General features: G+C 38.9%; 2 protein-coding genes and 1 non-coding gene across 11 annotated transcripts; all 3 read left to right on the top strand.

The window, feature by feature from the left end:
• Window positions 1–2,871: 2,871 nt before the first annotated feature.
• On the top strand, window positions 2,872–37,526 carry C5H5orf34 (chromosome 5 C5orf34 homolog). 4 transcript variants are annotated; one of them, XM_059173908.1, is made up of 14 exons: window positions 2,877–3,250; window positions 8,176–8,409; window positions 8,571–8,660; window positions 11,445–12,097; window positions 13,777–13,875; window positions 15,453–15,576; window positions 22,396–22,487; window positions 23,557–23,626; window positions 23,974–24,009; window positions 24,413–24,583; window positions 24,986–25,080; window positions 26,637–26,735; window positions 31,477–31,517; window positions 36,194–37,526. In XM_059173908.1, exons 2-14 carry the CDS (start codon window positions 8,215–8,217, stop codon window positions 36,385–36,387), a joined length of 1,959 nt encoding a protein of 652 aa, XP_059029891.1. In that variant the 5' UTR covers window positions 2,877–3,250; window positions 8,176–8,214; the 3' UTR covers window positions 36,388–37,526. The 4 variants fall into 4 exon arrangements, 3 of the variants coding, with proteins under 3 accessions (XP_059029891.1, XP_059029890.1, XP_059029892.1); XM_059173907.1 differs by having other exon boundaries at window positions 2,877–3,276; window positions 36,194–37,524; XM_059173909.1 differs by lacking the exon at window positions 23,974–24,009 and having other exon boundaries at window positions 2,878–3,276; window positions 36,194–37,524.
• Window positions 37,527–38,480: 954 nt separating this feature from the next.
• Window positions 38,481–57,006, top strand: TMEM267 (transmembrane protein 267). 6 transcript variants are annotated; one of them, XM_059173926.1, is made up of 5 exons: window positions 38,983–39,063; window positions 41,143–41,261; window positions 45,928–46,114; window positions 50,340–50,727; window positions 55,076–57,006. In XM_059173926.1, the coding sequence occupies exons 4-5, from the start codon at window positions 50,416–50,418 to the stop codon at window positions 55,409–55,411; spliced, it is 648 nt and encodes a 215-aa protein (XP_059029909.1). In that variant the 5' UTR covers window positions 38,983–39,063; window positions 41,143–41,261; window positions 45,928–46,114; window positions 50,340–50,415; the 3' UTR covers window positions 55,412–57,006. The 6 variants fall into 6 exon arrangements, with proteins under 6 accessions (XP_059029908.1, XP_059029909.1, XP_059029905.1 ...); XM_059173925.1 differs by lacking the exons at window positions 38,983–39,063; window positions 45,928–46,114 and adding an exon at window positions 38,481–38,667; XM_059173922.1 differs by lacking the exon at window positions 45,928–46,114 and having other exon boundaries at window positions 38,984–39,063.
• Window positions 50,233–50,370, top strand: LOC131832797 (U4 spliceosomal RNA). Its single transcript, XR_009354163.1, has one exon. It is a non-coding gene; the product is annotated as a U4 spliceosomal RNA (small nuclear RNA).
• Window positions 57,007–58,954: the final 1,948 nt, after the last annotated feature.

Below are 58,954 nucleotides of genomic sequence, written 5' to 3'. Positions count from 1 at the left end.
CAAATCCCTCTATTGGCCCTTTGCATGAGCTGTTGAACATGTCATTCCTCTCATCAGGGGAAATCTGGCCCTCACATTTCTCTGCAGTTCTGCTTCCTAGCCAGATTGTTTAAATGTCCCATACTCGTTTTCCATTTCCTTCCTATTTTGCTCTTCAGACCTATAGCTTCTGCTGCCCCTATATACAACAGCCCATGGTAGAGCTGCCAAGGACATTTATGCCACTAAATCCAGTAGATACCTGACTCTAGCTTGTTCTTTAGGCAGTATCTTGACACTATCAAGGGGCACCAAAATTGAAAACCTCTAGGCATCTGGAATAGAATAGCCTTTTCTCTGGCTGTTCCTCAGTTTTTGTGGGATTCTCTTAACTAATGTGTAAGTATTGGTGTTCCTCAAAGCTCAGTCAACATTTTCTTACGTCACTATATCCTTGGACTATTTAATCCTCTCCTAAAGCTTCAGTTAGCAGCTATCAGTGTTGACTTCCAGATTTGTTTCTAATCTGTTTCTAGACCTTTGTTAATATATTTGAACTAAGAAGACTTCTAAAATTGAAGCCCTGCTGGGGCGTCTGAGTGGCTCAGTCGGCGGAGTGCCTGCTTTTGGCTCAGGTCATGATCCCAGGGTCCTGGGATTGATCCCTGCATCAGGCTCCCTGCTTGGCAGGAAGCCTGCTTCTCCCTCTTCCCTTCACTCTGCTTGTGTTCCCTCTCTCTTGGTGTCTCTCTCCACCAAATAAAATCTTCAAATAAACTAAAGTCCTGCTATTCCCTAAATTTTCTTGTGTCTGTCTTATTGATGGCACTGCCCTCTGTCCACTCGCTCCAACCAGGACTCATGGACCTGTTTTTAACACTGTTCAGTTATCTCCAAGACTGTTGAATTTGATCTAAATATTTCTTGGAGCTGTGCTCTCCATCCTCACTGTCTAATCTTGAGTCTGAAATGCCATCTCTCCCATTGTGTTTTCAAAAGATTACTGGGCTCCCCACATCTCTTTGCATCATACAATCCGTTCTTTACTCAGACATTCCAGGGATCTTCTAAAGTACAGATAGCGTCACAAAACCCCTTAGTAGTAGACAGTTAACAAATAGAAGATTCTTAGTCATTAGAGAAGAAAAAGGGGAACAGGACAGGACCTAAGTCAATGCATGTAATACAAATTGATGTTACTGATCAATGAAAACAGGGCATCTACGGGTGGCTTTATTAACTTTTACATAAGATTGAGGCCAATTTGCTTATCAGACTTTCAAAAACAGATGAATTTAAGGAGTTAGATTTCTTCTTATTCCTTGGTGCTGCTGCCTTTGCTTAAAAAGCCCAAATTACGGAGAGAGCCCAAATGTCCATTGACTGATGAATGGATAAAGATGATGTAGTATGTATACACAATGCAATGCTACTCAGCCATCAAAAAAAAAAAAAAAAATCTTGCCATTTGCAACAGTGTGGATGGAGCTAGAGTATATTATGCTAAGTGAAATAAGGCAGTCAGGGAAAGAAATTACCACATGCTCTCACTCGTGAATTTAAGACAGAAAGCAGATGAACATATGGGAAGTGGGAATAGAAAAAAAAGGAGAGAGGGAAACAAGCCCCAAGATAGTTTTAAGGATAGAGAACAAATTGAGGGTTGATGGAGGGAGGTGGGTGGGGGATGGGCTGGATGGGTGATGGGTACTAAAGAGGGCAACTGTGGTGAGTGTTGGGTGTTGTATATAAGTGGTGAATCACTTAATTCCACTCGAGAACCAATATTGCACTGTATGATAACTAAGTAAAAAATTCTAAAAAGCCCTTGTAATAGACTGCCATCACTTTTTAAGACAAAGCCCATAATTCAGAAGTCCATAATCTGGCCCTTGCCTATCTCTGAGTCCCCATTCAGGCTTCTCTTTCCTAAACCCCCTCTTTAACCATTCTTTTAATTTTTTTAGTTTTTAAAGATTTTATTTATTTATTTGACACACAGAGAAATCACAAGAAGTCAGAGAGGCAGGCAGAGAGAGAGGAGGAAGCAGGCTCTCTGATGAGCAGAGAGCCCGATGCAGGGCTCGATCCCAGGACCCCGGGATCATGACCTGAGCTGAAGGCAGAGGCTTAACCCACTGAGCCACCCAGGCGCCCTCTTTAACCATTCTTAAATCAAACTAGCCTTTTGAGGGGGCAAGATCTTTCCTTTGGGCCTCAGGGTCTTAACACAGACTGCTTCCACTGCTTGAAACACTTTCCCCACATTGTACTTGGCTAACACCTACTTGCCCTTTGGGTTTCAGTGTAAATACTTCCTCAGCCTCAGGTCTGTGCACTACACAGTCTCACAGACCTCTGTATTTTAGTTTAGGAGCAGTTAGCCACTTCTGTGATCAAATTAGTGTCTACTCCTTTCATTCCATATAATCTCCAACCCCCACCCCTCGACCCTAGATCGCATTTCCTGCTTTATACCCTCGGTGCCCAGCACATAGTAGGTTCCCCATAAACATCGGATGATAATAAATTTAGCAGACACGCTGCTTGCTATTTTAGAAAAGAAGTGCAGGTACAGACTTCGTACCAAATTAGGAAGAGGACTCTATCTTTGGCCAAGTTTCTGTTTGTCTGTTTTTTTTTTTTTAACAGCTTGTTTGGGTTATTTTATAAGCATTACCCCACTAAAATCCACTCATGTAGTTAGCATTTGGCCGAACGGCGCTACAGGACGAATCACAACCTGGTGGGAACGGTCCCAACTCGATACGGAAAGTAAAAACCAAGCGGGAAGCAACCACGTTCAGGACTGGGAAAGCCCGCCTCCCTACTTCCGGTCCCGCCTTTCGCTAGGAGCGCGCCGGGGACCGGCCGCCGGAGCGGAGGGCGCGGACGGGGCGGGACTTCCTGTCTTTTTCCGGAGAGGGAGGACGCTTCCCCGGGTTGCGGGAAGATTTGAACTGCTGTTGCTTTCCTGTGTTTTGTTTTGTTTTGTTTTGTTGTTTTTTGTTTTTTATGGGTTCATAGTTGGCGCTGCCGCTTCTCCCCCGCTACCCAAACAGGACGGACGTCTCGACCAACACACTCTCTCTGTGGCCTTATTCCCTTGCGGCCGTGATTGTTTTCTCTCATCGAGAAACTTCACTTGTTGGTAATTTGTCAAATTCAAGAAACAACCCTGGAGAAACAGTCGTGGGCAGGCTTCAAGCATTTTGGCAAAGCAAAGGGGCCTCGGCCTCCTTTCCACGACTTTTCATCTCAGAACCGCCGTGTGAGTCCAAGACGTTGGTTGTTTTGGTGAGGCCTTTTCACTAACTTGCCGTTGACAGCAAGTGCAGACTTGTGGCTTTTTTTTTTTTGATCGTTAAACACTTAGACGTAATGTACCGGGTGGTGAAAAACAAACAGGAATAAGATGGTAGAGATGAGGCTGTGAGTTGGAGCTGGATTATGTTTTCTTATAATATGCCGGGAACTTTAGATTTTCCGCTGTTTCTTGTGTCTGCTTGTTATTCAAAATAACAATTCTATCTCAGTAGCCTTTTTTTTTTTTTTTTTTTTTTAATTAAAAACTTGGCCAAAGGTAGAGACCTTTTCCCAGTTGGCAATCAGAAAACACAAGTTTTCCAGCCTTTTTTTTTTTTTTTCCTGAAATAGCAAGTGGATATCTGAGTTTATATGTATATGTGTGTGTATGCTTTTATTACTATGTATAAATACATTTATTGCTATGAATATTTATTGTTTGTGAAAATAACAAGTACCTGAACAAGTGATGTGAACTTGGTATGGTCTGCATTGTGGAAAGTTATCTGTAACAGCAGTACTGGAAATGGAGAGGGAAAAAACTGAAGAAGGTGCAAGATAGCTGCAGAAATGGAGGGGAGGGTTGACGGACTGAAATGGAAAAGGAGCCAGTTTCATAAAAGAAACCTGCCAAATCAGCAAGATATGTTATAGGGGTGTGGAGAAAAACAGTGAAAAGTTAAATATTGCTAACATTGAGATGCCATTAACTCAAATTGCAAATTCAGGAGGAGCAGGAATTTTGAAATTCACTTACTTAATCTTTCATCATTAAATAAATATTTATTGCACCCTTATTATTTGCTAACTGTTTTTTAATTCATTTTTTTACTTTATTTATTTGACAGAGAGAGGTCACAAGTAGGCAGAGAGTGAGAGAGAGAGAAGCTCTCTCAGCAGAGAGCCTGATGCGGGGCTCCATCCCAGGATGCTGGGATCATGACCTGAGCTGAAGGCAGCGGCCCAACCCACTGAGCCACCCAGGCGCCTCAGCTAACTGTTGTTTTAAATGCCAGTGATAGTACTGTGAATAAGACAGATGAGGTCTCTGGTCTGATTTGAGTTTGTATCCTAGTGGAAAAAGACAAAAAGCAGAGAAACTAATAGAATCAGTTTTTTCTTTTTAAGATTTTATTTATTTATTTTTCAGAGATAGAGGGAGAGAGAGCGAGTGAGCACAGGCAGACAGAGAGGCAGGCAGAGGCAGAGGGAGAAGCAGGCTCCCTGCCGAGCAAGGAGCCCGATATGGGACTCGATCCCAGGGTGCTGGGATCATGACCTGAGCCGAAGGCAGCTGCTTAACCACCTGAGCCACCCAGGCGTCCCTAGAATCAGTTTTGATAGTGATAGATGGTATGAATAAAACAGATGAAATGAATTAAAATGGGACTGGGAGGGATGCCTGGGTGGCTCAGTCTATTAAGCTTCTGCCTTTGGCTCTGGTCATGATCCCAGGGTTTTTGAGTCCTGCATCCCACTCCCTGATCCGCGGGCAACCTGCTTTTCCCTCTGCCTGCTGTTCCCACTGCTTGTGCAGTCTCTCCTTCTCTTTCTCTCTGACAAATAAATAAAATCTTTAAAAGAAAAAAAGTGATTGGGAGATGGTTGGAAACAACTTTAATTGAGATGAACAAGTCAGGCCTTTGAGGAAGTGATATTTAAGCTTAAAAGACAAAGATCCAGCCATGTGATAAGCCAGGGAAAGGGCGAATTAGGCAGTAAGAACAGTGCAAAGGTTCTGAGATAGGAAACAGCTTGTTTTGAAAACATCAAAAAGTTCAGTTTTATAACAGTTGGAGATGACATTTGGAGAGGAAGATGAAGCCAGATTGTGTGGCTGTTATAATTTTTTTTAAGTGCAAAGTGGTAGATTGTGAGCCAGGATGTGCTAGATCTCATTTTAATTTTGAAAGATCCCTCTGGCTACTGTATGTAGACTGGACTTGAGGGACTTAATAGTGAAAGTGAGGGGCGCCTGGGTGGCTCAGTGGGTTAAGCCGCTGCCTTCGGCTCAGGTCATGATCTCAGGGTCCTGGGATCGAGTCCCGCATCGGGCTCTCTGTTCAGCAGGGAACCTGCTTCCCTCTCCTCTCTCTGCCTGCCTCTCTGTCTACTTGTGATTTCTGTCAAATAAATAAATAAAATCTTTAAAAAAAAATAGTGAAAGTGAAATTAGGAAACGCTATAGAAGTCTGCTTTGGTGGGAGTGATGATGTTCCATTTTAGTCATATTGATTAAGTTTGGTTTATCTCTGGCACAAGGACATGAAGAGAGGTCTAGCAGGCAGCTTGAAGTTCAGGAGAAGTCAGGTGGATTTGGAAGTTTTCTAGAGAGGGGAAATTAATAAAATTGTGTGAATGTCCTCCGGAGAAACCATATGCTTTAATGTGTACTTCTATTCCAACATATTTTACAAAAGATTATAATCATATGCACCTGATTACATACATTGAAAGGGGGTAAGATTTTTTTTAAAAAGCAAGAGTGGGCATAAAAGCAACATGAGTGGTTATAGTAAGAAGAGACAAAAAGAGACTAAGGTCCTAAATCCTTGGTTTAAGAGAATGGTGAAAGGAAATGATTACACTAAAAACAGAGGTAGGGGTCCCTGGCTGGCTTAGTTGGTAGACTGTGACTCCTAATCTCAGGATCATGAGTTCAAGCCCCAGGTTGGGTGGAGTCTACTTAAAATTAAAAAAAATTAAACTAAAGACAGAGGTAGATGTAGTGGGAGAAACCATGGCACTCCCTCCTTTTTTAAGACAATTAAAAGGCAAAGGAAAAGAGAATTTGGTGCAGGGGAAGGTAGAAAACATTGTCACAGAGTCATCAATTTAGTAGGATGAAAACTGAAGTTACTGGATGTAGGAAGATTTTGGTGACCATAATGAAAAATTTCAGTAGAAAGGTGGAGGAAAGCTGGATTACAATGGACTGAAGACAAATGGGAGAGAAAGTAGACAATGAGTGGATATCATATCCAAGTTTTTTGGTAGGCAAAAAGAGCATACTGGGGAAAGTTACTTTTTTCTGTCAGGTGAAAGTTGATCACCTGAGTAATAGGAGATAATGTCCTAGAAGAAGATAGGTTAGTGTTTAGAAAGGAAAGTCTTTAAAAGGATGATGTTCTAAGGGCACCTGGGTGGCTCAGGTGGTAGAGCTTCCAACTCTTGGTTTCAGGTCAGGTCATGATCTCAGGGTCCTGAGATGGAGCCCGGCGTTGGGCTCCACGAGCAGTGGGGAGTCTGCTTAAATATTTTCTCCCTCTGCTCTCCCCACCCTCCCTCTTTTCCTCTCTCTCTCTCTTTCTCTCTCTGATAAATGAATATATTTTAAAACAAAAAAGGATGGTGTTCTAAAGGGAGATGGATAAATGTCAGAGAAGGTGGCGATGGTGTTAGAAAGGAATCATAAGATTTACTGAGCTGCAGGATGCCTGGGTGGCTCATGGGATGCCTGGGTAGTTCAGTCAGTTAAGAATCTGCCATTGAGTTGCGCCTGGGTGGCTCAGTGGGTTAAGCCGCTGCCTTCGTCTCAGGTCATGATCTCAGGGTCCTGGGATCGAGTCCCGCATCGGGCTCTCTGCTCAGCAGGGAGCCTGCTTCCCTCTCTCTCTCTCTCTCTCTCTCTCTGCCTGCCTCTCCGTCTACTTGTGATTTCTCTCTGTCAAATAAATAAATAAATAAAATCTTTTTTTAAAAAAAGAATCTGCCATTGACTCAGGTCATGATCCCTGCATGCTGGGGTAGGGTCCTCATTGGGCTCCTTGTTTGGCAGGGGAGCCTGCTTCTCCCTTGCCTGCCACTCCCCCTGCTTGTGCTCTCTCTCTCTCTCTCTCTGACAAACAGACAAATGAATAAAATCTTTTTTAAAAAAGATTGGGCTCCTATAAAGAAACATTGGGATTCTGGTACTGAGATATGTGTTGTCTGGTTTGATCCTTGCAATAATCTTGTTTCTGTGCCCCATTTTACAATAAGGAAACAAACAAACAGCCTGAAGCTTTAGCTAGTAAATGGGGGAGTGTGAATGGAATCCAACCTCTAATTCCCTTTCGGTCAAACCTATATGGAAAACACAGGTGATGACAGTCATTTTAGAGACAGGGAAGAGAAAATTGAATTCACTGAAATAAAAGTAAGTCTAAGACACTAGAAGGTTAATTAGCTTGCTCAGTAGTGACATGGAACTACTACTTTAATTTCAGACTAGGAACAAAAATCCAGGAACACTTTTTCAGTGTTCTTTTTTCTTAGGCCTAATAGTTACTTTTGGCCTGCCTTTTGCATATATTACAAAGGATTTGCTATATTCTTATTGCAAAGAGGGAATTTGCTTGCTCTATGAAATGACTTACTGAGCATAAAATTTACAAAAGTTAAACCTCAGGAGAACTAAAGCTATTAAAATTATAAAGGTAGTTATAACTTGGTGGGCTTTTTTCTCCCTCTAGTTTATCTTCCCACATTGGAGTAAAGCCCTAGAGGTTAATCAAGGCCTTCTGTTCAGGTTGTTAATTTCAGATCATTTAGAAGTATGTAGTAAAATAATCACTTCTTAAAATTTTATTTTAGAGAAAAAGGGAGTTGGGGGGTAGGAGCAGAGGGAGAGGAAATGGAGGGGGGCAAGAATTTCAAGCTGACCCTGGGCTGAGTGCAGAGCCCAATGTGGGGCTCGATGTCACACAGGACCCAAGCCAAAACCAAGAGTCAGATGCCTAACCAACTGAGCCACCTGGGTGCCCCAATAATCACCTTTCCCCCAACAAAAATAAACGCAAGGGAAATGCATTTTGCTTATGTTTTTGGAAAATGCATCCAATTTTTTATGATAGAACTTTTGTACCTTAAAAGAACTATTTGTGCTACCCTATTTCCTATTTCTTTCAGTCTTCACCTTGTAAGGACGTTTTATCCCGAGTCCTAGTAATGGCAGCTGAAGTGCGGATGGTACTTTATGAAGATGATTCAGTGCAAGTGCAATATGTTGATGGTTCCAGACTGCACCTTTCTCCGTGTGGCTCCGAATTTTTATTTGAAAAGCCACCTCCTATTTCAGCACATCCTTTAGAACAACCAGAAAGAATTCGGCAAAGGACACACTTTGTTATTAGCACTTACCGAGTGAGTAAAGATGATACAAAAACGGCTCTTTCTGATATCAGAATATTGTTGAGGTGGTCGGAATATGGAAAGTAGTTAGTATTCCAGATTACAGTCACTCTAAATTGATGTTCAAGTTATTTTACATTTTTGAAGATTATGTTTTGTATTTCTTTTTGTAGGAGCAACTACAGCGAGCCCTAGATTTTCGAAATTCTTTTGCTGTTTGCCCTTTTTTATCTGAAAGCATCATACCTTCTGAAAGAAAAAAGGTAATTTTTTAAAGCTTTTTTAATAAGTAATATTTGAGGGCAAGCAAATAGAAACAGGTAGTTTCATATTTAATCTTTTTCTTCATGAGACTTGGGAATACACACCTTGCTATAAAATGTGTAGGCTTATATTTTTCACTAGACTAGGATGTTCTGGTATGTTAAATACTGATTGAGACTCTGAAGGAACATAGTTCATCTTCCTGCCTTTTTCTTTGTAGCCAAAGATTCTACTCAGAACTATTTTTATTGATGACTTTTTGATTCTCAGAGGTATTCAAAAGTAAGAAATTATGTGGCCATTTGTAATAGTTTATGTGCAGTTCATGTGCAGTAGAGATGTATAATTTATAGGTATACACATTTTATTTTTTTTGCTTGTATTCTATTTTGAACTTTTATGAATAATACTATAGCTATCATTTATTGAGGATTTACTATGTTCCAAGAACTAGGAATGATATTTAAAATATTTAATAAGACCAGTCAGTATGGCATGGGTTCCTAATCATCGAAATGGATGTCCAGCCAGTCAGAACAGGTATATTCAGCCTCTTTTTACAGGTGAGAGAATTAAATCTCAGAGAGTTCACCTAATCTTGTTCATGGACATTTTCTAAAAGGCAGTCAGGATTTGAATCCAGTGTATCTGACTCTGAAGACTGTCTTTTAATCACTTTCCACTGTTGTCGTGATGGCAAAAGAGTCGAGAAAAACTGTAAGATGTAACTTAGCCTATAAGTTAGTACTACTAACTTTTGAGTAACTTTTTTCATTGAAACTGTATAGTTTGCTGTAGTAGGATTATTAGATAATCTAATTCTAGAAGAGAGAATTTTTTTTAAAAGATTTTATTTATTTATTTGACAGACAGAGATCATAAGTAGGCAGAGATGCAGGCAGAGAGAGAGGCGGAAGCAGGCTCCCTGCTGAGCAGAGAGCCCGATGCGGGGCTGGATCTCAGGACCCTGGGATCATGACCTGAGCCAAAGGCAGAGGCTTAACCCACTGAGCCACCCAGGCGCCCCTAGAGAATTTTTTTTTAAGATTCATTCATTTATATGAGAGAGAGAGACAGAGCATGAGTGAGGGGAGAGGCAGAGGGAAAGGGAGAAACTGACTGACTCCCTGCCGAGCAGGAAGCCTGATGTGGGGCTCAATGTGGGGCTCCATCCCAGGACCCTTGGACTATCACCTAAGCTGAATGCAGACACTTAATCAGCTGAGCCACCCAGGCTCCCCGAAGAGAGAACTTTCATTTATTTATTTTTTTAAAGATTTATTTTTTATTGTTTATTTATTTGACAGAGAGAGAGAGATGACAATTAGGCAGAGAGGCAGGTAGAGGGAGAGGGGGAAGCAGGCTCCCTGCTGAGCAGAGAGCCCAATGCGGGGCTCGATCCTAGAACCCTGAGACCATGACCCGGGCAGAGGCTCAACCCACTGAGCTACCCAGGCCCCCTGAAGGGTGAACTTTCTGAACTGACCATCCTTACAACCCAGCTTTGCCATCAGTGAACACTGTACGAACATCTGTACACATAAATAGCATATAAGTTTAAGAGGCTTTCTTGATACTAGTTTTTGTGAATTTAAGATTTTATATAAATGGAAGCTGATATGTTTAACTGTTGCCAAGATTAATTGATTAAAAGACTGTTACATGACACCTACTGTTTTTATCTTATATGAAGAGATGCTGTAGGCACTGGCACCAATTACAAGTCTGTTTGCTATTGGTCAGGATCAGTTTACCTTTGAGTAATTCAGGGTTTTTTTGTTTTTAGATTTATTTATTTATTTGAGAGGGAGAGAGGGTGCATGCAAATGGGGGAGGGGGAGAAGGTGAGAACCCCCAAGCAGACTCCGTACTGAGTGCACAGCCCCACACAGGGCTCGATCTCATGACACATGAGATGGTGACCTGAGCCAAACCCAAGAACCCAATGCTCAACTGACTGAGCCACCCAGGCGCCCCTAGTAAGTCAATTTAAAAAAAAAACATTGCTCTTTAAACTACCCAGAATTTATTTTAAGGTATGGTATGACAGGTGCTACTTAGGATAGGTACTTTATACACATTATCTTAGTCTATTTGATAGCCCTTTGAGATAACTTTTCCCACATGCTATTCAGTAATTCCAGTACAATTCATTAAGTCATTCTCCCCTTCCCCCCTTGTTTTGAAAAGTTTATGTTGTCACATGTAACATCTTAATATATGCTTGATTCTGTTTCCTTATTATCTGAGTTGCTCTGTCAATGATTTTTATACTAGTTCTATACCATTTAAGTTGTGATTGCTTTTAATGTAGTACATTGTGTTGTTTGTACATTGTAGTGCTGGTCTTCCCTCATTAATATTCTTTTTCAGGGTAGACTTTTGGGAAGGGCTGAAAATCTATCTCTGATCCTTTTTTTATTTTTATTTTTTTGGTGAGCAGCAAAGCAAGGTTTATTGATCATCATACATTTCAAACAAAAATATGTCTAACACTAAATATAGTCAGGATCATTTTCTTCTTTTTCCTCTCTTTCATTTTTTATATGTATGTGTGTGTTTATTTTACATCTCTCTAAGCGAGATAATCTTAACAATATCAAATATTCTGTGGAAAAATGCATATAGACCGACACGTGGCTCTCCATTTTTCATTCTCTCTAGGTAGTAAAACACAAACCCAACTTCAAGAGATTTCTTGCCCAATATGTAAGCATCAAATGCATGGAAACATTGGACTGTTGACAAAATACTCCCCATCTCTCTTTCTCTCCTCCACTCAGCTTATCTTCGTTGACTTCTCAGAAGTGAGGTGGCCCAGGCCTGACACCGATGATGGCATGATACTTACACAGAGCGGCAGCGTGAAGATAGCATCGTTGGATGGACATGCATACCTTTGCCTGCCCAGATTGCAGCATGAATTTACAGTACATTTTTTGTGTAAAGTAAGCCAGAAGCCAGATTCGTCTATAGTATTGTCAGAAAAGAAGAATCAAGCCAGAAAGGACAAGCTAGTTGAAAAAGCAGGCAAAATCTGTACCTATGGAAGGTCTGTACCAAGACAGAAACTGAAGAATAAAGAGAATGAACTTTATTGTCCGCTCACGAAATCCAAGGAAACTTTAGAGAAGGAGAGCTGTGCAGACGGAGCTGAAGGGAGGAAGGAGGTGCCACCTCCGCCTGGTACCCGACACACGTGTGTGTACACGTGGGTGAAGCAGCGCTGGCCTGTGGCCTCCTGTCCAGAGGAATGGAAATATCCTTTGTCTTTAGCACTTCATTTTCATAATAAAATCAGCAGTATGTCGAGAAGTGAGGCAGACACCACCCAGAGTAGAACATTCACTTCTGAGATTTCAGAGGAAAGAGGAAAAGAGGTTTCTGTTCTTCCCAGGGCCCTGCTTCTCAGCTGTCCTGTCCCCCACCTGCACAGGTAATGGGAGAATGGCTCTTTTGTCATCAAGCTCTTGTCAGAGCCTGTCCTTAACTAAAGATAATTTTTCTTCCTCAGTCATCTGCTGCCATTCATAAGGGAAGTTCATTCAGGGGTCCAAAACTTTGCTCATAATCGATAGTAAATCATTTCCCTAGCCTATGTGTTTTGTAAGTCCCTTACTGTCTGCCCATGCGTTGAGTTTGCGCAAGGCTGACTGTACACTGCATCCTCTGTGACACACAGACTGGAGATGACCAAGACACAGTCCCTGCTTCTCTGGGAGCTTAGACTCTGTGAAGGTCACCGTCACTGAAAAGATGATGAAAGTGTGGTGATGGCACAGGGCTCTGGTGGTGAGCACAGAGGAACATCAGCTGCTGCTCTGTGGAGCCCATCACATGGGGGGCTGGAGCCCGGAGCTGACGGTTTGTGATCCTGGGTTCATTCTTTCATGCCTAGTTTCAGAGCCCACGCCTGTCTTTGGTGAGCTAACTATAAATCAATTCATTGAACATTTTTGAAAAAAGCAGTGAATGTTCCATCAACTAAGAGGTCAATATCCTCTCTAAGGAGTGCAGTAGGGATGGTAATAGCTGACACGAGGTGCCTACGTGCCAGGCACCCTGGCACTGCACCTGTTGGGCTAGCATAGGAATTGCATGAGGTAAGTACTGTTATCACCCCAATTTATAGAGGAACTTGAGACACAGGAAGGTTAAGTCACCCTAGCAGAGTCACATAGCTAGCGTGTGCAGAATTGGGCTTTGATCCAGATTGTCTCTTAGGATATATTTGTTATTTAAAGCAAAACGGGAGTGATTCTTCAGGCTTATCATGATTATCTAGTTAAAACTGGAATCTAGTATTTTAAGTACATACTGAAAGAGATTTAGGCTTCTGAATGAACAGTTTTCAATAACTTGCCACTAACCTCAGATTAAAATCCATTTTCTTTAAACCCGTCTATAAACAGGCCTTCCATTTTCTGATCCCTCCCTACATCTGTAATCCTCATCACTTCCCTTGCTCTTTCTACTCTTGCTCAACTGGACTTTTTAGAATTTCTAGAATGCCTGTCCAAGCTTTGTTTCACCGCTGCACCTGCTCTTTTTTCAGCCAAGAACACTGCTTTCTCTTTCTCAGCTCGCTGACTTGTGCACATTTGCAGGTCTCAGCGGAAGCCTTTTATCCTTCGGGTGGTTGTCTTAAAGTCCCCAGACAGGATTAGGTTCTTCTGCAATCCCATCGCATCCAGTAACTCTCCTTTCTTTGTGTTCTGTGTCTACTGTTTAACATCCCTACTTGATAGGCATCTTCACTGAGGGCAGTGACTGTGTCTACTTTTTTGGGTATTATATCCCTAGTGTGAATGACATAGATAATGCAGTAAATATATGTTGTTCAAATCCTAAATTTTAGAGGTTAGTGAAACTGTTAATTTATAAAATTGTACTGAGATTGAATAGGGAGATTGTTAAAAATTCTGAAGACAATACATGGAAAAGTAAGAAAAGTTTTCAATTTCCTTCCTACGCTTTTATATTAATTTTTACTTTTCTTTGACCTAACAAGTTAAACAAGAAATACATCTTGTTACAGTAGCACTATTTTGTTGACTTCTAAAGGTAATTATGTTGAGTGACCAGAATTGCAAGCTTGTATTTTGTCCTTCACAGGTGGAATTTTTGTGACTCACTTTCACAAAGACAGTTGGATGAAGAATATTCCTATCCCGAGCTGGTGAAAGTGGTTTGGTACAAAGGTGTAACTTACCGGTAAGGCACCTGTGTTGGAGTGGGAGCTCTTTAGCGATGTCAGAGGGGAGGGAGGCAGACAGATTCCCACAAAAGGACACTTGGGCCAGGGCCATCATTCTTCTGTTTGGTCCTAAATTTTATAGGTCTCAAAACGTCGTTTTATGAGTGCACATAGGGGTCCTGTGACTGATTCACATTAACCATATTCACAGGATTTTTGTGACAACTTCAGAGCCAGAGAGGATTAGTTTTGCTGGTGAATGAAATACTCATGTCAGTTAGGATACCACTTCCCAGCATTAGGGGATCTAGTTGTCTGAATTAGTCACATCAACATATTGCCTATTAAGCATGGAATTAGAGAAGATTAGAGGCTCCTCTGTGTCTGCTTTATTCCACTGAATTATTCCTACCGCACCACAAAGTATACCTCTCTGGTGACTAGAATGCTAATATTGGCTAGATTCAGGATTTTACTACCATAAATAATGCTAGAAGAGCCCTGCACAATTTTGTTCTTTGGGCTCTTCTTTTTTAGATGAAAGCCCACTCCCTCCTGACAACATATTCTTTTGTCTTTTTTAATAGATTTAAAAAAAATTTTTTTTAAATTTTTGATAAACATATAATGTATTTTCATCCCCAGGGGTACAGGTCCGTGAATCGCCAGGTTTACACACTTCGCAGCACTCACCAAAGCACATACCCTCCCCAATGTCATAACCCCACCCCCTTCTCCCAGACCCCCTCCTCCCAGCAACCCTCAGTTTGTTTCGTGAGATTAAGAGTCACTTTATGGTTTGTCTCCCTCCCAGTCCCATCTTGTTTCATTCATTCTTCTCCTACCCACTTACCCCCCCATGTTGCATCTCCACTTCCTCATATCAGGGAGATCATATGATAGTTGTCTTTCTCCGATTGACTTATTTCGCTAAGCATGATACCCTCTAGTTCCATCCACATCATCGCAAATGGCAAGATTTCATTTCTTTTGATGGCAGCATAGTATTCCATTGTGTATATATACCACATCTTCTTTATCCATTCATCTGACAACATATTCTTCATATTTTTTTTAAATGGACTTGGCTGAAGTTTCTACACATTATATACCCAATACCTTGAGTGTAGTTGGCTGCCTCAGATGTGATCAGTCACCTTCTCTTAGAGGTGGCACCTTTCACACTTGGCTAATGTCATTCATCAGGTACTGAGTCTTCTAGTTTCATTACTGAAAAATAATCCTATTTTTAGGTTCTGAAGTTGTCATATTTAACTTCTTTGCAGTGGGCATTTCCTTTGGTGGTGATCAGTATATGCTGGCTACAGTGATTGGCAGTGGGGATACCAGGATGATAAGATGCCTGACTTCCAAAAACTAGGCTCAGTTGTTGAAATAGGTACATTAACCAGTTCTATGTGTTCTATTTATCGTTTGCAAAAAAGTTAATTTAGCTGGTTGGGTGCAGAGTATGAAGTTATCCCTTTTGTTGGATAGGCAAAATCCCATACTACTTTGTTTGTTTGTTTGTTTGTTCTCATTTATGTTTTAGTCCCAATTGGGAAAAAATTTAATGATTATTTTTCTTCCTTAGACTAAACCATAAAAATGTGAACTCAATAGAGATTTATCCTGGAGATGGATCTGTTTTCAAGTCAGAGGGAGCTTATTTTGGGAAGTATTTTACGTATTATTCCATTCAAGAAGGATTAGAAGAGGTAAGCTGACAATTAGGTCTCAGCTTAAGAATTTGTATATAGCTGTTTCTAAATAATTTTGAATATATGTAGGAAATCTGATCTTTACATAACATTGCTTGCCTACACATTCTGGAGAATTCATACAATCTTTTGCCAGCATTATCACAATGATTACTAACCACCTTATTTTTACTGCATTCTTATCCTCTGTTCTGCCAGTCATTTGCCTAAGTAATTTGTGTTAATTTTTTTTAAGACTTTCTTCTTAAGTAAGCTCCACACCCAAGGTAGGGCTCGAGCTTACAACCTTGAGATCAAGAGTCACACATTCTACTGACCGAGCCATGTGGGTGCCCCAATTTATGTTTAAATCAGAAGTTAAATTTAAACATCTCATGTCATAGAATTTATCCATAAGGAAACACTAAAACCAGCAGCAATACTTTGAATCAGTATTCTTTTTTTAATTAAAATATGCACATTAAAAGCACATTCTTTTTGTTCCTACCAGGTAGCTGTTTGCATATTTAAAATACCTCTCAGCTTCTAAATCTTTATATACAACTAGAAAGTTGAACAAGGGGCACCTGACCAGCACAGTTGGTTGGGCCTCCAACTCTTGGTTTTGGCTTGTGTTGTGATCTCAGGGTTGTGGGATAGAACCCCATGCTGAGCGTGGAGTCTGCTTGGGATTGCCTCTCCCTCAGTCCCTCGCCACTCTCTTTAAAAAAAGAAAAAAACCAAGATTGTCCTCTGTTTTGAAAACAGTGAAACATAACATGATATATTTAATCTATCAGACCAAAATGTAATCATATGGCTATATTGTTAATTGTCTAAATTTGCTTGTCCCAATCTGACATGTGACATCCACCGTTATGTAAGGATCACCATAGGATCACCTGGCTTTGCTTTGCAGGACAGAGCATAATGAATATGTTTTCTTTCCATATTACAGAGGGGAAATTGGAGTGATAAATTTGTCAGTTTTTCCATCTATACTTCCCACTGTCCCCTCCACTCCCTATTTATATTTTAAGTAAATCCCAACTATCTTTCCATTCATTAATATTTTTATATATATAACCTATATATAGGAACAGATTTCCCACTGGGTCTATTTGTAGGAAAGTATTCATTTATTCAGTACATGTTATTTGAATACTCCTAGGCAGACACTCTGTCAAGCACTGGGTACAATGAAGAGCTCCTACCCTGAAGGGTTCATAACCGAGTAGTCAGATAGGCAAATGAGTAAATGAAATGAAATGAAAGTGTGACCAGTAGAGAGAGAGAGAGAGTGTGTGTGTGTGTAGCGCATGAGACAATCAAGTAAACAGGCAAGTAGAGTAGGTATGTGTACCTCTACTGCTGACTGCTATGTACTGGGAGTTTGAAAATGTACAAGATAAATACAGTACATCTTCCTGGAGCTTCAGTTTTACTCAAAGACATAAAGGAGAGGGATGATCTTTTTTTTTTTTTTTAAGATTTTATTTATTGAGAGCAGGAAAGCACGAGTTGGGAGAAGGGGGAGAGGGAGAGGGAGAAACAGACTCCCTGCCAAGCAAGGAGCCTGACACAGTGCTTGAATCCAGGACCCTGAGACCACAACCTGAGCTGAAGGTAGACGTTTAACCAACTGAGCCACCCAGGTGCCTCTGGGATGATAATTTTTATACTGAAGCAAATATATCAGGGAGGAGAAATATGAGCTTTGGGGATAAAACAGAAGGTCCAGATGAATTGTGCTTTTGTGGTGGACCGCTTTGGGCGGGCTTCACTCTCAGACCTCTGTGAGCAACACTTCACTTCACCTCTGTCCACTGGAGTGAAGAGATTTAGAAATCCTGTCTTTTCGGGATAATTGTTGGCTCCTTACTTTAACCCATACTCAAAAATAAATTCCAGATGGATTAAAGGGCTAAATGTAAGAAAGCAAACTTTCTCATGGTCAGGAAAAAATATGGAAGAACGGGGCTTATAATCTTGGGAGAGGGGAGGTCTTCTGAAGTACAACACAAAACACTGGAAGGCATAAAATAAAAGCTTGGCAACTGTGAAGTTTTCAACTTATGTTAAATTTTATTTATTTATTTTTTTTTAACTTATGTTAAATTTTAAATATTTAACTTCTGTTAAATGAGATAAAGCCAAAAAGAAAGGCAAAGGCCTAGAAGAAAATATTCTGCATTACAAATCAGAATAAAAAGACCAAAACCAAAAAACTTCTCATAGAAAAATGAGTGAACAGTAAGAATGGTTAAGCCATAGAAAAGACAATATAAATAACTCCTAGTATGTGGAAACATTAAGGTTTACTGCTTGCATCAAAGAAATGAAAATTAAAATAATGTATTTTTCACTCATGGAATTGTCGAAAGGTTGATAGTGTCTACTGTGGGCAAGGGTGTGGTGAAAAGGGTGCTTTCATAGTACTGGTTGGAGTATAAATTGATTCAGTATAAATTGATTCTTTCCTTTAGGAAAGACAATGTGATAATATCAAGTTAAATTGGCTAGAAATCCTGCCTCTTAGTATCTATCCTAGCAGAATATTAGCACGTATACCGTAGAAATACGGCCAGGGATGTGGATTGTAGCATTGCCTGTAGTAACAAAAAACTGGAGGCAGTCGAAATGCATCAGTAGAGAAATGGTGAAATGAGCTGTGTGGTCAGATTATGGGGACGCTGTGCAGCAGTTTAAAGGAATGAGGAAGATGTAGTTGCAGAGAGAGAGAGAGATTGAAAATCTCCAAGGCACTGTGAAAAAGGAAAGTTGCAGAAGAACATGTACAGTGATATCTTTTGTAAAGAACAAAAACCCCAAACCCAAATATATGACTGTACACATGTAAATGCACAGGGGAAGATCTGGGCAGATAAAAACCAAACTGAAGGGACACCTGGGTGGCTCAGTTGATGAAGCATCTGACTCTTGATTTTTGGCTCAGGTCATGACCTCAGGGTTGTGAGAATGAGCTGGCATCAGGCTCTGTGCTCAGCAGGGCGTCTGCTTGAGATTCTCTCTCTCCCTCTCTTTCTGCCTCTTCCACTCATGGCTCTCTCTTTCTCTCTCAAATAAATAGATAAATTTTTAAGAAAAAAAATGAACTGGTTACTTTGGGGAGGAGCGTGGGATTTTGTGGGGAAGGGAGAGTAGGGAGGGACTTAAATCTTGTATTTTTTTTTGCTTGTCCCCCCCCCAAAATATTAGTGATATATTGCTACTTGTATACTTAAATTTTTAAATAGGAAAGATATAATTACTTCTGTAGAGATAAGAACTTGGTGCTCTGGAACCACATTAGGAGGGGCACCTGGCCCAGAATGCGGGAAAAATCTTCTGGAGGATGATATGGCTGAGCTAGGATCTATAATTACATTTTATTTTATTTTATTTTTGAAGTAATCTCCACACCCAATATGGCACTCAGACTCACAACCCCAAGTCAAGAGTTGGATCAAGAGATAGATGCTCTACTCTGTACCAGGAAGGTATCCCTAGACCTATAATTTTAAAGAAGGAGTTACACAGAAGAAGAATAGAGGTTGGAGGAGTATATAGCTGAGGGAACATACTTGCTTAACTCCTTGCATGGCTGGTTTCTTGTTGGTAAAATTGCTATTTACGTGTCACCTCCTCAAGGAGGCTTTTCCTGACTATCCAAATTAGAGAAACTACCTATGACACTGTCATGGCTCCCTCCTCTTTTTTTTTTCTTCCCAGCAATTAATACTATGTGACATTTTCTAACTGATTAATGTTCATTTGCTAACTAGCCCACACTAGAAGTAAGCCCTGTCTTGTTCAACACACCTTTACTGCTAGAGCATGAAAAAGATAGATAAACGTCACCTAACTAGAGGCTGGGGCGAGTGGGGAGTGCTGAAGGAAATGAAAATGCTATACATAGACGGAATGCTAGAGAGATCTAATGTTGGGGGGAATGTCCAGGGAAAAGACTAAACCACGAAGCTGGGCCAGCTCATAAATGGGGCATGGGAAACCATATTGCTTTTGCAGAGCCACTGAAGGATTTAAGTTGGGAAATGGCATCCTATTTTTGTTAGGTTGTTTCAGAGGAAGATAAACTGGGGTGGGGAAGAGGTAGACCAGTTAGGAGATATGTTTAGCAGCTCAGGGAAGAAAGTATGAGGACTAGGCAGTGGTAATGAGAATGATGGTGATGGGAATGGACACAAGAAATATTAAGGAAACAGAACTGATGACTGACTGGATAGCGGGGATGAGGAAGGAGTTAAAAATGATGACAGATTATTGAATAAATCAGTGAGTGGTGGTGCCAAGCACATTATTAAGCCAAAATTTTATCAAATCTAAGTTGTTTTGATGATGGCTGCTTTTCGATCTTACCAGGAGATATCAATAAAACATTTAAATTCTATTAGATCTCAACTCCATTTGCCTAAGAGTAAGATACTCTTAATTATAAGGTGTATCCAGATTTCAGAGTTGTTAAATTATGAAAAATGAGCATCTTAGAATTGAGGAAATAGAGGAGTAGAAAAGACAAGAACTCTTGGGATGCTTGGGTGGCTCAGTCCATTAAGTGTCTGCCTTTGGCTCTGGTCATGATCCCAGGGTTCTGGGATAGAGTCCTGCATCCGGCTTCTTGCTCAGCAGGGAGCCTGCTTCTCCCTCTCCTTCTACTTCTTACCCTGCTTGTGCTCTTTCTTCCTCTGTCTCTGACAAATAAATACATAAAATCATAAAAAACAAAAACAAAACAAGAACTCTCAAGGAACTCAGTATCCAATAGAGAAAGATATAAATAGTTAAAATCCAATAGTTTGAGTGTCTATCATGTGCCTTAGCACATTGCTGGGGATACAGAGGTCAGCAAAACAGACACAGCCTCTAGCTTCATGAAGTTCTATCCTAGCAGGAAAGACATTAAGTAAAACTGTATTAAGTTGAAATCATAATGAAAACCAAGAAGCTAGAGTGGAGGGTACTGTGCTTGTGGACATAACTAGGTTTCACCTAGTTTGTGGACCTCAGTAATGGCTTCCCTGAGAGGAAGGGAAAGTAGGAGTTAGACTAAGGGAAATGATGGAGGAGAGAACGAGTTCAGGTAGAGAGAATACACCACAGGTATCTATGAAATATAGAAGGAGAAAATGCGGATTTTGAAATGAAGTTCATTCCATTTTTTACATGTCAAAGTGAGATATCCAGTGGAGAAGCTTAGTAGAGGTTTAGACACTCAAGTCTACTGTCCAGGATAAAAGAGGAGGGACTATTTTTTGACTATCTACTATATACTAAATTCTGCCCTGGGTGCTTTATCTATGAATTATATCATTGATCCTCAGTCCAGATGGTAGGTAGTATCCTCATTTCATAGGTTGTAGGCGTCCTGGTTTATAAAAGTCTGCATAAGGGGCACCTGAGTGGCTCAATCAGTTGGGCCTCCAACTCTTGGTTTCAGCTGGGGTGGTGGTCTTCTCTCCTGGTTGTGAGATTGAACCTGCCTGTGTGGGGCTCCTACTTACTGTGGAGTCTGCTCCAGATTCTTCCTCCTCCTTCTCCCAACAATGCCCGCCGCCAGTCCCTGCTCCGTGCACTCTCTTTCTCTTAAATGAATTAATGGATAAAATCTTAAAAAAAAAAAAAGTTACATAAACCTGCCTGTCATTACAGTTAGTAAGAGACATACCTGTGATTTGAATTCAGCTTTGTTTTAACTTCAAAGCCCATCTTCTCTCACTGATGGTAAAGTATGGATGGGCTATATTCTCTTGTGGTTCAAATTAGATCTGTGCTACTTCTTTTTTTTTTTTTTTTTTTTTTTAATTTATTTATTTGACAGATAGAGATCACAAGTAAGCAGAGAGGCAGGCAGAGACAGAAAGGAGGAAGCAGGCTCCCTGCTGAGCAGAGAACCTGATGCGGGGCTCGATGCGGGGCTCAATCCCAGGACCCTGAGATCATGACCTGAGCGGAAGGCAGAGGCTTTAACCCACTGAGCCACCCTGGTGCCCCATGATCTGTGCTACTTCTTAGCCCTCATATTTCAGTTTCCTTATCTAAAAAAAAAAAAAAAATAGGTATTAATAGTTCTTATCTCAGAGTTGTTGAGGAGTAAATGAAATAAACCATGTACATTACATAGCATAGCACCTAGCATATAGTATATGTTTAATAAATGTTAGCTGTTGATATTATATTTATTATGCACACAACTTTGGACTCTGCTAGGATTACCCAGGAAGAGTCAGGAAATCAGAAAACAAGGCTGAATACAGAACCCCGGGAAAACACAAATATTAATGAGTCTGAGAAAGGGAATTCAGAGGAAATAACAAAATTTTTTTTCAATTCAAGAAGCTGAACTTATAAGGAATACACAAATTGTCTTCCACAAATTGTAGCAATAGTTCTTCCATTAATAAAATATAATAAAATTATTTATTTGTTCAACTAAAATAGTTTTTTAAAACCTATATAGGCTTTTTTTTCCCCCTTTTGTTCTGAGGGGTAAAGGGGTAACTTATATGATAAGTTTTCTGCTAATGTATAGCAAAATTAATGTGATTGCCATATTAAGTCAAAATTTAAAGTGTGCAGTAAATTATAGGGCATTAGAATGCAACTTTTGTAACTCTCCAGGATGAAAGCTAGACTTTAAAAAATGGAGAAAAAAGGAAAAGCATAAAATACCTTTAAAAATATACCTTTTAAGGGCTTTTGATGAAGTTAAAATAACTGCTTGTCTTGTCACAAAAAAATATAAAACTGAAAAAAAATAGTTAATTAATAATGGCCAGGATTTATTATTGAGCTATTTCATTTTAAATTAATTTTCAGAGAGAAGAGAAAACTTATTCAGTAAATAACCTTCCTCCTGATAGACCAGGAAGTCTGTTCTCTGTGTGTTCTCTAATTAAACAGGCAACCAGGTAGGTTCTTCACATTCAACTGACTCATGTGTTTTGTGTTTGAGAATCCTGATACATTTTCTGGTGGTTAGGGTTAGATTAAGAATTTGTAGATACAGTGGAAGTAAGTGTTTTGGTGAAATTGGTCAGTTTTTCTGGTCTCTTCATTTATAAAGTAAGGTAATCACATCATTTTGAGAGTACTTCTGGCTTTGAAATTTGAAATTAAATATGGAGAAACATCCAAATATGGCAAACAAGTGGTAGTAGGAAACGGTGCCTTTTCTCTGGGTTGAGTGCAGTGAGTGCATCGTCATTGTGCCTTGGAATCAGCTGAGGATTTCATGGTGCCTTTTGCATTTTCATGCTTTTTTATCTTCAGAGTAATAGAGAGTCTGAAAATGAAGTGTAGTTTGGTACTTTGGCTCATATGTTTTTAAAATTCTACTAACTAACCTGTGGCAGTCAGAACCATGAAAGTGTATTGTTGGATTAAATTATTTTTTTAAAGATTTTATTTATTTCTTAGACAGACAGAGATCACAAGTAGGCAGAGAGGCAGGCAGAGAGAGAGAGAGAGAGGAGGAAGCAGGTTCCCCACTGAGCAGAGAGCCTGATGTGGGGCTCAGTAACAGGACCCTGCGATCATGACCTGAGCCAAAGGCAGAGGCTTTAACCCACTGAGCCACCCATTATTTTCACAAATGTCTAAGCAACTTCCAAGCTAGATTTGAAAGAGCAAAATTGGTAATTTGATTTCCCACAGACAGTTGATCCACCTCCCTAGCACTCTGAGATAATAGAAAGGAACACCTGAAAATTCTCTCCATTTGGAGTCATTTCATTGCTAAAAAAAAATCAGAGGAGTAACCTTAACTATGTAAGATTAACACAAAAGAAAGCAACCCCTTTCCAGGGGAATAGAGGATTTCTGGAAGAAAAGTGTTCTGAACATATTTTTGTGGAAATGAAATTTAGTGGAAATGGAAATTTACTTGCCTAACATGTCATAGAGTATTGAGAATGCATTGCTAGAATTGGAAAATGCCATTATTTGCAAATGTTTAAGAACTGTTTTTCATGTTCACAGAATTCTTCAACATTGTACCAAGACAAGACTTTCTTTAAGCCATAATTATCGTATATGCTGCTGGAAAATGGTATCTAAAATTATTATTCTTAGTACTATTTTAAATATTTTTATTTTTAAGTAATCTCTATACCCAGTTCAGGGCCTGAACTCACAATCCTGAGATCAAGAGGTCACATGCTCCACTGACTGAGACAGCCAGGGGCCCCTTAAAATTATTTTAAAAGCAAGATTTTAAAAATTGTTTTATTGTTTGCATACATACCTCTAAGTTCAAGTTACTTTCATCTAAGTCAAGTGAGAAATTCTTTGTAACATTAATATTGCTTTATTAAGAAAAATATCCACTTACTAGAAAAACTCTGCAAAGTCCAGCTTTTATGTTATACTTTGTAATTTGTGTTTCTTTTTTCTTAGTGGAGAAAGAGGGCAGGCGACTTGATTGGATTTGAAGTATGTGGAAACGTAGTTATTTTAAATTATGATATTACAGTATTCTATTGTTTTTGCATAACTGTAAAAGTAAATTCTTTAACATTGACTTAAAGGAAATGATTCTCAGACTTTGATCTCTATATCTGTACTAATTTAGTTACAAACCTATATATGTTGCTGTAGTTCCTAATGGTTTTCTGTGTTCTACGTAAAATTCAGCAGAACCGTGACTTTCCAAAGATATTAGAACTTAATCTGCTTGTCCTAGACTAATTTGGGTATCCACTTCTGGAAAAGTGAAAATATATGTAAGGATTCTATAGTATCCAGCTTCTGAATAAAGTTACTTCAGAGTTTTGTAATTATTTAAGTTAATAATGGATAACTCTCTTTCCTGCTATTTTTATTAACTTGGTTTTAGGTACCTGGGATAAAGGATAACAATATACTGCCTTTGATTTTGAGAGAATCACTCATACCCAGCGTGGGAAGATTTCTTGCATACTCCGACGACAAAGTACATGCTCTCTTTTTAGATGGCATTACTCTAACCCTAAATTGGAATTTCAGCTCTTTTATTGAAAAGAGACAGGTGATTATATTTCAGACTGAAATCTATTTTTCATTTTTTTTAACCTGTGAAAATAGAACAAAGAAAATAAAGTACCATACTATTTCAATTTATTTTTTGAAGTGTAAAATCCATTAAGATGTTTTAGTAATCTCATTGGATTTCCTAGCAAAAACCAGAAAGGATGACAAATAATCATTCTTATAAAGGTAACTGATTATATAGAGAAGGACTGGTATAGAGGAGTGGTTAAATAATACCAAAATCCGTGTAAAAGATAATTTTAAATTAATTAAAATAAAGTTTTAATGATTCATGTACTTATTATTTTTTAAGTTGATAAATTAGAGAGGCTTTTGTTGCATTTTATGTTTGTTTCAGTTTTGAAATTATAAAATTTACCTTTCCTCCTTGCTTCTTAAGGTAGATCAAGGTCTCAACTTAGGTTGGGGTAGGTTAACTTTTCCTGATGGACAAGATCAGTTAATTCAGATTGAACATCCTGGACCATATGAAAGGTACTGAAAAGCAGTTTTAAAAATTCTCCCCACCCTCCCCTTTTTTTAAAAAGATTTTATTTATTTATTTGACAGAGACAGAAAGAATGAGAGAGAACAAGCAGGGGGAGCGGCAGGGAGAGAAGGAGGGGAAAGCAGGCTCCCTGCTGAGCAGAGAGCCCTACTCGGGGCTTGATCCCAGGACCCTGGGATCATGACCTGAGCCGAAGGCAGAGGCTTAACCTACTGAGCCACCCAAGTGCCCCTAAAAATTATTTTTATGATAGTAATAACTTTTCCTCTTAGAGGGGAAGCATATAAACATTATTTAAATGTTATAGATATTTTTAGTTTTTCCAGGTAGATAATGTGCATGATGTTATTCCAGCAGGTTTCAGAATTTACAATAATACTAGCATCTAGCATAACTAAATAAATCAAGTCAGCTTTAATCATTTCCATTTGTATTCAAGTGGTTTGTCAAAATAAATGTTTTCAGTATAACTGACTTGCTGTGGAAATTGGACTGTGGAAAACTGTGTTACCAATTAATTAACCCCATAACCAATTTGAGGTAAGGTTTACACAAATAACTAAACTTAAGTATATTTCTATAAAGTGGAATAAAATTAATTCGCTGATGCTGAAGATGGAGAAGACTCTTGAAATCAGCTTTTTATGAAATTTTTTTTGCTTTTGGTTTATGTAATTTGTTATAATCAGTCAACTTGAACATTCTAGACATGTTACTGATTTACTTGAGAATATTCACAAAAGAATTGCTTTCTTTACCTCACGAATTTATTTTTCTTTTATTTTTATTTATTTTTCTGTTGGGATTTATTGCATTTTGGTCTAAATGCTCCAATATTTATTGCTGGCTTAAATAATTTGCATCAAAAATTTAGTATCTTAGGGCCCCTATGTGGTTCAGTTGGTGAAGCGTCTGACTCTTGATTTTGGCGAAGGTCATGATCTTGGGGTTGTGGGATCAAGCCCCAAGTCTGCTTGAAATTCTCTTCCTCTCCCTCAGCCCTTCCCCTCCCTCTGGTTGCATGCGCACCCAAGTATATACTCTCTCTGTCTAAAATAAAGAAATCTTTTTAAAAAACTACAGCATTTGGCAAACATTACTATTTGTTTCAGCTCATCACTTCAGATCATTTTATTAACCTTGATACTTGTTTTGTATATTCAGTGAGTTATATATAATTAAACATTTAGAATGTATAAATTATAAATTTATGGGTGTGTTTTGCTTATAATTATATATATATTATATATAAAAATTATATTTATATATAAATATAATTATATTTTTATATTATTTTTATATTATTTAAAGTAAATATTATTATATTTATATATAAATATATATATATTTATATATAAATAAAATTTAAACAAGAACACACCCATTAATATATAATTTATACATTATAAATATATAATTATAATTACATATTTTATATAAATTTATAAACATTATTTAAAGTAAATATAATTATATTTATATATAATATACATATTTACACATGCTCATTTTTCAAATATTTCTTTTAATGTTTTCAACCTAGATATGTGACAACAGTTATATCATGGTGCAGAAGATTGACCCAGACTAGTCAGAGAGAGATGCCCACACATCCTTCATCTTCTCTTGTTGAAGAAAACTGGTATGTATAAATTTTAAATTTTTAAATTTCATCTGTGTAGGAGAGACACAAAAATTAAAAACATCAAATGGTAAACTCTAAGACTTCCTGATAACTTAAGCTTGAAAATAATTTATCTTTAGTCAGATATTTGTTACATTTCATCATATTTTATCTGAAGGTCAGAAAATTGCATTGAAAATTTCATATCAAAATGTGTGACTCCTTTAATGTGATAAATTCATCCTGAAAACTTGATGGAAAAATTTAAAGGTGTTTTAAAAAATTTTAGTAATATTAAGAGAAGTAAAATGTTGACTAACATAATAAACTTTCAGAAAAAGTTGATTTTGAAATCATTTCTATCGTATTAATTACCTCTCCCATATTAATTGGAAAATCAACAAATAAAGTATTTTAGTCCCTCTTGTGTGCCTTTCAGTGTGCAGGGGATTGGGCTTCAAAGGAATATTTAGGGAAGTTAAGACATTTCAGGGAGGGAGCAAGGGCAGAAGTAAAAAACATATTTTGTCCTGTGAAGATAGGAAGAAAACAGTTTTTATGGAGCAGATGCAATCTGTTCGATGGATAGGAATGGATCTTGTGATCAGTAGAGGAGCTCAGACTTGATGGAATTACTAGTTCCTAAGTAGAATGAATGGCAGAAAGGTCATTAGGAAGGTTAGTATCAGTGAGCAGATAATCTGAGTACACAGGTATCCCCCGCTTTTCGAAAGTTTGTGTTATTACACCTCTGCACTTTTACGAAAGACCTCCATCAGTTTGTTCCCGGTTTTCTCCAGATCCACCACGCTGAACACGCCTGAGCTTGTCTGATCTCAGAAGCTAAGCAGGGTGGGGCCCTGTTAGTACTTGGATGGGGGTATTTTTTGCCGACCAAAAGAAATCCGAAAATGATTTTCGGTTTTAAGAAAAAAGGCAAAAAGTGAAAATAGCATTCAGTATTTTGCCGCGAGCTCTTATAGAAGCAGCTTGTACCCTGAGCGGGGAGAGTGGCAACTCTGAGCTCCTTCCCTGAGAACTACACTCAGCCGCTCAGCTTCAAGCCACCAGAGCTTTCATTGTGCCTGGGAGCCTCTGTGCTTTCTCTCAATTTATTTTGTGCATCCATCAGCAAGGTAAGTCCTCAGGTCTCAAAAAAAGGCCCAAGAGAGGTTATATTTTGGGTGTGGGAAAGGTCAAAAAATTGTCCATAAATATTAGTGGTAATTGTTTTTCAACTTTATGCCATTTCAGTGTATGATAGTTTTCTTAGGAACTCTGTACTTTTGGATAGTGGAGGAAGCCTGTGTTGGAAAAGAGGGATACCAAGAATAATTTAGGAAGCTTTAAGGTAGTTAGTTTGTAAGGTATCTTAGCATTGCATGGTGAAAAAAATATAAACATTAAGCCTGATTCTTATCACCTTTTCCTACATTACTTAGAGAAAGAGGTACAAATCAAATCAGTAGATGTTATTGGAATGAATTAGGTATCCTAAGGATTCAGCTTTCCAGATCTTCCATTCTTCAGCTACAGCCCATTTGGGAGCAGAAGAGTTGCCCAAGTAGCTGGCAAAAAAATGTAGTTGGGATGAAAGGGAAATTGTGTATGACTATAAGATTGGTCACTTCATCATTGCTCAGCTTGCAAGGTTTCAAGATGCTAGCCTTTTCATAGGAAGGCTTTGAAGAGGATAACTGTTGGGACAGATGCAAAGTGAGGGCTTGAGGGAAGTGCATACTGGTGATAGTAGCTCTGGGGGAAAGCAGTGAGGAGCAGCAGAAAAACAGAGGAACCGAGGAAGAGTAGAGAGAGGAGAAGCAGCCCCTGACAGTAGCTAGCTCCATTTCCCTCGCAAAGCCCAAGACATCTCCACCGTGATTTGTTTTCTTGTCAAGGAAGGGGGACTGAAGGCAGAGAATGGATTGCGCAATGAAGAGCTACCAGAATTCGTTTCAGTATTTGTTTCCCAACTCATCTCCTATTATTAATTTACTGATTCAACTTTTTAATAGGGATGCTAGTCAAAACATTGAACAGCAGATAGTTCACAAGAAGTTGGTTCATCATATGAGCAACAGCATTAAAGGTAGTTTGTATTGTTGGCTTATGGCCAGAAAAATATGTCCTGTGTAGGGGGAGAAAAGTGTTTTGCGATGATGAAGAATCAGCAGGCTTTGGAGTAAATCATATCCAAGTCTTCACCACAGATGCTTTTAGTGTTGCGAGATCTCTTTCATTCTCCATCCATAGGCTGGAGTACAAGGACCGAGAGCAAGTTGACAAGGAGGTGTATGTGTCCCTCTGTAGTAAAGCCAGTAAGAAGATAAGTTCTGTACCCCTTTGTGAACTGTGAAGACTATTCTAGAGACTCGAATAGAGAGATCTTTTAGATATTAAAGTCCTCATTAATTTTGCAGAGAGCTAGTTGAGTTACACTATTTCCTGGTTGTGTCCACTACTCATATTTCCTTCTAGCTTAATGAGGAAAAAGAAAGACCACACACGTAAAAGAGTCTTCTGAAGTTGTACAAATTTAGCCCTCTGCCCTGCACCATTTGCTCCAATGTCTGTTTCTGTGGAACATGGTTTAAGGGTTAATGTTCATCGTGTTAACCATTCCAATCAAGGAGAAGAGAATGTTTAGTATGTTTAGTATATTGTGTTTAAGAAAACAGTAGGTAGTCTATTCCAGAATAAATTTAATAAGAACTATTTACTATGTTTTGGGGCACCTGGGTGGCCCAGTCAGTTAAGTATTTAACTCTTGATTTTGGCTCAGATCATGATCTTAGGGTTCTGAGATCGAGCCCCGTATGGGACTCCGTGTTAGGCATGGAGCCTGCTTAAGATTCTTTCTCTCCCTCTGCCACCCACCTTCTCCTTCTCTAAAGGAAGGGAGGAAGGGAGGGAGGGAAGGAGGAAGAGAAGAGAGGAAAGAAAAGGGAAAGAATGAAGGAAAGAGAAAGGAAGAAAGGAAAGAAGGGAGGAAGGGAGAGAGGGAGGGAGGAAGGAAGGAAAGACTTACTGTGTTTTTTTTTGTTTTTTTTGTTTTTTTTTTTTTTAAAGATTTTATTTATTTATTTGTCAGAGAGAGAGAGAGTGAAAGCGAGCACAGGCAGACAGAGTGGAAGGCAGAGGCAGAGGGAGAAGCAGGCTCCCTGCGGAGCAAGGAGCCCGATGTGGGACTCGATCCCAGGACGCTGGGATCATGACCTGAGCCGAAGGTAGCTGCTTAACCAACTGAGCCACCCAGGCGTCCCGACTTACTGTGTTTTGACACTTAATTCAACTGTGTAAAAGCTTAGCTCTCCAAAATCATCTCTTTCTGAAGAGTTCCATATAAATGAGGTCTCATTATATGTGCAAAGTACAGAAGAAGAACAAAAACATCTTTTCTCCTGAAAAAGACAATCTAGGTATGAAGATCAGAAAATTAAAGAGTTCAAGAGAAGGTATTGGCAAATCAGTATGTGATTAGTTAACATAAGGCTATAGGAATTCAAAGGAGGGAGCACTCCTTTCATAGAAGTGATAGGATTTTACTAGTTTTTTTTTTTAGATTTATTTATTTATGTGAGAGAGAGGGGAGAGAGTACGTCCATGTACACATGTGCAAGTGTGGGAAGGGGGCAGAGGAGGAGGGAGAGGAACAAGCAGACCCCCTACTGAGCATGGAGCCTGATGCAGGGCTCCAACCCCCCAACCCTGAGATCATGACCTGAGCCGAAATCAAGGGTTGGCTGCTTAACTGACTGAGCCACCCAGGCACTCCTAATTTTAGTAGGTTTTTAAAATTTGACTAAACTTTGAGGAGGAAAGCAGAGGTTATGCCAGGTTAGTATTAAAAAGTTATAGCCAACAGGACCTGTGGGTGGACAGGCTCCTAAAGGAATGGGGCCTGGCATCCAGCAGCATATGGGAGAGGGAGCAGAATATGAAGGTCCAAACAAAAAGCTCTGATTTTATTTTATGCTTATTGTATTTGTTTTATTTTTTGATGTGACATCTAGGATTTCATTCTAGTTTGCTTTTCTCTTTTCTTTGGTTAGATACCGATCTTTTAAATTCTTGCATTTTAGTGAGAAAGCTACCTTTTTATGGATGTTAGCAGTTTTTGACCTAATATTTGCAAATGGTCTGTTTGAGCAGGTAAAATTAGGTAATACAGTGTCTCAAACCAGGAAACTTTTCCCCCTTTTTATTTCCTTTCTTTATTAACTATGCAATGTCCCTCAGGTTATGGTAGTGTACCTTGTACCACTGAATTTCCAAAGTGTACCTATTTTTTTTTTAACTGTTTCAGATAAATAGAAAAAATGGGTTATTAAAAAAAAAAAAAGAGTTTTAGCAAGAATGCCCATTACCTTCAAATGTCAGTACTTGATTTAAAAGTCCTCGAGGTGGGGACTTTTATTCGTTTTCCTTATTCATTAAAAGCACTCAAGTAAGTATCGGTTGAGTCAAGTTGATGTGTTGCTAAATAAAGCGAATATAAAGAGAATTCCTTTTTTTTTTAAGATTTTATTTTTAAGTAATTACACTCACATGGGGCTTGAACTTACAGCCCCAAGATCAAGAGTCACACACTCTACTGACTGAGCCAGCCAGGTGTCCCTATAAGGAGAATTCTTAACTTCTGGGCTCTTCTATCTATAATTCTAAACTTTATGAAAAAAATCAAGTATGATTATTTGAAATATTGTAGCTATAAAAGAATCAGACAACTATCATGAACTTACTTTTTCTTTTTGCACAGGTCTGTGGCCTCTGAGCTTGAAAAAATAAAGAAGTTTAACTGTATCCTTTAAATTAAATTTATTGTCCTGCATAATTACTCCCTTTCCATTCTAGGCTTAATTCATGAGTCTGTGCTTTATATTATATATTCTGAAGTTTTCTTGAATAACATTTAAGATATATCTTAGCTATAGAAGGTGCATCATGTCAATATTTATACTTTTTTTTAATAGATTTTATTTATTTATTTGATAAAGATTACAAGTAGTCAGAGAGGCAGGCAGAGAGAGAGGAGGAAGCAGGCTCCCTGCTGAGCAGAGAGCCCGATGTGGGGCTCGATCCCAGGACCCTGAGATCATGACCCGAGCAGAAGGCAGAGGCTTTAACCCACTGAGCCACCCAGGGGCCCCTCAATATTTATACTTTTGAATGATTTTAAATAGGGCAAAGGGCAATGAACTAGGGTTAGGTCTCCTACGGAGACTTTTTCACTTATATATTATATTTTCTTCATATCCTCACCAATGCTTATTATCTATTGTCTTTTGGATAATAGCCGTTCTAATAAGTATAAGGTAATACCTCACTGTGGTTTTGATTTGCATTTCCATAATGATTAGTGATAATAAACACCCTTCCATATACCTGTTTGGGAAAATATCCATTTAGTTCCTCTGACCATTTTTTAATCAGAATTTTTTGCTGTTTAATTGTATGAGCTTTTTATGTATTTTGCATATTAACCTCTTATCAGATATATGATTTCAAATATATTCTCTGATTCCATACATTGTCTTTTCATTTTGTTGATGGTGTCCTTCGATGTGCAGAAGCTTTTTAGTTTGATGCAGTTCCATTTGTTTATTTTTGCTTTTTTTGCCTTTGCTTTAGGTATCAGAACCAAAAAATCACTGCCAAGACAGATGTCAAAGAGATTATCCCCCGTTTTCTTCTAGGGGTTTTATGACTTCAGGTCATATGTTCAAGTCTTCAGTCCATTTTGAGTTGATTTTTGTGTATGATGGAAGATAGGGATCCAGTTTTCCCAACTTCTCTTATTGAAAAGACCATCTTTTCCCCATTGTATATTCTTGGCTCCTTTGTTGTAAATTAATTGGCCATGTATGCTTGGGTTCCTTTTTTTTTTTTTTAAGATTTTAATTGAGAGACAGAGAAAGAGAGCATGCGGGCTGGGAGAGAAGCAGAAGGAGAGGGACAAGTAGAACTCCATACTGAGCACAGAGCCCAGTGGTGGGGCTCGATCTCATGACCCAGAGATCATGACCTAAGCCAAAATCAAGAGTCAGATGCTCAACTGACTGAGCCACCCGAGTGCCTCCCTGGGTTTATTTCTAGACTCTCTATTATGGTCCATTGATCTATATATCTTTTTTTATGCCCATGTCATACTGTTTTGATTACTGTAACTTCATGATATAGTTTGAAATCAGGAAGCATGATGCCTCCAACTTTGTTTTTCTTGAGATTGTTCTGGCTAGGGCCACCTGGGTGGCTCAGTGGGTTAAAGCCTCTGCCTTTGCCTCAGCTCATGATCCTGGGGTCCTGGGATCAAGCCCCACATCAGGCTCTCTGCTCAGTAGGGAGCCTGCTTCCCCTCTCCCCACGCCTGCCTCTCTGCCTACTTGTGATCTATGTCTGTCAAATAAATAAATAAATAATCCAAAAAAAAAAAAGAGGTTGTTCTAGCTATTTGGGTTCTATTATGGTTACACAGAAATTTTAGGATTGTTCTATTTCTTCGTAAAATGCTTTTGGAATTTAATAGGGATTGCTTTGAATTTGTAGATTGCTTTGGTTAGCATGGACATTTTTACAATATTAATTCTTCTAATTCATGAATACAAAATATCTTTCCACTTATTTGTGTCTTCTTCAGTTTTCATCATAAATGTCTTTCAGCATACAGATCTTTCACCTCCTTGCTTAAATGTATTCCTAGTTATTTTATTCTGATATAATTATAAATGCGATTATTTTCTTAATTTGATAGTTTGTTATTAGTTATAGAAATACAATTGATTTTTATAAATTGATTTTATATCCTGAAACTTTACTGAATTTATTAGGGTTTGGTTTTCTTTTTTTTAAGATTTTATTTGTTTGTCAGAGAGAATGAGCACAGGCAGAGGCAGAGGTAGAAGCAGGCTCCCTGCCCAGCAAGGAGCCCGATGTGGGTCTCGATCCCAGGATGCTGGGATCCTGACCTGAGCTGAAGGCAGCTGCTTAACCAACTAAACCACCCAGGAATCCCGGTTTTTTTTTTTTTTTTTTTCCTAAGAGGGAGAGAGAAGAGGGAGAGAGAGAATTTTATTTTAGAATTTTTTATTTGAGGGAGAGAGAGCATGAGAGGACAAGTGGTGGAGAGGGAGAAGTAGGCTTCCCACTGAGCAGGAAGCTCAATGCAGGACTTGATCCCAAGGTCATGACCTGAGGTGCCCTGAGAGAGAGAGAATTTAAAGCAGGCTCCACACCCACATGGAGCCCAACACAAGACTCGATCTCACAACCCTGAGATCATGACCTGAGCCAAAATGAAGAGTCAGACGCTTAACTGACTGAGCCATTCAGGTGCCCCTGAATTTATTAGTTCTGAGAGTTTTTTTGGTGGAGTCTTCAGGATCTTTTGTGTATATTATCATGGCATCTACAAATAGAAACAGTTTTACTTTTCTGATTTGGATGCCTTTTCTTTCATTTTTGCCTAATTGCTCAGGTTAGGACAGTATGTTGAATAAGAGTGGCGATAGTAGGCATCCTTATCTTATTCCTGATCTTAGAGGAAAAGTTTTCAATTTTTTACCACTGAGTATGTTAGCTCTAGGCTAGTCATACATGGCCTTTATTATCATGAGGTAAGTTCCCTCTATACCCAGTTTGTTGAGAACTTTTCTGCATCTATTGAGATAATCAGATAATTTTTATCCATTCTGTTAATATGGTGTATCACATTGATTTTCATATGCTGAACCATCCTTACATTCGTAGAATAAATCTCACTTGATCATGGTGTATGATCATTTTAAGGTATTGTTGCATTCAATTTGCTAATATTTTATTGAGGACTTTTGCATCTATATTCAGCAGAGATATTGGCCTGTCATTTTTTAAAAATTATTTTTAAAGTAACCTCTACACCCAGTATGGGGCTTGAATACATGACCCTGAGATCAAGATCGTATACTTTTCTTTTTTTTTTTTTAAAGATTTATTTATTTATTTGACAGAGATCACAAGTAGGCAGAGAGGCAGGCAGAGAGAGAGGAGGAAGCAGGCTCCCTGCTGAGCAGAGAGCCCGATGTGGGGCTCGATCCCAGGACCCTGGGATCATGACCTGAGCTGAAAGCAGAGGCTTTAACCCACTGAGCCACCCAGACGCCCCAAGATCGTATACTTTTCTGAGTCAGCCAGGCACCCCTGTAATTTTTTCTTGTAGTGTTTTTATCTGGTTTTGGTTGTTAGGGTAATGCTGGACTTGTAAAATGAGTTTGGACATATCCCTTCCTCTTGTATTTTTGGAAGACTTTGAGAAGGATTAATATTCTTATTAAATATTTGTTGGGGGCCGCCTGGGTGGCTCAGTGGGTTAAGCTGCTGCCTTCGGCTCAGGTCATGATCTCAGGGTCCTGGGATTGAGTCCCACATTGGGCTCTCTGCTCAGCAGGGGGCCTGCTTCCCTTCCTCTCTCTCTGCCTGCCTCTCTGCCTACTTGTGATCTCTCTCTGTCAAATAAATAAAAGTCTTTAAAAAAAAAAAAATGTTTGTTGGAATTCACCTGTGAAACCAACTGGTCCTGGGCTCTTATTTGTTGGGAGGTTTTAGATTACTGATTCAATTTCCTTATTAGTGATTGGCCTGTTCAGATTTTCTATTTTAAGATTCAGTCTTGGTAGGTTGTATGTTTCTAGGAATCTGTTTCTTCTAGGTTGTCCAATTTGTTGGAATATAATTTGACTCATTTTTCTTATGAAATCTTTTGTTCTGTACATTCCTACCCCATTCATCTAATTTCTTTTATCTTGTGATATTTCTGTAATCCTATTCAAATAATAAAGTAGCTCTGCATCAGAGGACAGGTTTCTTTCCACTCTGTATCATTCATTCATTCATTCATTCATTCATTCATTCATGCTGGTGAGGGGCAGAGGGAGAGAGAGAATCTTAAGCAGGTTCCATGCCCACTATCAGTGCCTGGGCCAGGGCTGGGGGGTGGGGCAGGTCAGTCAGTTAAGCGTCTGGCTCTTGATTTCGGCTCAGGTCATAATCTCCAGGTTATGAGATTGATCCCTGTATCAGGATCTGTGCTGGCATGGAGTCTGCTTAAGATTCTCTTTCCCTGTGCCCCTCCCCCACATCCCTCTCTTAAAAATTTTTTAAGAATACACTGCACAGATTATTTATATTCCTCACTGTTACTTTTATTCTTTTATTCCCGTATCACTCTTCACCTAAAGAAATGTTGAGATTTAGTTCTTTTATCTCCTATCACCAAACCTTTATTCAAATACATGTACTCTCTTTCCTTTCTTCCTCTCTTACATATGATCTTTAAGGGGTAGATCTTGATAAGTTCTGAAGTACCAGATCTATTATGAATCCTAGAGATCTTCCACACAGAGAAATAATATTTTAATATGAAGACCAGTCTTTCTGAAATTAAATGTACTTATATAAGAAAAATGTAGGGGAAAACTCCTTAACTAAGTGCTTAACTTAAGTGCTATTGGAGAACAGTGGTATCCTAAACCAGATTTCTAACAAAAAAAACAAACAGTCTTCTGATCATTATGAATCAAAATCTCCAGAAACCTTGCTGGAAGAAGTTAATGAAAAGAGAGTATCAGTGGCATTGAAAAAAACCTCTGAAATCCTTCAGGATATTGACTGTCTTCTATCAAGTTCTAAAAGATGAAAAATAATTATTATATACCTTAAGGATGTTGTTTCAAGTGACTAGTATAAAATTATTAGTAAGCCAAGAAATTATATGTATTACTTTTTTGCGATGTTATATATTTTGCAATTATATATATTATTTCTTTGCAATGATTATATGAAAAATGATATTTAACTTTGGAGGTTACCTAACTTGTAAATTTTAAAATATCTATAATGTGCTTTATTAATAAAGAACTGTGTTTTAGAATTTTGAACAATTTCCGATTTCAGATTTATGAGAACATTTTATAAAATTATAGTTGCTGTTTTATCTTATGGAACATTCACTATTAATCCTCAAGGTTTTTTTTTTTTCTTTTTAAATATGCAGAATCGTGTGCATTTGGTCATTTGCTATTCAACAGAACTACCAAAAGAGAATTTGATCTTTACATATGTATACACAATATTGCTTCAAGCTAAGAATCGAGCTCTTCAGCAAAGACTAAATTTTGTCTGAATTGTCTCATATTTTCATTTCTTTTGAACATCTGAAAAAATTTTATGCTATACAAGTGTGTGAAACTAAAATAGCTCATCAGAAATGCTGTTTATTGCAACCTAGTGCTGTTTATTGGGAAAACACAAAACCACACATCTAAAGGGACTTCAAGATTAGACCAATATAGCAGAAATGTTCTAATTAACTTCCGATTTCTAGAAAAGACCTGTTTCTTGACATGAAAGAAACAACAGGAAGCAAGGAGAAGAAGAACAAAGCAAGCAGAGCATAGATTAGGAGTGATAATGTCAATGATTTGAATGGGCACAATGTTCTCATGTTAGCTTTCTCACTCCGGGCTTCTTGCTACCTTCAGGTTTCAGCACAAATTACCATTTCTTTTGAAGGGCCTCCCCTACTTAGTCTCTATTACTCTAGTCTCTATTTATTACCTTTACAGCACATACTATAGCCATCCAACTTTTCTTTGTGGTCTAGATTCTCCACTAGAACTTGAGCTCCATAATGTCATTCTGTAGCCTCTTACCAAGCATAGTGTTTGGCACACAGAACATTCAGTATGTGTTGTATAAATCAATCAGTGCCTTTGGGCTTTAGGGTGACTACAGAGAAAATTGTGACAATTTCGTTGTTTTGGCTGAAGGAAGCCATCCATGTTTTCTTCCATAGTTCTAGAAAGCTTAGAGTTTAAGACATGTACAATGCTGCCAAAAAGGCAATGTGAAATTGTTACAGCATTCAGACAGACAAACTGTCCTTAACATGACTAAAAGCACCCCATATTATAGTTAATGTATTCTTTTTAATTAGCTTTTAAACAATTTAGGTTAAAATATCTATCATTTTCCATCTCAGTTGAGTCTTTTCCACTGGCTAAAGGCCAAGGGTGTGACAAGCAATGAAAAGTTCTATCACTGAGAAACTGAGCCATACTTTAGGGTTCTGAGAGGCAGGCCTAGGAGTGTGCTTGAAATGAGTATCTCACTTTTTACTACAAAATTGTCTTTCAACTGTAAAATATATTCTCACTACTGCCCTGCTTTCCCTCTCACCCTTATTTTGAAAAACCGTAAGTAGGAAGAAGAAAAGCAATGCACATTTTAGAAACTATTCTTTTGCACCAGTGCTTCCTAGAGCCAAGGCCAAGCTAGACATCTTGGTGCACTCAGGCAGGAAGGCAGGTGGGACCTGGCCATACTCCCATTAAGAAGCTGCACTTCAGGCTGCGTGGGTGGCTCAGTGGGTTAAGCCTCTGTCTTCAACTCAGGTCATGATCTCAGGGTCCTGGGATCGAGTCCTGTATCAGGCTCTGCTAGGCAGGGAGCCTGCTTCCTCCTCTTTCTCTCTGCTTGCCTCTCTGCCTACTTGTGATCTCTGTCAAATAAATAAAACATTTTTTTTTAAAGCTGCATTTTAAGGCCGGCTAATAGGCCAAGTTACCTTTTATGCAGTTTTTTTTTTTTTCTTTTCCCCAACTCCTGTGCGTTTAGTAGTCATGATTAAATGGTCCAGCCCTGTCACTGCCGCCGCAATAAAGTGTAGCCCCCACCGTCCGCCCACAAACTGGCAAAGAATAATTATCAAGAAATCCCCAAGGCGGCGTTGGAGCGCTGCTAAGGAGCGGCGGATCTGCAAGACCGCGGGGTCCCTCCGTCTCGTGAAAAACTCCGGCGCCCAACCTCAAAGACCCAGTACAGGAAGCAGGAAATTCCTCTCCCCGTTCCAGACCCAAGATGGCCCTTGGCTCCTAGCTCTAGCGTCTGGGTATAGGGCCCGAGCATGCGACATTAGGTGAGGTTACTTCTCCGTCCCCAGCCGCCAGTAAGATGGGTTGTGGATATGTCGGCGGCTAAGTCTGGGGCACGGCGCCGGCAAAGCCAAGAAGAAATGCCCAGGTTTGATAGAGGAAGCCAACAAGGCACTCTGCCTTATTCCACTGTCCCAAAGTTTTCCTTATGGGGCACAACGGGGAAGAACTCGTAGCAGCCATCACCAGCTACAAAGAACACCGACCTATCGGTTCCCGTCCGTTAGGAATGGGGCTAGTATCCCGGCGTCCTCTCGGCCGACGCTTGGGGGCTGGAGCCGCTCTGGCCGGAGGCCGGCGTCTCTATGGTGTCGGCCGAGGGGCGGGTAAAGGGGCGGAGCCGCCGTTCGCGCTGCGGGCTGCCGGGTGGAAAGCCGAAGGTGGGCGCGGCAGAGCTCCGGGAGGGTCCGGGTGGGAGGGGGACTGAGCGGACTCCGCGAAGCTGCGTCCTGAGGTGGGAAGCCGTAGCTCCTGGTTCCGGATGGGGAGGGCGTCAGGGGCGGCGAACGCGCGGGGCCCGAGAGCCAGCGGGGTGTGCTGGACGTTCGGCACTGTCCGGCGATGCCGGGATGTGCGCGAAGCCCCGGCGTCTTCCTTGGGCTTCGTGGAGCCTTCGAGATTCCACAGGCACCCAGTCCTCGCCTAGGCTCTGTGTCCCTGGCGTGTCCCTGGCGTGTCCCTGGCCCAGAGAGGGCTGACGGGGGTCTTGCAGGAGCTGCCCATTGCCCTCTAACAGGCACGAGAGTCCCACGCGCCCCGGGTCCCTGGAGGCGTGAATACTCTAAGTGTGACAGAGTAGTACCTTGCTTGCCTGGGAAATGCGGGGTTCCTCTGACGCCAGAGCTTCCTGCCCTCTTTTCTTAATCGGCATTTTAAAATTATTGCATCACACCAGCCTTGGGCAAGAATGATTTGGGAAATTTGCTGAGACTTGATATATGTTTAAATTGAGAATTGTATGTTTTATTCCTAATGGTACATGTAGGAACTAAACATCTTATATTCCGGCTAGAAAAAGTTTCTGTAAAACTGAGCAGGATTTGTGTTTCTGTCCTTTGCAAATTACTGCGTTATATTTGGCACCTGCTCTGGGTATTATAGAATTAAAAATTTGACTATATTAGGGGCGCCTGGCTGGCTCAGGCAGTGGTTTGTGTGACCCTTGATCTTGGGGTTGTGAGTTCAAGCCCCGCATTCGGTGTAGAGATTACTTTTAAAAATTAAAATTTAAAAAATTAAATATATTAACTTCTACAGCACTGGCATTGAAAAAGACATGTAAAGCAATACTGTAGGTAGTTAATCAGATTTTGAAGTGCTTTTACCTCAGGTTTTTGTAAATATTTGTGTGAGGGGCGAGTCAAGCAGGGGAATTTGGGGGGAATTTGTTTTGACAGAAATATTTGTCTAAGATTATTAACAAAGTGCACAGTCGTGTATAATTAAAGTAACTGGCTAATTACGTTTGTGGAATTGACGATTACTACTATGTATACTTAAAAGACCTCATCGTTGATGACATTCTACTATAATGGAATGCAGTGTAGCACTTTGACCGTTGTAGAAAGTGGCTGCATGTCATAAGGACCTGTTATGCTATTATGAGATAAGATGTCATCCCCAAAGTAGTTTTAGTTCATAAGCTGAGGGTTGCTTACCGGCTTACCCCCTGTTTTAATGCAATGAAATATTTATTAAATACCTTTAGCACATTAGATTTTATGCACGAGAGGCTTAAAAGAAAATTATAATTATTCTTGAGGGAACTACCCAACAAAAGTAAGTATGTAGACTAAACAAAGTTATTTTACAGTTTTTGAGGTTTCAGGGTCCATTCTGTTTGTAGGGGAGGGAAGGAAGTGGCAAAAAGAAGAAAAAGGTATGAAGAAAAATGGGTGTACTTGGGTGTCTTAGAGACAATAAATAAAGACAATACAATTATTAATGTTCTTTCTCCCCCCCTCAAATGTGTTTTTTCTTATCCTCAGAATCTAAGCCAAAGATGTTAAATCTATGCACTAATAGAGTGGAATAGATGTCAGAATTGTGTTTCTGGAACCACAATTATACCTTTATAAAAATGGAAAGAGTATTGTGTTAGATACCTACTACTATATAACAAGTCACCCCAAAACTTAGAGGCTTAAAACATTTAACGAACATTATCTCATTGTTTCTGTTGGCTCAGACTTTGCAAGGGCTTAGCTGGGTGTTTCCAGCCCAAAGGCCCACGCAGTTGGCATCCAGATGTTTGCAGGGCTCTGGGCACCTAAAAACTTGACTGTGGCTGAAGGATCTACTTCCATGTTTACTCATTAGCTTTTTGTTTCTCTCTTGTCAAGCAAACTGCTTTATACTTTCCATTTATAAGATGCATTTTGTGTTGCCCCATTAGGTGTATGTGTTCCTTTTCACAAAGCATGATATATTTTTATAAACAATAAGGTTTTCTTTTTCAGGTCACTAAATTGGGATCACCACTTAAGTACTTGAAGTGATCTTTTGATGTTTCACTTTGCTCGTAACATATCATAAGCTACCTCATTCTTTTAGAATCTGAACTTATGTTAAACACAAGGTTAGTAACATTTAAATATATTTTGGGGTGATAAAAATTGTTCCAAGAGTAAAAGAAGGTGGATGTCATGCAGCAGCTTTAGCGTGACATCATGCAATTTGCAGTTAAGTGGATAATGACCTCTTAATATTTGTTCCTTTCTGGGATAAGATTTGAACATAAATTTGTAATAAATACAGATTTGAGCATAGTTTGAATAGTTTTCTGTTGGGCTTTTGTGTAAGTGTGTCCAGCCTACATTCTTAGACCCATCCACCTGAATGGCCTTCTTTCTTCTTTGGGCTAAATTGTAGGCCACAGCTTACTGAAGGAGGGGAATGTTGCTACTAGTGTAGCACCTCTCCAGCGTGGTCATTAAGTGAGGTTTATATGTCCCAGTTCCCATCCAGCTAAGTGGATACTGGCATCTATCCTTGGTGCAAAGGGATATTTTATAAAACTTAAAATTATATGCACTGAACCTTTAAACTGGTTGACTAAATCCATGCAAGTTTCAAGAGTTTATTTTGTAAAGTAGAAGCAAATGATTCATAATTTATGGAACTGTAAATCCTGAGGTTTATAGAAAGGTTTCATGACTTGGAGGTATCTTTTGCATTTTTTCACTTTGGTCTTGTTTGAAAGTACATTGAAGTCACTCGTTTCCTCATCCTAGAAGAATCTGTACACTTTAGCCTAATCTTAGTGCTTTTCAGAACAATTTTCATTATTGCAAATGGCCAAGAATTTGAGGATTGTTGTAGACTCCGTTATCATTAATGAAACTGTTGTTCTGTGCAAAGCAAGTCTTCATAATATGAAAGAATGAAAGGAATCTATAAGTTTATTTCACCTGCAGATAGAGAAATCTTTGGTACAGACTTTACCTATGTCAACTAATACATAAATATAAAAATTATTTTTATATTATCAATTTGACTTATAAGAATTATATAAAAATTTTATTTTATTGATGTTATGTATTATTTTTATTAATAGATATTTATAATGTTATAAGTATATTTCTACTTTTCAAAAATTACACCTTTAAGGGACTGACTTTAGCATCCTGGTCTGAGTTATTTAATGACTTCTTACTAATTTCAGAGTAGCTCTATTTGTTTTGTGGTCATAATAGGAAGACATTGGAAATGTTTAGGGAATTATGGGCACCTGAGTGGCTCAGTTGTAAGTATCTGGCTCTTGGTTTTTGCTCAGGTTGTGATCTCAGGGTCATGAGATCCAGCCCTGCTTTGGAGCCCAGCATCTGGCTCCACACTGGGCTTGGAGCGACTTAAGATTTTCTCTCTCCCTCTCCATCTGCCACCTTCACCCTTGCCCTCCCCCTCACCCATCAACTCAGGTGTTCTCTTGCTCAAGCACTCTCTCTCTTGAAGAAAAAAGAAAAGAAAAGAAAAAATGTTTAGGGAATCCAAGAAAGGGGGAAAAAGTACTAATCATATGTAAGCCCATGGGTGAAATATAAACCAAGTCTATTGTTTTCTGTATTTTTAAAATGTGCAGTATATGTACATATTTTTAACAAAAATTAACATTTTACATATTTTATAGACTTCCTTTTAAATTTTAATATGTTGAGTATCTTTCTATGCCAGTAAAGATGGGAATAGTTATTATAGTTACTTTTTAATGGTTGCATAATTTTGTGGCATTTATTTCACTAGTCTCATCACTAGTGACTTTGTACATAACAGTTTCTAATTTTTCCTTATAATAATGCCATGCTAAATAGCCATATATAACTTTTTTATTTTTTTTGTATTTAAATCTGCCTATTTTGGGGTTGCCTGGGTAGCTCAGTCAGTTAGGCAGCTGCCTTCTGCTCCTGTGGTGATCCCAGGCTCCTGGGATCGGGCACCACATCAGGCTCCTTGCTCAGCGGGGAGCCTGCTTCTCCCTCTGCCTGCTGCTCCCTGTGCTTGTGCTCTCTCTCCCTCTCTTTCTGTCAAATAAATAGATTTTAAAACTTTTTCCAGAAAATAAACTAAGGATAATTTTGACCTCCTCTCTAAAAATCAACGTAGCTGAACTATATAAAAGTTTGTTTACAAATTCATGTAAATATCCCAAACTTGATAACTAAACTGATTACCAAAGCTATCAAATCATAGACATTTTCCAGGCAGCTAGTCAACAAAACTGATTCCTGTTCTTAATTTAATTAGGGAAATGTTCTATTAATATTGCAAAACTCTGGTCCATGTGGATGTGACATTTTAAAACCTAGAGTTGTTTTCTTTTTTTTTTTTTTTTAAGATTTTATTTATTTGACAGAGAGAGATCACAAGTAGGCAGAGAGGCAGGCAGAGAGAGAGGGGAAGCAGTCTCCCTGCTGAGCAGAGAGCCCGATGTGGGGCTCCATCCCAGGACTCTGGGATCACGACCCAAGCTGAAGGCAGAGGCTTCAACCCACTGAGCCACCCAGGAACCCCAAACCTAGAGTTTGATTAAACAGCTCTACTGTATTAAACTATGCATTGCAGGTTGAACCCATGATCCAATCTCAGTTTTCATCTGAGGATTGACTCTCTCCAGTACTACTTAGCAATTAAAGCCTAGCAGATTAACTACTAGCATGCACTCCTCTTCCTGTCCAGCATAGTATATTTGTGAGTATGCTGTTCTTATGTGACTGAAAGAAACAGATCCCACTTTCTACAATATGTGCCGAGAAGGCCAAATACTCTTTTCCAACCTCCCTTGCAGCTGGTCATTTGATGTAGGCTTAGCCAGTTGGACACATACCCTGCCCCCCTCTAAATATTATATGAAATCAAATAAGCAAATACTTGAGATTTTATTTATTTATTTGACAGACAGAGATCACAAGTAGGCAGAGAGGCAGGCAGAGAAAGAGGAAGGGAAGCAGGCTCCCTGCTGAGCAGAGAGCCCAATGCGATGCAGGGCTCTATCCCAGGACCCTGGAATCCTGACCTGAGACAAAGGCAGAAGCTTTAACCCAGTGAGCCACCAGGTGCCCCCAAATAAGCAAATACTGCCAACAGTATTCCAAGGCAGCAGCAGATAGCCCTGTCTGCACTGGTGCAGTGCCAGTGGTAATATCTGGTGACAGGTTAGGCAGTGGAAGCTGGGCTCAATGGTGGGGAGGTCTTCATGGGACAAGTTGTTGATGTCATTTTCACTGAGGCTCTTGAGGCATAGCACTGAAGCCTGGCAAATCTGTGATTTCCCAATTTCCTTTTTTTTTTTTTTTTTAAGATTTCATTTATTTCTTTGTCAGAGAGAGCACACAGGCAGGCAGAGTGCCAGGCAGAGGCAGAGAGAGAAGCAGGCTTCCTGCCAAGCAAGTAGCCTGATGGAGGACTCGATCCCAGCACCCCAGGATCATGACCTAAGCTGAAGGCAGTGGCTTAACTGAATGAGCCACCCAGGCATCCCTCCCAATATCCTTTTAATAAAGTGTTTTTGCATGTACTGTCCAAGTGTTTTGTTTTCCATGCACTTAAGAATCCTAACTGATACAGGATTGGAATTAAATAATAATTGTTCCTCTAATCGTTTAGTATTATATACACATTCCCCACCCCCCCCAACACACACACTGATTCGATTTCTGGTATTCACCTTTCAATACTTATGTTACTCTGCTTTTCCAAGTTTATTGTCATTAACTTTCCTCAATGAAGTTTAGAAACACCTTGTTAAGTTCCTAAAAGAAAAATCCCAGTATGATTTTATTTAGAATGATATTAAATTTATAGATTCCATTTGAGGAGAATAGCACCATCGATGTTGTCTTCTTAGTCAGTAAAATGGTCTGGGTGTCTTGTGCTAGTTAGGTTCCATTAAAGAAGCAGAACTACTTTTCCTGCCAAAGAGTGTGGGATTTATACAGGGATTAGACATTCTATAATTGCGGGGGCTGAGAAAGCAGTCTGGGCAGACTCCTGCCTCTGAGTCCGTTGTTGAGCCTGAAGTAGTTATAGACAGGTAGACAGGTAGACAGACACAGTCGAGAAGGGAAAGTGGATGTGAAGAAGAGCAAGGACCAAATGGAATCTGCATTGATACTGGGGGTGATCTACAGGAGAGGCTAGCACTCTTGACCCTGGGATTGCACATGCAGACCCAGGATTTGGAGAAGTTGAAGGAGCTGCAAGCCAGCCCGCTTCCCGTGCCAACAGGGTGAGCTAACAGATCATATGCAAGCTCCACATGCAATAAGACAGGAACTTCACAAGGAAGGGAATTTTGGAATCTGTGCTTTTAGCTAAGCTGAGCTGACATAGTACAATTGATTGATCTTTCTGTCCTTTAATACAGGTTTATTGTTTTCTTCATAAATATTTCTTGTTTAGTTTATCCCTTGGTATTTGGGTTTTTATTACCATTGTGAATATTCTTTCCCATTGATGATGGCTTGTCTGTTATAAAGATTAGTTTAGTATTTATCTTGAATTAGCCACCATTCACAACTTAAATTCTAATGATTTTCAATGGATTCTCTTGAATCAGCAGTCATTTTCACTTGCAAACTAATGTAATTATCTTTTTGTTGCTGGAAAGGTAATGATACATTTTCTTTCCCCCTCCCTCTTTTTTTCCTTGCTTCCTTACATGGAATGAAACTGCCAGAACAATATTCTAATAGCTATACGATTTCTTTTCTTTTTTTTTTTTTTTAAAGATTTTGTTTATTTGACAGACAGAGATCACAAGTAGACAGAGAGGCAGGCAGAGAGAGAGAGAGGGAAGCAGGCTCACTGGCGAGCAAAGAGCCCGATGCGGGACCCGATCCCAGGACCCTGAGATCATGACCTGAGCCGAAGGCAGCGGCTTAACCCACTGAGCCACCCAGGTGCCCTAATAGCTATACTATTTCTAAATTTAAGGTAATTGTCTCTTGGTTTTCATCATTTTAGTTTCTAGTAAACTAGTGTTTCCTCAATGTTTAGTGAATATAGAAATTACTTGGTATTCATACTTGCTAAAAATGCAGATCCCAGGAATGGACATTACATTTTGCTGAATACCTTTAAAAGTATTTAATATGCAGTTCCTGCTGGATAACAGATCCAGTGTATGAAGATTTTTCATGAAGTCATTCAACACTTATTGAGCACTTAGTTTGCATAAAAGGTATAGTAGTGAACAAACTTGACTGAGTCCTTGCTCTCTGAACTTTTGTTTTCCTTCCTAAAATGTGTATAGAGCATAAATACTTGAACCAAGTCTTTTGGCTCTAAAGGTATTATTTGAACCATCATTTAAGCTTAGTTTCTTTGAGCCAACTAGGCCACTCTATTTTTCTTTTTATCCAGTTTAAAAGTGATGAATCGTATTGCACTGTGGTCAGAGAATTTGGTCTGAACAGTTCCAGTTTTTAGATTGTATTAAAGTTTTTCTTACAGATGAGTAAATGAGTAGTTAGCTTTTGTAAGTGTTTCATAGACATTTGGAATGTGTTTTCTGTGTAAAATATGTAATTTTAGACCTGCATATGAAATCAAACTTGTAATTAAATATTATTTAGACTATCTATACCTATTTTTGGCTACTTGGTATATTTTACATATTTTACTGCTTAGCAGTTTGTCATGTAAACATCTTCTTTTTTTGAAGGTTCTATTTATTTATTTTTAGAGAGAGAACAAAAGTGCAAGAGAGAGCAGGTGCAGGGGGAGGGACAGAGGGAAAGGGAGAAAGATTTTCAAGGAGACTCCACTGTGAGCATGGAATCTGACTCAGGGCTGGATCCCAAAACCCTGAGTTCATGACCTGAGCTGAAATCAGGAGTCAGACGCTTAACCAACTGAGCCACCCAAGTGCCCTGTAAGCATCTAACTTTACTATGACTTGAATATTTTACCCCTTTTATCCCACTAAGTCTTTTGCCATGAATTTTGTATTTGATATTAATATTATCATGGCTGCTTTATTTGGCTTCTATATTCTAGATATATATTTTTTCATCTCTTGATTTTGTATATTGTTGAGACTTTTTGTTTGAGATATTTTCTTATGAACAATAACTTGGATGTTTCCTTTTGTCCCAATATGTTTCTTTATAGATAAATTTAATACGTTCACATTTATTGTGGTATTTGTGTTTGATGTTTGGTCCCTTTTGCTTTTTTGGGAGGGTTGGGGTGACAGTAAAGTCTTTTTTTTTTCCTTTTCTGTTTTGCTGTACTGATCAAGTTTTCTTTATTCCTCTTCTTTCTCCCTAGTAATTTAGAAGTCTGTTCCTCCATTCCTTTCCCCCCAGAAATTGTATATAGCTGTTATAATTTATAAGGCAAAACTATTGTAATTCATGACTGTCACAGAGGTGTCGTAATTTAATTTAGGTAGAATCCTAGAGTCATGATCCTTTTCTTTCAGAGGTTTATTAATGTTGCCCTACGGTATTTTTGGCATTTATTTTTGGTATTAATCACATGCTGTTTTTGCAGATAACCTTTTTGGGTGAAGAGGGGCATGATCTCTATAAACTCTTGTTTTCAGAGTGCTCCTTTTACATGAAAGCCTGCTGTTGTTATTGATAATAAAGTATATACACACACATACATATATATATATATTTAAAGATTTTATTTATTTATTTGACAGAGATCACAAGTAGGCAGAGAGGCATGCGGGGGTGGGGGGAAGCAGACTCCCTGCTGAGCAGAGCACCTGATGTGGGGTTTGATTCCAGGACCTTGGGATCATGACCTGTGCAGAAGGCAGAGGCTTTAACACACTGAGCCACCCAGGCACCCCTCTTTTCATTCTCTTAACATAGTCTTTCAAAGAGCAGATATTCTTAATTTTGATGAAGTTCAGTTTATCGATTTTTAAAAAACAGATCGAACTTTTGATGTTGTTTCTGAAAGTTCTGCACAGTCTAAGGACCCAAAAATATTCTCTTTCCTTCCAAAATTTTTATAATTTTATGTTTTATCTTAAAACTTGTGATCCATTTTGTCTTAATAAATGTATACTGGAGTAAGTATGGTTTGAGGTTCATTATTTTTGTATATGGATATCCTCTTGTTCCAGCACCATTTAGTGAAAGGACCATCTTTTCTCTATTTACTTGCTTTTGCATGTGTGGACCTAATTCTTTTTTTTTAATTTCTTTTTAAAATTTATAATTATGATTATTAAATAGGCTTGATAACCAGTGTGGAGCCAAACACAGGGCTTGAACTCACAATCCTGAGATTAAGACCTGAGCTGAGATCAAGAGTCAAGTGTTCAACCAACTGAGCTGCCCAGGATCTATTTCTGATCCCACTTTCTTTTTTTTTTTTTTTTTTTTTTTTAAAGATTTTATTTATTTATCAGAGAGAGAGAGAGCGAGCACAGGCAGACAGAGGCAGAGGGAGAAGCAGGCTCCCTGCCGAGCAAGGAGGCCGATGCGGGACTCGATCCCAGGATGCTGGGATCATGACCTTAGCCGAAGGCAGCTGCTTAACCAACTGAGCCACCCAGGCGTCCCCTGATCCCACTTTCCATTTCCATCCTGTTCCATTGCTCTATTTGTCCGCCCTTATACCAACACTGCATTGTCATAATTACTGCAGCTATGTAAGACTTGAAGTCAGATGGTGTAAGTCCTTCAACTTAGTTCATCTTTTTCCAAGTTGTTTTCCTGTTCTAGGTTTTTTGTGTTCCCCTACAAAATGAGCTATGGGTAGTTTTTAATTATGAAATGGTAATTGAATAATTCTTAATACATCATTTAGTTATTCTTTAGTTGCAGAATTAAAACAGTACAAAACAAAAACTTCAGGTATCACATAATATTGATAACTTTAACTGGACAAATGATTTCAGTATTCTATGCCAGTTAACTACTCAGCACAGAATTATGATTACCTTTTTACCAATTGAAGTTCTGTGGTTAGAGGCAACAAAAGAAAAAGGGATTTATTGGAAGAATGCTGGGTTAGGTCATAGAAGTAAACGGTAAGCTGTAAGAGCTAAGGCAGCTCTGAGAAACTTGAAGATTGAACCTGAGGAATTAATGTCCTTAGGTTCTTTTTTTTTTTTAGGCTGCTCTACGTAGTGGAATCCAGGTCTGTAAGAAGAGAAAATTCTAGAAGGAAATCTGATAAGTCCAGCCTGGATCACCTTAATGACCAGATTATTTATTACCAGTCTAATCACTACTAGAAAATGATGACTCATTAGTAATTGCTAACTAATTACTACTACTGATAAGAGAAACAGAGAATTCTAATCGACCAGCTCTAGAGTTTGGGTATTGTGATGAGCAGTTTTCCTTAAAAAAGGAGATGCTGTTTTCAGAAGTCTGGAAAATAGTTGCTGAGTACACAAACACAATAGTTGCCCACTACCATGTAGCACACATTACTGAGCAATAGAACTATTTGATGACCTCAAAGTTGTTGTTCCTATAAAGCTAACCTATTCTCTTTGGGCTGCATGGCATATTGTATATAACATGTAAAAGTACAATTTTGTTATATTTGAAAGCACTAGGAGAGTAGTCTTAGATGTTCTCACCACATGCACAAAAAGGTAACTATGTAAGATCATGGAAATGTTAACTAACCTTATTGCGGTCATCATTTGACAACATGTTTGTATATGAAACCATCACAGTGTACATGTTAAACTTAGTAAGTGTTCTCTATTAATTATATCTCAGTGAAGCTGAGAAAAATAAAGTGAGATTACTGATAACTGTTTAAAAACAAGAAATAACAGTTTTTACAGCTTGGTTTTCTTTTTCTTTTCTTTTTTTTTTTTTAAGATTTTATTTATTTTATTTGACAGAGATCACAAGTAGGCAGAGAGGCAGGCAGAGAGAGTGGGGGAAGCAGGCTCCCCGCTGAACAGAGAGCCTGATGTGGGGATCAGTCCCAGGACCCTGAGATCATGACCTGAGCCGAAGGCAGAGGCTTAACCCACTGAGCCACCCAGGCACCCCACAGCTTGGTTTTGTATTTGTGAAATTATTGCTGAGACTGTTTTGTTTAAATGTTTCATGGCATTAAGCTTTGCGTGGTAGTGGTATCGTAGCCAATGAGGTTTATCCAAGGTGTGATTATTGCTTATTGAAATGTTATACGCATTAACATTTTCTTCTTTGTTCTATTTTAGGGTGACTGGGAATGTAAATAAGAATAAGCTGTTTGTTTCCTGATGGCTTTTAGTATATACTGACATACTGTCTGTGATGGCGTCTGAGGCTGAGAAGACCCATGCTTTACTCCAGTCTTGCAGCACAGAGTCTCTTATTTCCAGCCTTGGTCTGGGGATGTTTTGCCTAGTAGCCGACAGACTTCTTCAGTTTTCCATAATTCAGCAAAATGACTGGCTTCGAGCCCTCTCGGATAACGCCATACATTGTGTGATTGGCATGTGGTTGTGGGCAATCGTCATTGGCGTCAAGAAGACAACTGACTTTGGAGAAATCATTTTAGCTGGATTTTTAGCCTCTGTTATTGATGTAGACCACTTTTTTCTAGCTGGATCTTTATCTTTAAAGGTAAGAAACATATATGTTTAATATTTCTGGTCTTTAATTTCTTTAGCACCTTTATATTGATCTTCATAGCATCCTTTTAGAGCTAGAGAAGATTATCCTTATTTTAAAATAAGGAAGCCCATTCATCCAGTTGTTTTTTTTGAGTACTTAGTACTTCCCTGAAGGCAAACACAGACATATCACTAATCAAGTCATTGGCATCACCAAGTGCCAAGGATGCATACAGAGCTAAGGACTCAGTAAATGGACCTGGGAAGTTCTGTGCTGACTTTACAGAGGATGGTACATAGCCAAGTCTTAAAGGACACATTAATCAACTAGCTTAAAGTAATGGGGATCATTCTCAGGGCTCTCCTGGGTCTTTTTTCACTGTTCTTTCTTCAGGACCACACTTATAATTTCCCCCTTATTCTTCATGTTTCACAGTTAGTATGTGGCTTCTTAGTGTTCCCTAACAGGAGAAGAGCTTTAAGATGATTCTTAGTCCTGGAGAATGACTTCAGTGGATTCATTCCCCAGTCCCTTGAGGGGCCAAAGGTGTGCATTTCCATGGGCTGATTAGGGCACAGTCCCTGGTGGAGAACGTTGATGAGTTTCGATGAGGTGTTTAGCTATCCAGTGACCTGTTGGCTTTGCAAATGAACTAAGCCTGAAATACAGTTCAGATAATATTCTCTAAGTGTCAACAGATTTTCCTACCTTTTCTGTGTTTATGATCTGTAAACACTCACAGAGCAAGGACTTTGCTTTATTCACCACTGGCCTGGAACAGTGCCTGGCTCATCTAGTAGGCATTCAGTAGATACTTGTTGAATGAATGAGAAATGATCATTTCTTCCTTTTAGGTGTCACATACCAGGTATTTCTCAGATGTTGTCTTACTTATTAAAAAACTTAATCAGTAAGGAATCAGTAATTCCTGATTAAAGACAAATTAATAACATGTATTTGAGATTGGAATCAGAAGACGTGAGTTTGAATTCTAGTACTTGGTGTTAGCAGAGCGCTTTCTTCTTTAAGTCTCAATGTCCTCATCTGTAAAGTGTGGGTTCTGTCATTGCTTACCTCACAGGGCACTCATGTGTGTTAAATGGGCATGTTAACAGACAGACCCCGACAAATAGTTCACAGTCAATGTTAGTAGAGATTGGGATAAGCTATCACGCATCATAAAAAGTGTGGTTCATAAATGCATTCATCTAGAACTTAGTGTAATTTAAAAAAAAACATTTAGGCTCCATACTGTATTTATTCTTTGATTCACTTAGAAGCAGTAGTGTTGAGAATATAAGCCAGAGAGACAAATTCAGTCTCCCCCTTACCCCCTGTACAACCTGGGGAAGCTACTTGGCCTCTGTGAGCCACAGCTTCCCCCTCTGTGAAATAATCCCTAACTCATACAACTGTTACAGGGATTAAATGAGATAGTGCATATTAGGGTAGCACAGTGCTGGTATTGATCCTTTTTTTTTTTTTTTTAAGATTTTATTTATTATTTATTTGACAGAGAGAGAAATCACAAGTAGGCGGAGAGTCAGGCAGAGAGAGAGAGAGAAGCAGGCTCCCGCTGAGCAAAGAGCCCGATGCGGGGCTCGATCCCAGGACACTGAGATCATGACCTGAGCCGAAGGCAGCGGCTTAATCCACTGAGCCACCCAGGTGCCCCGATCCTTTTTTTTTTTTTTTAATGAAATCTAAACATTTTTTCACATTAACCATAAGATTGTATGTGATCATTAGTAATAAATACCAAAACTAAAATAAGTATTTATTATACTAAGGTTTTTTTTGTTAAGATTTTATTTATTTATTTGACAGAGAGAGATCACAAGTAGGTGGGGAGGCAGGCAGAGAGAGAGGAAGGGAAGCAGGCTCCCCAGTGAGCAGAAAGCCTGATGTGGGGCTCAATCCCAGGACCCTGAGATCAGGGCATGAGCCAAAGGCAGAGGTTTTAACCCACTGAGCCACCCAGGCGCCCCAATGATACTAAGTTTTAAGTGTCTATTGTTCCTTCCATTTATCAGTGATCTATTTTTACTTCCTTGATTTTATGATCATGTCCTCTTCTTCTTTCATTTTTCATTATTTTTCTATGAATAAAAAATCTAGATTGAGATTTTACACATCAGACAACTAACAAATTTCTTGTTTCTTCTTTAGCATCTATTAATTTAAATAGACTTCACAAATGAAAATGTAAAGAGTCAGTGTAACTCCAAACATCCAGAACGTAACTTCAGCTTCAGACTGTTGCTCTCTTCCAAGTTAGGGCTTATCACAGGCTTCCTCGCCCTACCCTGCTGTTGAGGAGCCTGGTTCAGTGTGGCTGTGCAAGGAAAAACCAAGGTGGAGACAAGGTTGGAATAACAATATAGAAATGTGGGTGGTTCATGATCCCGGGGTCAGGGGATAGAGCCCCACATTGGGCTTCTTGCTCAGCGGGGAGCCTGCTTTTCCCTCTGCTGCTCGGTGTTTGTGCTCTCTCTCTCTCTCTGACAAATAAATAAATAAAATCTTAGGGAAAAAAACTAACAGTGCAGAAATGTTATGTGTTCTGCCAAAGTAGAAATAAAACAGCTAAAAATAGGGAGAAGGAAGAAGAATGTAGCATAAACTCTTTGATATTCAGTCAGTAGGTGAGAGTTAAAGACACTGGTTTAAGGATCATGTGACTGCACATGGTGGCAAGGTACAGTCTCTCTTTTTTTTAATTTTTTATATTTTATAAACATATAATATATTTTTATCCCCAGGGGTACAGGTCTGTGAATCGCCTGGTTTACACACTTCACAGCACTCACCATAGCACATACCCTCCCTAATGTCCATAACCCCACCCCCCTTCTCCCAACCCCCCTCCCCCCAGCAACCCTCAGTTTGTTTTGTGAGATTAAGAGTCACTTATGGTTTGTCTCCCTCCCAATCCCATCTTGTTTCATTTAGTCTCTTTAATAGACAGATGCCTTGTATTTTAATGGTGGGAAGTTATGCCTCTAGTTTTTTGTTGTTTGTTTTTTTTTTAATAAGGACCGATTTTTTTTTCTCCGCCTTTTCTTCTTTACCACCTAGTGTCCAAATGATTTCTCCCCCTTCATTTTTGCCATCCTCTCCCTCAGAACCAAGGCCTTTTAAAGCCTTGAATTATTCACACATTTAAGTCCTTGCTTTGTAGCCAGTGCTCTGATCAACTAGGACCCTTTCCAGTGTTTCTCTTTCCAGTGGTAATTATAGATCAGTCTTAGGTCCCTTCATCTTTCCTGGCTTGTGGTGGAAGTGTGAGAGAAAGTGCACTGATTTAGTCTGTATTTTAATACTTGAGAGTGTTTGAAGTTTTGGGCACCCTCTGACTTGTGTCTGTGCTGAGTGGGGTTTGGTATAGTTTTATTTGCCCTTGTCTGTAATGTTTTTGAGGATGTGTGGGGAGATTTGGTTTAGACAATCTTTTACCCTTAGCTTCCTTTTTTTTAATACACATATAATATATTTTTATCCCCAGGGGTACAGGTTTACACACTTCACAGCACTCACCAAAGCACATACCCTCCCCAATGTCCATAACCCCACCCCCCTTCGCACAACCCCCCTCCCCCCAGCAACCCTCAGTTTGTTTTGTGAGATTAAAAGTCACGTATGGTTTATCTCCCTCCCAATCCCATCTTGTTTCATTGATTCTTCTTCTATCCCCTTAACCCCCCATGTTTCTTAGCTTCCTTTTTATGTAAAAATTATCTTATTGAAAATTAGCCTTTAGAGTATGTGAGAACAAAACCTCACTCAAGAATCATTCAGGGATTAACCCTGAAATTTTCATTTGTTAAGTTATTGATTACATTTTTTATAATGGTTTAACATTTTTACTGGAGTTTAACTCAGCTTTATAATAATTTTTTAAAATAATAGACTCTTTCTAAATGTTGTAAGTGCATTCTGAAAATATTCAAGGCTAGTATAAAATGGTTACAACAAAAACATTTCCCTTTCATGTCTTTATTAATAGAAGAATATTTTATTCACTTGTGAGATTTTTTTTCAATGTTTAGAGGCCCCAGATAATTCCCTAAAACCAAATTTACACAAACCATACATTTGGTATATAAATTACATTTGTATTGTGACTTTTCTAAGCAAATAATAGGAAACATTACAAAATTAATCACCATGTTCTTGAGATCTTCAAAGAATTTCCCACTCACTTTTCTTTGCTTTATAAGTATTCAGAGGTGACACAGAAAATTTTTCCATTGTATTTCTAATAGACTCCTAGAAAATGTTTTAGAATATTAAGAAGCATCTACCAAATTTTGTTTGCCAAGAAGGAAATGATGCTAGCTACTGCTCTCCCCGGCAGGCTGCTTTGACTCTTCCACGAAGACCTTTTCTTCACTGCTCTACTGTCATTCCAGTTGTGGTTCTGACCCTGAGGTTTACTATGCACCTTTTCAAGCTCAAGGACTCATGGTGCTTTCTTCCCTGGATGTTATTTATATCCTGGACATCACATCATATCCGAGATGGAATTCGTCATGGCCTGTGGATATGCCCATTTGGAAAAACCTCTCCTTTGCCATTCTGGCTTTATGTTGTCATCACCTCCTCTTTACCTCACATCTGTTCATTCGTTATGTATTTCACAGGGACCAGACAAATGATGTCTTCAAAACATGGGATCCATATTGATGTCTGAGCTAACCGTATGCCAGGCTTCAAGAAGCAGATGGTTCTGATAATGACAATTAAGGGGAGCTAACACTATCAAGTGAATTTTTAACAGTATATTATATTAATTATTATAATTCCTGAATTTTCTTGCTCAGGAGGCATGTACACTTTTTAAAAAATTATATTAAATTATATATTTGTTGTAATTCTACTTCTTTCTTCTGTAACACACTAGTACAATATTAGAGTTTGATTTATCCCATGAGAGATTTTGTTTGTTTCTTCTGTTTACCTGGCTCTACTAATAGATCCTAGTAGATTCAGATCCTGTTAAGTTTTCGGTATGCATTTGAGGTAGTCCCTTTCAGGATGAAGAACAGATCAAATCATAGGGCTACTAATTTGCAAAAAGTCACATTTGTAGCCACATTTTCCTGAGATACTGCAACAGTGCAACAGCCAACATAAATGAGATCGTGCTAAGAAGTAGAGTGAACACTCCCATTTCTGTATTTCATGTCTGTTGGTCCTGATGATGGTGTGATTGGCCACATACTTCAGTGCGTTGCGATTACTGGCAGAATACTTATCCGCACCCTTGTGAGAAATCATTATAATACCCATACGAGATAGTAACGAACCGAAGATCTAGATGATTTTTTTCAGGAATCACTTTAGGAAATAATTATTGTAATATGTTGACTGTAGTAACATACTGCTCAAGTATTATTTTTTTAGTATCTTTGTCCAAAAATCTCATGTGTTACAGTTTTAACTGTTCTGAAAAAGTAACTAAATTTGACAAAATATTTGTTAAAAGCTAACAAAATATTGATACTTGGCTTATAACCATGTAATTTGAACCGACACAAAAAAGGACTTAACCAGTTTCTTCAAATGTAAAATCCTGAATGTGCCATTAAAATTGTTTTAGTTGCTGCCAATTTGTTTACACACTATTTTAAAGTATATCAGTTAAATAATTTTTAAAATACCTGCCTGATACTGAGAAACAAAACATGGGTTTTTCAAAATGAAGGATTTTAAGGAAATTTGGTTTTGCCTTCCTTCTTGCAGGTTGATCTCTTAAAAATGATGACCTTTATTAGAGAAAGAAAATTTAGTTGCTGTAAAATTTTACATTTTCAGTTTAATATTCCTTTGATATAAAAGTCAGTGTCCTAACAGCACTTGCTTTTTTTTTTTCAGTATCCTATGTACCATTTGCTGTCTTTAGATTTTCTTACACATTTGTGATTCCTAATGCTAGTGATTGTGTGCCTTATTCTCCGAGAGATGCTGAAGCAATGCCTTATCCAAAGCATATTTTTCTTATTTATTAAGTTAAACAGAGCTCTGTAAATTGTTGTAAAGGTTCACACTCTTTAGTTTTTCTTTTTGTTGTTAACCAATTAGTTGCAATCAATTATGTCTTAGAATCTATTAGATTGTAAATCTAATAGATCTTTCATGAGCAATGATTGTGTCAGTTTGTTTGGTATAATGAATATTATATAGTGGGGGCAAATTTGAATAAGGTAGCGATTTTTTAAGTATATAATTTCAGAAATCAATGGAAATAAAGCATATATCTTGTATCACCTTTTCTAAGTTATAAAACTCTACTTTGGTCTTTCTCCGTATCAAACCAGGAAATACCATTAAAATATAGGGCCTTATTTAAGAGTGTCACTCTGGCATTTTGGGGACTGTCCTCTAACTTTTTGTACTAGATGGGAATTCACTTTGCCCATGACTCCTTGCTCAAAACAATAACTACAGATTTTAAGTGTGGGTTTATCCTTGTTCCTTTCTCTACCGTCAGAAATGCTCCTTGTCCTCTAAATGGTCTATAACAGCTGTGGTTGTATCCTCTAGAAATAGAACAGCCAATTTCCCATGCCACCATTTTCCTTTTTTTTTTTTTTTTCTTATTTAAAAAGTTTGTGTCAATACAACATTATATTGAAAATTGGATTCTATCTGGTTTGCATGTAGGTGTTTCCTCTAGCCACTAGATGTCCTCCATTCACTTAATGGAGGCTGGTCCACTGACCTGACCTTATCTACTGTTTTCTTGAGGCATGTTAGTTACGCTAACTACTCAGAAGAACTTCCACCATTGAACTGTTTTCCACTCATCCTCAAGCCTAGTTTCCTTTAAGTGGTGGGCTGAGTTGAAACTCCCACATATCCTCCCTCACCTCCTGTCTTCAACCTGGGCAGCTACCGTCACCACCTCCAATCAGGCGGACACTCCCTGGCTCCTTTTCCTTTTGACAATTACTTAGTTTTTCCCATTTTCCCAACTAAAGAGGAGAGGAAATAGGAGCTATTCTGGTCCTGGCTCACTGCTATCATGGCTAAACCTTTTATCCACCGTAGGTATCAGTTTTCTTTCATTTGATATCCCAATATATTACTCATTCTCAATCTTATCCTCACAGGCTACTCTCTCAGACTCACTTTCACTTTCTTTGATGATATGAGCAGCTGGATCTCTTTTTTCCTTTTATTCCAACCCTTGATTTTACCCTCAGTCATCAGATGACTCACCTAAAAATTCCCTTCTTCTTCTAACCACTGACTCATCACCGCATCACATCAGCCATGCACCAGTACAACAGTCCTCCATACCTCTTTGGAGGACATTGCTAATTTCTGAGATCTCAGATGTTGACTTTTTCTAGGTCACTGGTTCTCAAACTCTAACATACATGAGAATCATCTGTAAGACTTGTTAGAACAGGAGTTCCTTGAAACCTTCCTCCAGAGTTTTGACTCCATAGGTCCCAAGAACTTGCATTTCTAACAAGTTCCCAGTTGATACTGTGGAAGGTGAAATGAAATGGGGTCCCTTGTGTAGGGGGTTTTAAAATGCAGCCGGGAGTCCATGAAGGAGGTAGGCCTTTTGCATGTCCTTACTGGTGGAACCATGAACTTTTGAACTGGGCCAGACAGCAGATATTCCAAGGACTCAGCCTGAACACCTGCAGCTTGCTATAGTTAGAGACTTTGCTTAGTGATAGCCTTAGTAACCAATTATATTGAGTCAAGAGTAGCTTTCTGCCCTCAAAACCAATAAAAAAATTTTGGTAAACAACCTATACAAACTTTACTTTTTTGCTTTAAAAACCTGACTTTGCTCTCTAATGGGACACTATTTGGGTTACTACCCAAATTTGTGTACCTCGAATTGTAATTATTTAATCCCAAATAAACATCCTTTCTTAATTATTGCCTCCTGACAATTTTAGGTTGGCCGTAGAATGCTGCTGCTCAGGAACCACACTTTAAATACCATGACTCTAGACCCATCCTCTTTCTTTCTTTCTTTCTTTCTTTTTTTAAGATTTTATTTATTTATTTGACAGATCACAAGTAGGCAGAGAGGGAGAGAGGAAGAAACAGTCCTGCTGCTGAGCAGAGAGCCCTATATGGGGCTCGATCCCAGGACCCTGAGATCCTTACCCGAGCTGAAGGCAGAGGCTTTAACCCACTGAACCACCCAGGTGCACCCCCATCCTGTTTCTTTAATTTCATTCCGTTTCTCCTCTTTCTTGAGCCA

Source organism: Mustela lutreola, chromosome 5 (assembly GCF_030435805.1).
Source record: "Mustela lutreola isolate mMusLut2 chromosome 5, mMusLut2.pri, whole genome shotgun sequence".
Classification (NCBI taxonomy): domain Eukaryota; kingdom Metazoa; phylum Chordata; class Mammalia; order Carnivora; family Mustelidae; genus Mustela; species Mustela lutreola.
This window is presented reverse-complemented; position numbering and strand designations above follow the sequence as displayed.

Excerpts from the sequence above, each read along its gene's own strand:
- C5H5orf34 (XM_059173908.1), top strand. The coding sequence starts at position 8,215 with ATGGCAGCTGAAGTGCGGATGGTACTTTATGAAGATGATTCAGTGCAA. Across the intron at positions 8,661-11,444 it reads TACCTTCTGAAAGAAAAAAG|CTTATCTTCGTTGACTTCTC; the intron begins GTAATTTTTTAA and ends TCCTCCACTCAG. Across the intron at positions 25,081-26,636 it reads CATCCTGGACCATATGAAAG|ATATGTGACAACAGTTATAT; the intron begins GTACTGAAAAGC and ends TTTTCAACCTAG.
- TMEM267 (XM_059173925.1), top strand. The coding sequence starts at position 50,416 with ATGGCGTCTGAGGCTGAGAAGACCCATGCTTTACTCCAGTCTTGCAGC. Across the intron at positions 50,728-55,075 it reads CTGGATCTTTATCTTTAAAG|GCTGCTTTGACTCTTCCACG; the intron begins GTAAGAAACATA and ends TCTCCCCGGCAG.